Source organism: Saccostrea cucullata, unplaced genomic scaffold (genome assembly GCF_032062105.1).
Source record: "Saccostrea cucullata isolate Sc308-1 unplaced genomic scaffold, CSIRO_AGI_Scuc_v1 ctg12627, whole genome shotgun sequence".
NCBI classification, from domain to species: Eukaryota; Metazoa; Mollusca; class Bivalvia; order Ostreida; family Ostreidae; genus Saccostrea; species Saccostrea cuccullata.
In genome coordinates this window covers 1-59,724 of record NW_026934461.1, presented here as the reverse complement: position 1 = coordinate 59,724, position 59,724 = coordinate 1, and the positions used below count along the sequence as shown (strand labels likewise).

The window sequence follows — 59,724 nt, the reverse complement described above, 5'->3', positions numbered from 1 at the left end:
TGGTCAAAATTCGGAACTGGCCAAACGACTGTACCTTTCTTGAAAGCACTCCACATCCAGTTGCAAGAGCAATATTACCCTATTATGCATTATCATTGTGAAAATTTGTTTACACTGGTTATAGAGTTATGAATCCGCACCAACGAAAACTTCTCCGACCAGCTCTTGTTCATTATCTTGCATATAAAAATAATTCAAATGCGCCAGCACGAATTAATTGAAGCGAAAAAAAGAGAACATTCAGATTTTTATATTTTATAACAAACCCAAGAAGAGATTCTGAACTGAATGTCATTGATATTTTCGTAGCCCTTCCTGTTTATTTTGATGTATTTAGAATCTATTGACATGTGTACTTTATTTTATTCCATATCCATGGCAGATACGTCGAGTACGTTGTACGTATATACATAAAATTCATGATTTTTAAATCAGAAATTCCTCAAGACTTACGTAAATAACGACGTTTGCGTACATTATTGGGTCCTTGGTATAAAAAGTTGGTCACCTGTTCACAGTCAAATGTGGCCTTAGCCCTCTCCCGCTCTAGATCTGGGTTTACTGTTGACGAGGACATGTTGGGGAGATAGAATTTCTGACCCGGGTGTCCCCAGGTAGACAAACATACAGGCGGGTTATAAATTAGGACTTTCTTATTCGTGATAACAAAACTAAAGAGACCCAATGGCCTTAACGTTCACCTGATGAAATACAACACTGTAAAGGATACAAATAAGTATCTGTACTTAAATTTAACAAATGAACTCCAAAAGGGGTGTTCCAAAGTTCTAATTTACTCCTTTAAGAATACACTACATCCAAAATGATGTATTTAGATTTCACTCGCATTGTAGTTAACCTTCGAGTTGGAGATAACGAGGTTTGACTGTACGCACGTATTGGTTTTTTTTTAAAAAACGTCGTCGGTATGTAGAGACCACAACATAAGACTTTGTCATTCCATGTAGAAGTTTTTTTTAAAATTAATTTTGCTTTCTGGAACATGAAATATATAGAAAAATAGGTCTGCTAATAATGGAGAACAATTGATACCCATAGAAAATCCGGGAGGTCTAATCTATTTTAAAAGAAAAATTTTGACATTAAACTTGTAGATAGAATTTCTGAAGCATTAGAAGGAGGTTAAAAGGACAAACTTTATTTAAAACATGGAAGTACACCCATTCATACAATAGAACAATCCAAGGAAAAGGCGCGAAGATAGCTTACTAGTGACATTTGGCGGGAAGAGAGCGATTCACCCCTTTCGTAGAATGGACGAATCAACTAGTATAGAAATGCAGAAAAAAGGATACACGGACATGTTGAAACGGGTAATTCACATGGAATGACCTGTTCCATGCAAAAAGAGCAAAGGGAGTAAACACTGCAGCACTTTGCATCAGTAATATCATTCTTTTTCTTAATTTTTTTTCTTTAAAATACAAGTGAAGAATTCCAAACAAATATTTTTAAAAAATTCTTACTTGCAAGCCTATTCTGTTTTAGAAATTTATTTATTTTAGGTTAGTATTTGTTTTGATTTTTTTAAAAATTAAATTTTAGATGTAAGTGGAAAGTTAATTTGTTTAAAGTTTGACAGACAAGTGCCAGTTCGGTAACTGATCGAGATATCTCAAATTCACATATCCAGAGATCCAGTAGCTGCAATAATGTAGCTCCCCTTTTATTTTTTTTTTTGGGGGGGGGGGGGGGCCGCACCAGAAAAACAACAGATTAAAAAAAATTGGAGAGGGCAAAATTATTTCAGCTAGAGATCCAGGTACCCTTGAATTACTAAAATGTTAGTACATAATTGTATCTCTTTTTAAAATGATTTTTTGACAAAAATATATTTACAGACGTTACAGTCGATATAGTTTTCTTGGAAAAGTAAATTCAGCCTGGTGTTAGACAGGGTGAACAGGTGAATTATCCTTTGGTTCTAAGTTGTGCAGTTTTCAAAGTTGTTGGAGGGTTGATTAAAACAAGTTTTATTATTACATTTGCTTGTTTTACTGGTTAGTGTAGTGCCCACTTTATATTCTATTGATTTTAATTATTTGGTACTTATCTACATCGGGATCGTTCCGCTATTTGATCGAGATCGGTTTCTTTGTCGATTGTGCATTTCCGATCGAGCTCGAAATCCGCGTAAATTTATTTTGACGGAAGTAACTTAGTAGTTAGTAAGTTTAGTCTAAGTTATTCTAACTGAGTTTAAGTCTTTAGACAACATGATTTGCCATCATTTTGTAAACAAATATTGAAATTGGCCCTGTGGTTCTTGAGAAAAAGTCGAAAAAATGAGTGGAAAAATATAGATAGACGATAGACAGACGCAGGACACTCTTTGATCAGAAAGGCTCTTTGGAGCCTTCAGCAGTTCAGGTGAGCTAAAAATTGGAGAGGGTTACATGTACAGAAATAAGGTATTTAATCCTAAATAGCAACAGATTTGATGGAATTGTACATGTATACATATCAGATGTGTAGGAGTTGAATACTTTGTATATTTAGACATGAATCCCATTTATTACTAGCATGAAGGGTGGGATGTGTTCTAATTTATGACCTTAAATTTTGGTAAGAGTTATCTCCCTTTATTTTTGATTAATAATAATAAAAGAAGAATCAATTTGAAAAAATTATTTTAAATTGCCATTCTATTTCGAATGTTTCAATGCATCTTTCCACTGCAATATTTAATGATATTATTTGAATTTTTATTTTCCAAAAAAAACTTCTTTAATGCAATCTTTGTCAAGTAATTTTAAATGCTTAGTTAGTGAATTTTTTTTAACTTTCTCATGGGCAATGATTTTCTACTATAAAATGATTTAAGTTAATATCAGATTGAAAGTATTATGTACTTGATGGACATTTAACAGGTCCGACACAATCTTTTGATTAAGCTATATAGCTTTATTTAGCTACATATAGCTTTATTAAGCTATTCAGAATGGCTTGATCAAGCTATTTTATCAGACTTTTTTCTCAAATGTGTTATTTTTCAAGCATGTGCAAAAAGTCGCACCTTAGTGCAGTGGAAATATTAAACTTTGAACTCTTCTGAATACAATGCATGTGTAGCATTGTTAATTTCTGAGCATGTAAATACTAAATAATTAATATTCCATCCACAAGACCTGTACTATATTCCTTTTCTTTTAAATGAAAACACAGCGTAAAGTTCACAATTTATTAATGACGATAAATCCAAAGCATAGCATATAAACAAAACAAACAAGTGACTTGGTCAAAACTTTCCTAACTACTACTGCGCTTCTACAATATCTCCCCTTATATACTGAAAAACTTACTCCTCCCATGACGCAATAATCTAACTCCTCTTTCCAAAATGGGTGTTGCTAAAACGCGGAACGGAAAACGGAACGGAAAGCGGAACGGAATGGAAAACGGAAAATTTTTGTCAAACAAATAACATAGATTCGATATAAATCAGATAAAAGAGCAATATTCTTGTTGTAAAAATCATTTCTGATAAAAATTTATTGTAAACAATTATATATTCATGAGTCATACACAACTTCCGTGGAAAAAGTGGTACTGAAAGAAATTTGACCCCCCCCCCCCCCACACACACACACACACACACACACACGAAATAGGATTTTCGTGTTTGGGCAAAGGACATATCACCCTTTTTTTGGGTTTGTCAAATTTGTTGTATGTTGGAAAATTTGTACTGACCCCCCCCCCCCCCTTCTTTCAATTTGTTTCCAATGTCAATGTCTGTAAAGACAAAAATAACTATTTATGATATTCAGATTATGCACGCGCAGTGTCGAATTCGCGAATCTTGAAAGGGGGAGTGGCAGTTCCGGGTCTATGTAGAGGCCCACAGTCACATTAAAAATTGATTTATTAAACCTTATGTGTATTTTGAATACAAAAGGGGACAGACCTATTACAACTTCTCAAACCTTTCCGATGAGTGGAAAAACAAGCTCATTTTTACGGGGTCATTCATATACCCCCCCCCCCCCCAAACATACACACAGTTTTCCCACTTTGTCTTTCCAGAATTTAAATACATAGAAAATGTCTCTATTTTGAATAAAATTTTAACAACCAGTGTGTATAAGAGATGTTTCTTCGAGCTTGCCGTAAAGGTTTGCCCTAAACGTATTATCTTAATAATTTTTTTTACGTTTTATTTCTCTTTCATGGTTCATTTAGATTGATTGTATACTGTTTAACGTCCCTCTCCAGAATATTTCACTGATATGGAGAAATAACCGTTGCCGGTGAAGGGCTGCAAATTTAGGCCTATGCTCGGCATTTACGGCCTTTGAGCAGGGAGGGATCTTTATCGTGCCACACCTGCTGTGACACGGGGCCTCGGTTTATACGGTCTCATCTGAAGGACCGCCCCATTTAGTCGCCTTTTACGACAAGCAAGGTGGTACTGAGAACCTATTCTAACCCGGATCCCCACGGGAATGGTTCATTTAGATATCAAATATTTGATCCCCCAGTCATAACCTTTTTACTACGGAAATGTTCGTTTAAGTTGACATCCTCACACTTTTTGTGAATGTAATTAATGTAGTAAGTTAGTGTAAAAAAATAGTATTGAAAGATGTTGGAATTGGAACCTATCCCCCCTCCCGAATCAAACAATTGTTTTCCTTTTGTGTTTTATCCCCCTCCCCCCCCCCCCCTCTCGAATCAAACAATTGTTTCTTTTTGTGTTTTTGCTTGTCAAATACTTTTCAAGTTCGTTTATCCCCCCCCCCCCCCCCCCTTTTCAAATTCGATTCTAGGTGACTGCTATATGTTAGCGATTTTCGTAAAAAAAAAAAGAGACGGAGCATGATAAAATCAACTTGTATTTAATAGTGGGGGATTGAATATGTACAAAATATATCGTTTATGATAAATTTTGTGTATTTTAAGTGATTTAATCCAAAATAATATATTCCGTTTTCCGTTCCGTTCCGCTTTCCGTTCCGTTTTCCGTTCCGCGTTTTAGCAACACCCTTCCAAAATAACTCCTCCCGGGAATACAAATACAAAATCTAGGTCAGTGCAGAGTAAACGAAATAAATAGGTTACTGAATTACACGTTAGCCAAAATAATAAAATACTATAGTTAACTTTAAATGATTAAACAGTTTATACAAAATAATGAATAGACATAGATATGATAAATCTGCTACACGCAAGTCAAAAAAATATTAGCAATTAAATTAACAATAACAAATATAGAAAAATGCCAATTATGCACAATATTTACAATATTTACAGTCAATATTTCACAAATTTTTAACTTTTGCCATTGTTCTGTCTTTTTAGAGCATCCAGGAATACGGGAATCTCCTGTAGGGCTTCCTCTGTCACTTTAGATATATCGACTCCTTTCAGATCAAGTCCCTCTGAGAAATAAATGTCCAGAGATCGGTCTTCACTTGACACTTCACCATTTTTGTACTTAATAGTTTTCGTCATTGTTATTCCTATCGTATGTGTCACTGTCACTAAATGGTCATCCTCATCCTGTTCGTCTGCGATTTCGTCCTCATCTTCGAATTCGTCGCTTGATATCTCAATCAGATCGCTTTCACAGTATTTCATAGTGTCACTGTCACTCACTGTGTCCTTTCGCACTTCCATAACGAAATCTTCTTCATCACTGGATACGTCACTATAGTCTGGATGTTTAATAATTCTTTCATTGTAATCCATGACGAAAAGTTTACAAATCAAAAGCACTTAAATCGAATTCACTAATTAACTGTTTACAAAAATCTTCATGTCTGGCAGTAACATGTCTCTTCAAATTATCAATTCTGTTGAAACGTTCATTACAAAATCCACATGGGAACAATTTTACGGCATCTTCATGAAGTCTTTTGAAATGTCTTTTGAAATGTCTTTTGAAATTGTCTAATCTTGTGAATAATAAACCACACTTTTCACATAATACTGTCCTCATAACGTTTTATATGGCCCTTCCCCGACTTGTTTTTGTAGATGTACCCCGTTTTTGTGTATCACGTGACTGGTCGGTCGGAGGAGGCTCTGCAGCTGGAATACACGGGCCGTGGTTTGTCTTTGGCGCGCTAACTTTTCTCATGGCTGCGCGGGGATACGGCGGTCTCTTTTGAAGTTGAGGAGGGATCTAGCTCTGGCGTCTCTGTAGTTTTCTCGGGTATTTCCTTGATTATGAGGAGGTGTTTTAGTTTTAGCTGTGCAGTTTTCCGTATTTGGAATGATTTTAGGTTGTCTGTGTGTACAATTACGGGATAAGATTTCCTTGAATGTCTGATTTCAAATAACTCATCACTTAATTTTTTAGTAATAATCCAGGGTCCAGTCCAGTTCCGTGCTAATTTAAGCTTCGTTCCCACTATTTGTTTTGGCTGAAATCTTCTCACAATATCACCTTCATTGTAAGTTTTTCGTACGGCAGTTTTATCGTAATTTTTCTTTTGCCTCCCAAAGTTCTGTCTCGTGCTAATTTGTGAACTAATTCTAAATTTTTACACAAACTTTTCACATATTTTGTCTCTGTTATCTTTTCTCCTTTTCCGATTTCCAGCGATTCTGTTTGTAAATCTATGGGTACAGTCATCTCGGAACCAAACATCATACGGTAAGGTGTAATTCCAGTTGTGTCGTGTACTGACGAGTTATAAGCCATCACGACACAATCTATGTAATCATCCCAGTCAGTTTGTTTCACATTTATATACTTTGACAACATCTCTTTAATTGTTCTGTTTAGTCTTTCCACCATTCCGTTGGATCACGGATGAAATGCAGTTGTTCTTGTTTTCGCAATATCAAACATTGAACACAAATGTTGAAACACTAAACTTTCAAATTGTACACCTTGATCACTATGAAATTCATATGGAAATCCGTATCTTTTAATCCATCCCCGGAAAAAGACAATAGCTATTTTTTTTGCCTCCATGTTCGGTATAGGAAAAATCTCTGCAAATTTTATAAAGTAGTCCGATATAACCAAAATATATACATTGTCATTTGCAGTTTTAGGAAATGGTCCGGCTATATCTGCTGCGACTCTTTCAAATCTTCCACCAGCAATATAAGTTTCCATATAATTCCGCCTTATTCTTCCTGGATTTTTCCTTTCTTCACATGCATCACAGGACTTAACATAATCACGCACACTTTGTTTCATTCCCGGCCAATGATATGAAGAAAGTAAAGCTCGTTGTTGTGTTCTGTAAATTCCCATATGTCCAGAGGTACTGTAAATCACTATTTATTCGCGAGAACTTTATTTTCGCGTTACTACTCGAGACTATATGCTCAAAAATTCCATTCTCACGTTTAATAGTATTCCTTAAGATTATATAGAGGAATGACCACAATTCGTGAAAATTTTATCTCGCTTATAAAGAGTCTATGACTATCTCACGAAAATAAGGTGTCGCGAAAATTAAGTGATCTACAGTAGGTGCATCATGTAAATGCTACATGACATCCTCGCATATTCCTTTAGGAGTACAGATACGCAATCTATTCTTTTCCTTTTCTATCCAAAGAACACACAGTACATTTTCATGAATCCGAAGTAATTCCCAACGTGCATACCAATATTAACACTCAGGGTTTAAGTGTGAAATTTCCTGATACGAAGGCTTATTTTCTTTTTATGTGTTTTTCAAATAACTTCAAAATGGGGAAAATTCCGTCATCATCTTCTCGTACCTTTCGTATGTTTTCGAAAGTTAACTTAGATGCTGGCATTTCTATGCCTTTGGCTCGCTTTGGTCTGTTCTCCATGCGTCCTTTCTTCTTAGTTTTCACTTCAAAACAATTTTCCACACTGAATAAATTCTCAATATCACAAATAATATTTTCGGTAGGTGTAATATCAATGTCAACAGTACACTTTCTTAATTCATTCACATGCGATTGTTGTTTTCCATCATAGACATCGTTGATTTTGCGATTGCATTGCCTGCATACGTCCTCACTGTCATGTTCACTTGGTTTAGGTAATCGGGATAATGCGTCCGCATTACTGTGATTTCTCCCTGGTCGATGTATAATTTTAAAGTCATATGCTGATAACTGTTGAAGCCACCGACAAACCTGTCCATCTGGATCTCTAAATCTGTGTAGCCAAGTTAAGGAACCATGATCAGTCCGTAAGATAAATTCTTGTCCAAGAAGATGATGTTTAAAGTGTTTCACAAAGAAAACAAAGAAAAGCTAACATTTCTTTTCTAGTAACACAGTAATTTTTCTCATGAGATGTTAACGTTCGGCTAGCATACTGCATCACTTTTTCTTCACCATTTTGAATTTGCGACAATACACAACCAATCGCATCATTACTAGCATCGGTATCTAGCATAAATGGTCCACCGTCTACATCCGGATATCCAAGAATTGGAGAATGCATAAGTTTGTCTCTAAGTTCATGAAATGCATGATCACATTCAGGAGTCCAGTTCCACATACAGTTTTTCTTAGTTAAGGGATGAAGGCATTTTGCTATTTCTGCAAATCCTTTAATAAACTTCCGATAATAAGACATAATACCCAGAAATCTTCGTAGGTCAGTCACATTTCTAGGAATCCCTATATTCTTTATTGCCTCGATTTTCTTAGGATCTGTATGCACACCATGTCTTGAAACTACGTGTCCCAGGAATTCTATTTCCTGTCTAAAGAAAAAGCATTTTGTTGGTTTTAATTTCAGGTTCGCTGAGACCAATCTGTCACAAACTTGATTAAGATTTTCAAGATGTTCTCGGAAACTCTTGCTGAACACGATAATGTCATCCAGGTACAGTACAGCAATATTCCACTGCAATCCATGGAGAGCTTTTTCTATTATCCTGGCGCATTACACAAACCAAATGGCATAACATTATATTGATAGAATCCTCCTCTTGGAGTAGCAAATGCTGTTTTCTCCTTGTCTGCTTCTGACATCGGTACATGTACTTGATGATACACCATATTTAAGTCTAGCGAAGTAAACCACAATGATCCAACCAAAGCGTCTAAGTTGTCATCTATTCTTGGAATTGGATATGCGTCCTTTATCGTTCTTGAATTAAGTCTTTGATAATCCATGCACACTCTCCACGTCTTAAAATATCTTTCTTTTGCACTAACACAAGCTGAGATGACCACGGACTGTGGGATTTTTCTATAATCCCCAAGTCTTCCAATTTCTGAATCTCGCTATCCAGAATATCACGCTTAAATAAAGGCATATGCCATGATGCCTCCTTAAAAGGTCGCTCGTCATTCAAAACGATATGATGTTCTCCCAGAGATGTCTGTCTTAACTGTCCATTAGAATCAGCAAATGTAGTAACACGTTTCTGCAGAAACTTCTTAAACAAAACTGCCTCTTCATCACAGAGGTGAATTCGACCTTTTTCAAACACAGGAATTAAGTGATCTGGTAACTCCTTTGGACCGTTTTCCTCCACTAGATTAACTTCACTTGAATTAAGGCGCTCACTACTGGACACTTTAATCACAGGAGAAAATATTGCAATTTTAACACTGTGTTTAACTGTCACATCCGATCTCCCTGGATTGATTAATCTCAAGTACCCTTCTAAGCTGTTTGCGCTCAACAGTGTTCTCGCCACTAGTAATCCATGTTGGTGTAGAAAATTCGACAATACAACTGGTATTCCTTCTTTATTTTCTGAGTATGAAAATTCTGTTCGAATTACCACTTCATGTCATGATGGCACGGAAACATCCTCTTTTGCTTTAATCCAGTTTGTACGTCTAAGACGTGCTATTGTATGGAACTTTAACAAGTAATCCTCCCTTCTCGTGATCCCAGTTACATCTAAATTTTGAATAAAAGTATACTCCTAGTAGATTTTGAGAAACTCTACCGACAAATACTCTTAAATCCGTCTCAAAGTTGAAAGACATGTACGCTGTTCCTATCACAATTAAATCTTGGCCACTAGCAGTCATAAATCTCTTTTTAGCTGGCTCCAGCACTGGTCGATTTTCAGGAGGAATTTCATTGAATAGCTCTTCAGTTATAAAGGTATTCTTCGCCCCGGTGTCTACTTTCCACGTTACTGATGTGCCCTGAATCAAACCATCGATGTAGAACCCTATCTTGTTCTTACTGGCTTCGATTTTAAAACAAGATGGAAAATTTGCAGATTCTTCTGTCATCTCTCTTCTAATTTCAGCATCAAATCCCCACTCTATGAAAGTATTATCATCATTATTGGTTCCTTGATAGATAGAAGATGAAGAATTTGCATCAAAATCGGTGCCAGGCCAGTTTATGTAGCCGTCCGACGCATGGCCTACTGCCTCAGCGCCGCTGCATTTCCCTGAGGAACTGCTCCGCCATTCTCTCTCTTTACAACTGGTCTAGTTTTAGGACAACGGTTACCTTCTAACCCACGTGTATAGCATCTCCTTTTAATGGTGTTCACCTGTAGGTTTCTTGTATTTTGATAACTTTTATCTCCTACCTGATATGTAGGCTTTGCATTCACAGCATAAATATCTTTTCTCGGTGTTCTAGAATTCTTTACAGATTGTTCCTCGCCTACCCGGATACATTCCTCTTGCATGGCTGAAGTAACTGCTTCTTGAACTGTTTTTGGTCGCGTTCGCTTAACTGCCATTCTGAACTCTTCGTTTTCAGAACAATTGTCAAGAAATGTCTTGAGACTGTTTTCCTTGATGCAGGCTTGGTAACCAGGATAAGCTCTTCTGTATAGATCTTCTATAGCTTGTCCGTAATCCCTGAATGTTTCATTGGCACGCTTTCGCCGCAATTTCGCTTCAGCAATGTAGCTATCCTTTTAGGCTGTGTGTCCAAATCTCTCATTTAATGCATCTGTCAAAAGCTTATAATTCCCCAAGATATTGTCTGGAAGTCCGTACGCATATGTCTCTGCCTGACCACGTAAAGTGGTCAACAGCACACCTCTTTTCCTTTGCCTAGTCCACTGGTTTAAAGAAGCAACATTCTCAAAATATCTATAGAACTCCGTCCAGGTAGCTGCTCCATCTCTGGAAAATGTTCGCTTAACTGGAATACTTACACTGCTTCCAGCTTGATTAGTAATTCTGGGTGTCGATATTGTCGATATCCGTCTCCTGTTCTTTCTTTAGATTTCCAAAATTTACACAAAACACTGATCAATATGACTACTATGACCAGAAAAACGGATATAATGATCAACTCTCACGTAGCCCACAATACTAATTCCCCTGGAAAGAATCTATAGGCCACAAACGATAGAGATGTACAAAGTGAAATCAATCCGAACCAAAATCCAAGTAGGTATCTCCATCCTGCCGAATTCTCTACATTTTCTTCCTGTGTAGCTATATCCGTTTCCGCTACTGGAGTATTTAGGTCGTCTCCGTAAATCGGACAAACGGGTGAATCGGCCTCATTGAATTCTGTCAATAGGTTTCGACGTACAGCACTACGCAGGGGAGTTTGTGGAATATCCGTGGTTCCTCGAGGCGTAGTCATCTTAATTTTATTTTCCTCCAAAGGTTGCTTATAAAGAAAGCAGATAATTATGACATGTGTCACTAAAACGGCACTTACAAAGATATCCAGCCTGGCAAAATTCTAAAACTATTTACACACTTAAATCCATCGAATTCACACAAATTTTTATCGGTGTGACACAGATGTTTCCTTGTATGCCTTAATACGGCAGCCGCAAAATGGACACTTGTAAAATTCACTTTTCCCTCCGTTTGTTGTTGCAATGCACTGACGATTCTCGGCTTTCATAAACATAACAAAGCAGTTGGGGCATTTCTTTCGTTCACTTACGTCAATTTGCTCAATAAGAATAAAATTTCCATTTTCCGAAATGTCATAATAATTCACAAATCTTTGTTGTCTTTGCATATCCATAATTATGAATTAGTAAATCCCACAAGAATGAATTATCACTGTAACAATTCCAAGTGTAAATCCAGTTTTCTTTTTAATCCATATCACCATTAACGAAAATTGTATCCCACCACTTCCACCACTTGTAGCATTGTTAATTTCCGAGCATGTAAATACTAAATAATTAATATTCCTTCCACAAGAACTGACTTCCTTTTCTTTTAAATGAAAACACAGCGTAAAGTTCACAATTTATCAATGACGATAAATCAAAAGCATAGCATATAAACAAAACAAACAAGTGACTTGGTCAAAACTTTCTTAACTACTACTGCGCTTCTACAATATCTCCCCTTATATACTGAAAAACTTACTCCTCCCATGACGCAATAATCTAACTTTCTTTCCAAAATAACTCCTCCCCGGGAATACAAATACAAAATCTAGGTCAGTGCAGAGTAAAAGAAATACTGTAAAACACTTTTTATTCCCGAGAACTTTATTTTCGTGTAATTACGCGAGACAGTGTGCTCGTGAAAATTTAATTCTCGCGTATAAAAGTATTCCTTAAGATTATATAGAGCAAGAACCACAATTTGTGAAAATTTTGTCTCGCTTATCAAGAGTCAATGACTATCTCGTGAAAATAAGGTGTCGCGAAAATTTAGTGATCTACAGTATATAGGTTACTGAATTACACGTTAGCCAAAATAATAAAATACTATAGTTAACTTTAAATGATTAAACAGTTTATACAAAATAATAAATAGACATAGATATGATAATCTGCTACACATGGAAACATTATTTACCAAATTGCGTCCTCTTGAGGGACTTTGTACTCAAAAGTTTTAAAAGTTTTGGGGCTATTGATGAGTGACCACACAGTTATTTCTTGAAAAAAAATTATAAAGGAAGTCAGTTATGACCAACAGGATACTATACAGTTATTGACTGGGTATGAGGGCAACATATGATTTGTTGGACCTGAAGGTGAAAATGTTGGCCGAGGCCGCAGGCCAAGGGCAACATTTTCACCTTCAGGTCCAACAAATTATATGTTGCCCGAAACCCAGTCTATAACTGTTTTGTTATACCCTTCACATAAGATATATACATATTAAAATACAAAGTGAAGACTTAAGAACAGATTTAATCAAAAATATTTTACACAATAAATTTATCTGCACTTTTTGGCTTCAACAATTAAAAAAACTTTACAAACAATAAAAATATCAACTATGTTATTAAAATAACAGAGAAAGTAATAATTAAATAACAGAAATAATAAACGACAACTTTTGCAGCAGTAAACTTCGGTTACTTCCGTGACGCCGAAATTGAACGAAAATTATACCTGTGACGTAACAGTGACGTTGCGGTCTAACAATTCTTATGTAGGACCGGTCAATAGTGAAATTGTTAGACCGATGTATTTAACATTTCTTTTGTTGGACTTTTTATTGGTAATAAATATATAGAATGATATTTATAAGGGTATAACAATAGTAATTGATTGGTAACAGTTTAGCACAATGAGAGGCAATCATACTTACCCACACCTCATCGCACACAAAGTAGTGGACAGTTACTCAAACAATGGAAATTCATATTTTGCTTAAAAGTATTCAACAGCTGCAATGTTGGAATTCCTATGATTTAGGTTGTATTTTCGATAGTCCATATTTCACATATGAATAGTCAAATACTTGCGACTTTTTGTTTATCAGGTCCAGCACATTTACCCGCAGAAGGATAAAACGTACGCTCAACTAAGACCTCGGGTACCCCGCAAATAGTTCGTCATTTTGCGTAGTAATAAAACATTACAAGAACTCTTCAGACATTAAAGGCACAAAAGTAAATTCATCGATATCAATACGGAGAACTCAGGTCACCTTATATATTGATTGAATTTTATATAAAAGACAGTTTTCTTTGTCTTACTCCAAAATAATCATATTTATAACTTTATACAGATATACTTTCTAATATTTATGTGTTAGCAGAAACATGAAAGTAATTAGGGGAACCAGAGGTCACCTTATATTGAGCATCTGTAACTGATAAGCTAGGGGGTGTCCACACTGTGGCTCTAACCTACAACCCTCAGATTTAAAATCCAACGCTCTACCGACTCAGCTAAAGGATTAACCCACTAGCTAGTGCCAGTAGGAGTGTGGCCTCACTATTTACAACACATAGCTACTTATAAACTCTGTTACACATCATTAGGGAGATCATAGGTCACCTTACATTTTAAATTACTAGGGGAGCCATAAATAACCTTTTATTGCACATCATAAGGGGGAACTGAGGACTACTTATATAAGTACATCATTTTGGGTACCAGAGGTCACCTTATACTGTACATCAATAAGGAGACCAGGTGACACCTTAAATTGTACATCAGTGGGGGGTGCATATGACACCTCATACTCTACATCAATAGGGGTACCAGAGGGCACCTTATACTGTACATCAGTAGGGGGAAAAGAGGTCACCTTAGATTGTACATCAGAAGGGGGACCAGAGGTCACCTTATATTGTACATCAGTAGGGGTACCAGAAGTCTCCTTATATTTTACATAAGTAGTGGGACCAGAGGTTACCTTATATTGTACATTTGTAAAGGGACCAGAGGTCACTTTATATTGAACATCAGTAAGGGGACCAGTGGTCACCTTATATTGTACATCAGTAGGAGACCAGAGGTCACTTTATATATATTGTACATCAGAAGGGGGACCAGAGGTCACCTTATATTGTACAACAGAAGGGGGAACCAGATGTCACCTTATATTGTACATAAGTAGGGGTACCAGAGGTCAACTGATATTGTACATCAGAGGGGACCAGAGGTCACCTTATATTGTACATCAGAAGGGGGAACCAGATGTCACCTTATATTGTACATCAGTAGGGGTACCAGAGGTCAACTGATATTGTACATCAGTAGGGGACCAGAGGTCAGCTTATATTGTACATCAGAAGGGGCCTGGGGACCAGTGGTCACGTTATATTGTACATCATTTAGGGGAGGACCAGAGGTCACCTTATATTAGAATTAGTAGGGAGACCAGAGGTCACCTTATATTGAACATCAGTAGGGGGACCAGAGGTTACCTTACATGATTGTACATCAGTAGGGGGACCAGAGGACACCTTATATTGTACATAAGTAGGGGGACCAGAGGACACCTTATATTATACATCAGTAGGGGGACCAGAGGACACCTTATATTGTACATAAGTAGGGGGACCAGAGGTCATCTTATATTGTATATCAGTGAGGGACCAGAGGTCACCTTATATTTTACATCAGGTCACCTTATATTGTGCATCATTTGGGGGACCAGAGGTCACCTTGTATTGTACATCAGTAGGGAGACCAGTGGTCACATTATATTGTACATCATTAGATGGATTATAGGTCACCTTACATTTTAAATTAATAGTGGGCCATAGGTAACTTTTTATTACACAACATAAGGGGAACTAAGGACACCCAGTATTGTACATCAGTAGGGGGACCAGAGGTAACCTTATATTTTACATCAGTAGGGGGACCAGAGGTCACCTTATATTATACATCAGTAGGGGTACCAGAGGTCACCTTATGCCCTGTTCACACGGAGAATTTAATTCGAATTAAACATTAAGTTACTGCGAATTAGCTTCGCTCAGTACTCACACGGAGAATTTAATCCGAATTAGTATAATTCGAATTAGTTTACTGCGCATTAAATTACTTCGCATTAGCTCCGTGTGAATGCTAAGCGAAGCTAATTTTCAAGAATTAAATTCTGACGCATGCGTAATGGCAAAATTTAGTCAAATGCCACTTTTCAGTGGTCAGCTATAGGTACTTGTGCTTTTTTTGAGTGAAAAACAAAGGAAAATTTTGTTAATCATTAAAATGTGTATGCAGACTCTTTGCCATTATGTCAATGGATCTGCTTCTGAATAAGGTGACGTCATTTGCAAATGATGTCATAATAACCGTGTTGACACCGGGCTGCTTAAGTAAAATTTTAATTTGCATTAGTTTACTTCGCATTAGCTGTCGTGTGAACGCAATTTAATTCACATTAGTTTGATTCGCATTAGTTTACTTCGCATTAATTTACTGGAATTAAACTCTCCGGTGAACAGGGCATTATATTGTACGTCATAGGGGGACCAGAGGTCACCTTATATGTACATTGATACAGGGGGACCAGAGGTCACCTTATATGTATATCAATAGGGGACCAGAGGTCAACACAAGGGGGACCAGAAGTCAACTTATATTGTTCATCAAAAGGGGGACCAGAGGTCACCATACATGTAAATCGAATAAAATGCATATTAACAACTCATCTGGTCCCCCTATCGATGTACAATATAAGGTGACCTCTGGTCCCCTATTAATGTATGTAAAAGGTGCTGTCTGTCCTCCCTTTCTTATGTACAATATAAGGTGACTTTTAGTCCCCCTTTTGATGTACAATATAAGGTGACCTCTACTCCCCTATATGTATTGATGTACATATAAGGTGACCACTGGTCCCCTATCGATGTACATATAAGGTGATCTCTGGTCCCCCTATCGATGCACATAAAAGTTAACCTCTGGTTCCCTAAAGATGTACATATAAGTTGACCTGTGGCTCCCTATTGATGTGCAAATTACTAAGGTGACCGCTGGTCTCTGTATTGATGTACAATATAAGTTGACCTCTTGGTACGCGAAAATATACAGTCACCATTTCAACTCGTTGGATAAAGCCAATATGAAATCACACAATTGAACACAGGAAGAAACAAGACCATTCAGTTAAAACTGAAAGGCGGCTTTCAGTGACTTTTCAGTGGCCATTCAGCCACTGAATGGCACATACATTTCAGTGACTTTTCAGTTGCCTTTCAGTCACATTTCAGATACCTTTCAGTCACCATTCAGCGGACACATTTCCGTCATCTTTCAGTGACCTTTCCGTCAACTTTCAGTGACTTTTCCGTCAACTTTCAGTGACCTTTCTGTCGACTTTCAGTGACCTTTCCGTCGACTTTCAGTGACCATTCCGCAATCTTTCAGTGATATTCTAGTCTCAATGTAGCGATTTTTTTCAATAGCTTATTGATTTATAATCAGATATTTTTCCTTAACAATGAGGCGATATTTTGAATAAAGATTTATTATTCAATCTTAATTGTGTGTTTTTTTTCTCACAGTTATTAAATTCTGGTACGTTAAAAAATGTGTCTAAATAATATTACAATTTTAAAAAATAAATGATACTAATTCAAAATGATTTATAATTTTCTAATTTGTTATAGAAAACAAAAAGTTTTGAAGTGATAAATAAAATGATGTTCCGATAATTGAATCAAAATTTAAATAAATACTGTATAACACATTATATGGTGCTTATACGTGTATTTTTCATGGAAATAAGTAGATTTGAATTCATACTATTTACACCTTTTATAAATTTCGTTTCTTAATTGTCAAAACCGCCAGGATATGTTAGCTTTTGTAAAACATCCTTTTAAAATCATTTTATATGGATAGAAAAAAAATCATTTATACATGCCTTTTGTAAAAAAAAAAAAAATATTGTAGATTTATGCTTTTTAAATGATATTGTTGTAAAATTATTCTTCTAAGTTTCTAGATAGAGAATTTACAATGAAACAGGAACAGGTGCCCGTCGCTGATAATTGTCATCATCCCGATAGGAGATGTGTAATTAATCAGTCTGTCCCCAAAATCCGCGCAACTAACATAGAATATACAAACGATATACAAGATATATACACATCACAGCTCCTCGATACACCAGCTGAACCGATTGTTCGATCGATTTCTACAATTTGATTGATTTTAAATCCCTATTAAACAACAAGAAGTCGTAGCGTAATTGATAAGGTCGCGGACACTCACGGTGGAGAACCAGGTTGAATTCCGGCCGTGTCCACAATTTTTTTTTTCATCATTCTTTTCCCCCTCTTTTTTATTCGTAATTAGATAAATTTAATGCTATTATACCAGGAAATAGTGAAATAATTTTTTTAAGTTAAAAAATAAGCCGATTATTCAATAAAAAGATGCAACTGAATGATAACTGAAAGGTCACTGAAATGTATGTGCCATTCAGTCGACTGAATGGAAACTGAATGATCACGGAATGGTCAATGGAAAGGTTCTTTTCAGTGACCTTTCAGTGACCATTCAGTGGGCATTCAGTTACCATTCAGTCGACTGAATGGTGGATTTTCATCCTGTGGAAGATGTTCTATTTATCTCATACGACTTTCGTTTTAACAAAACTAGACTAGTCCCCTGCGAAAATACATGATTGATTGCCAATTCAAATTGATGATGTTTAACTTCATGACGTAGCACCTTTGAAGTTGACATGCCTCGAAAGAAAATAGATCATGTTTAAAATTTAGAATTTTTTGCTATCTGCATAAAAACATTATGTGACCCTCTAGATGTGGTACTCCTATTGATTGTACAAAGTTAGGTGACCACTGGTATGGTCCCCCTATTGATGTACAATAAAGGTGCCCTCTGGTCCCCTAATGTTGTACATATAAGGTGACCTCTAGATCTGGTCCCCCTATTGATTTACATATAAGGTGACCTCTTGTCCCCTATTGATTTACATATAATAAGGTGACCTCTAGATCTGGTCCCACTATTGATGTGCAATATAAGGTGACCTCTGGTCCCCTGTTGATTTACATATAAGGTCACCTATGTGCCCCCCATCGATGTACATATAAATATACCTCTGGTCCCCCTATCGATGTACATAAAAGTCTGGTTCCCTAAAGATATACATAAAAGGTGACCTATGGCCCCCTATTGATGTGCATACAAGGTGACCTCTGGTCTCCCTATTAATGTACATATAAATTAGGGATGTCAATGAATAGTCGACTATTGGTCTATCGGTCGAATGGACTGACGATTGAATAATGAAACGATATTCGAATATTTAATAAATGCAAAAAAAAAGGAGGTGTAAAAGAATTCTCAACTCAGAATTGTAAAGCATCATTCCTCAAACCATTGTAGTATCCATCCTCAGACGAATAAGAGCTAAAGTCATTACATAAATAAGTTTCACATAGTACACAAGACATGGAAAGTACAGTAATTACATACCACGATAATTATTCCTCAATTACTGACCTTTTTTTGGGTATTGTAGTAAATTATGCAGAGCTTTACTGGACTTTGAAAAGTATTTATTGGACTTGTACCAATTATAAATTTATTTATTACCTCTAAGAATGTTTAAACTATGCTATAGGAACACAGCATAGCCGTGAAGTTTGAAACTTCGATAATTATAAAACAATAATCTCCTCCCCTTTTCCAATTTATTTTAAAAAAGCTTTATAAACACTGTGCTGACAATTCTTTGACAATTCTCTAGGCATACTAGAACAAAAGAATGTACAGATCAATTTATGAATGTGACTTACGAAAGTTCATAAATTTTGGAGAATCAATTGCTTGTGTAAATCTATTTCATTTCTACATCTTATCCAAACTTAAGGTTCATCTGAATATCTGTGTGTAACACACAGTATAGGTATTTGATGTTACTTTTTACATAAATTTACGAAAAGGGTTTTTGATTTATAAAAACGCTATCGATGAGATTTATTTTCAAAAAATGCTCCGAATAGTCGACTATCGTTCGAATAATGCAATCGAATGTTCGACTAAGGAAAATAAATATTTTGACATCCCTAATATAAATTGACCCTCTAGATGTGGTACTCCCTTTGATTGTACAATATAAGGTGACCACTGGTCCCCTATTGATGTACAATAAAGGTGCCCTCTGGTCCTCTAATGATGTACATAAAAGGTGACCTCTAGACCCCCTATTAATGTGCAATATAAAATGACATCTGGTCCCCTAATGATGTACAATGAAAGGTACCCTCTGGTCCCCTAAAGATGTACATATACAGTGACCTCTGGTTTTCCTTGTAATATACTTTTAAGGTGACCTATAGATCTGCTCCCCCTATTGATGTACAATATATGGTGACCTCTGGTCCCCAATTGTTTTACATATGAGTTGACCTCTTGTCCCCTCATCGATGTACATATAAGGTGACCTCTGGACCCTCATTAATTTACAATATAAGGTGACCTCTGGTCCCCCTATTAATGTACAATATAAGGTGTCCTCTGGTCATATAAACATTTTGTTACTTCTGGTGTCCGTATAAAGATCATGGAAACAAGCGGTAATTTAAACAATAAAATGCTTTCTTTGTTTGTTATTACTGGAATTAATGGAAGCAGCTGTTGCAGAAAAAATACATAACCCCCTTACGCGGGTTATGTAAATTTTTTCTGTAAGAGCTGCAACCGTTAATTCCAGTAATAACAAACAAAGAAACATGCCCGATAGTTGTGAACTGAGCAAGGGGACCTAGGGCCTAGTTGAGTGTACGTTTTATCCTTCTGCACAATACCCTGATAAAGGTATATAGCTTGATTAAGCAATATAGCTTTATCAAGGTATTACAAATACCTTGATCAAGGTATTTTATGTAATGAAAATTCAAAAAAATCTTAGAAATTTAAATACTGAAAGGCGAGTTCTGAGTTGTTGTCAGTAAATTCACCCATGCATGTAAAGTACTTGAACACAAAGACATCAGTATAAAAGCATGTCGTGTGAGGAGACGTTCCTTTATGCTTTCTTTTTGATACCAGAGTGCTTTTCATGCACGAGTAGACACACTGATATTTAATATCATATTAAATTATATTATATTTGCATATTGTTCAGACAAGTATTTTTATGACCTTTGGTCTTTTATTATAACCATTAAAAGGCATATTATTAAATATTTTGCAGATTTTAATGTTTAATAGTAGATTTACTTGTAAATTGTGCCAATGATTTGAAATCATCTCCATGTAACAATAATTTTATTTTTTTACTTTTTATTTTTGTAGATTAAGACTTCAAATCTTTGAAAGGATCATCTTAAATACCATCTAAAGAAACAGTACCCAGTGATGTCATAATGCTTTATTCATCATAGAATGACAATGAAGGGAGTATTAGTATGTGATACTCCCACTGAAATGTCAGAAAAGCTGTCTTATCTTTGGTTTTTATAAAGGAACTGATTAAATCTTTCAAATAATCATTTCAAACTGCTCAAATGATCTAATTAGGAAGACTGTTATTTTCTGCCAGAAGCAAATTGAAGACATCAGTGGTATGTGTACATGTATATGAAATATTACTGTGACTGGGTGTAACTTCTGTATAAAGAAAATGACAGCTGCTACAGTGAATTCTGGTGAGTTGACAGTAAAAGGACCTAGTGATTGGACATCCTCTGTTTTTGAGGATGAAGACAGAGACTTCACAAACACTTGTCGTCGTACAAGAAATGAAAAGAGCTTAGGAAGGCTGGAGAATGTCGAAGACGAGGAAACTGATCAGCCAGTGACTTTAAAGGATGCCCCTCACCTCAACAAAGGGGAAATAGAAAATGACTTAATATTACAGAATATCCAAGAATTTAACGAGCCAACAATAAAAAGAGACAGGCTCCCAGACAATGTAACATTGCCTACAGATTCTGGATACTATTCTCAGAGTGAGGCTGCATCCTTGGACAACTCAGTAACTTCCATAAGAAGTGAAGAACAATCTTCATCTTGCACTGATTCCAGGGAAAACATTAGTCATCCTTCACTTCTTGTGCAAAGTACATGTACATGTAAAAATGAAATTCTAAATTATGTCAAAGAAACTGTAGAGGACATTTTCAAAAAGACCAAAGAGCTTGGATCTAAAATGGTAGGAAAAAGAACAAAGCGAAAAAAGAAAGCAAAACAATCAAAGAAGAAGAGAAAAACAAAAACAGTTCATGGTAGGAAAATCTTCCAACTTCTTAAACCAGTGGCTAGCAAAGCCATCAGCAGAACTCAGAAGTATTCCTTGTTAAATATTCTAAAAAAGGAAATTAGAAGATATTTTCAACAAAAGAGAAAGCATCGGAAATATGGTAGAAGTAAGCTTCTCAGTTCATTTGTAAAGGCAGCAGGAATCTTGGATTGGAATCAAATCTCATTCAAGAATCTCATGACAGTACATGTATATCCAGTACATTGGATGTGTATGCAGCAAGTGCCAGAGAAAATGAATATCGAATGGCTCCGACTCTGTTCCTTTGCTGATGTCTCCTTTCAGAAGGTATCCAGTTTGCGACTAGCTAAACATGGTTTTTACTTCAATAAAGATAGAGGCAGAATTCAATGTTTTACCTGTGATAAAAGCTACACAAAGCAGGGACTTGAATGTACGGAGGACTGCAATGCCAAGTTGAAGACATCACTGCATGAGGACTGGTGCCTGATTGCTGATGGCAATATCCCAATACACCCAACTCCAGGCAGTAGTCTAGGAATATCAGAAGGTTTGACCTTACTTCTGTTATCATTGTAATACATTATAGATACTGGTTTTTTCTGTATACAAGGTTATTTTCACTGTTTCGCACTTGGGAACAATTTTGCATGTTTTAAATTCGCCCAGTTAAAGATCTGCTTAAGAAATTATGTTGTGTTCTTTGAATTCGCCCCATTTTAAATTCATATGTACATTAATATGACATAACATAGAACTCCATACAAGAGTAACACCAAATCAAAATTTATACTTGCCTTGAACTGAACTATTTCTCATTCAGTTTAGCCATACAGTTCATGTGTGTGTTATTGAAGAATAATTTTATGAAAAGAAGGATTATTAACATGCTGAATGCTGTGTACAATTTTTCAAATGAGAAAAAAAAAATAGAATACAAATCTTTCAACATTTTACATTTAATTATGCAAGTTTTTAATGTCTTTTAGATTTACCATCACAAAACAAAAGACCATTCAAAGATGAGACTGGAAGGATTATCACCTGCCAGGGACTCTGTGGCCTGAACACATTTTTTGTGGATCAAGGAAATATGTTGAAAGAATTCCCATCACTCATTGACAAATATAAAAACTTCAATTTAGGAGATGGTTCCATTAATCCATTCCAAGTAAAATATCTTTTGTATATATCTTTAAAGACTTGCATTTTATTGTAAATAGGATAATTAATTGTCGGTCATTTCCAGTGTGGATTCTTATCATGGAGATAGATTTGATTCAAAATTCCATGCAGATGGTAAATTCTTTAATTGAAATAATAAAATTCCAAGGAGTTAAATTATTAGCTTAATGAGCTTTTCTGGACTTATCACATTTTCATCTAAAGAACCACCGGGGCAATTTCAATGAAACTTAAGACACATGATTGTAGTTTGTTCAAACATGTCAAATGAAAGGGCACACCCTATTCCAAGGAGTGAAAATTGGTTTTAGTAATTTTAAAGTTTTCTTCTCAAGAGAAATGTTTTGAAGACATAAACACGCATTTATTTTCATTTGCATTGAAAAAAAATTCCACAATTTCTTGCTAAAAATTGAAATATTTCTGAGACACAATATATCCTTGTGGTAATTTTTTCAGAATAAATTATTTATTTTTTTCAGGTAAAGAATACTTTAAAATATTCAGAAATATTTCATTTTAGGGGGATAACACTTTAGCTCCACACCTCTTCCGAGGTTAGATAATTAAGAAAAAGTAAAAACTGAGAAAGCTTCCTTACATAATGTAGATTCATGTTTTTCAAATTATGACCCCTGGGGGTAGCATGAGGACACAATTAATGGACAAACTAAATTTTACTTAAGAAACTTTTCAGATCTTTCTCTAGAGAACAATAAAGCTATGGTTGATCATTTTATGTGGAGGCATCCTCAGGTAGTTTGCATTAAAAATTGTTCAAATCATGCCCCCCAGGGGTAGGGAGGGGGCATATTTGGTGATCAAATTTTCACATGAGAATACAGTAAAACACACTTATAGCAAATACACTTATAATGAATTGCCGCTTACAGAGAAGTGATTTTCATTCCCCGTTACTTAATTACCGATTGATATTTATAACAAATTACACTTATACATGTAGCAAAGCTAAATCACCTGTCCCTGGCACTTTCAAGTGTTTTACTTTTAAGAGTGTTTCACTGTACATGTATAAATAGTGTAGATTTAAGTATGAACATATCAACCCCTGGTTCCTCCTTGTTATATGCAATTATTTCCAAGCACTCATATATTAAATCTTTTCAATGCTAAACTGATTTCTGCTTCTTTTAAGCCAATGAGCTCATGTGAGCAATGTGGCCCTTGGGCCACTTGCTTTCAACTGATCCTTAAGCAGTTCATTCCACTTATTTATGTATGTTACTTGCTCAGCTGATGGTTTTGGTTTCATAGAAATACTTACATTTACTTGTGTCATGCAAATATGCTTTATGTGAATTGCTGTTAATGTTCATTTCAAAATGAAAATTACCAGAAGTTTTCATGTAGAACAAAAATGAAATCCACATGATAATTGCTTTGGATTTAATTATTTGCAATTCATGAAACTTTTTTTTGCTCAAAATTTTGAAAGTATTTGGATTTTTGAACCAAACTAATAATGATTGACACTCTACATAGTTAAAATATGTACACTGCTTTATATTTTTAGGTCATATTTGCTATGTTAAGGAAAGGGGAGAAGAATTCTGCCAGAGGAATGAGGGAGATTCTTCTACATACAAATCTAATATCACCAAGTGTAACGACCATCAAACAGTTTCATTTTGAATTGATAAATTTTGTGTGTGAACTGATGAAAGGAAAGATAATAGTCAAAGGAAAATGTGCCTGTCCCGTAGAAAGAGTCAACAAAGAAGAACAGATTTATATCTCGTAAGACACATTACATGCCAAAGAAGTAGAATTTTTTGTTTTAAATTAATTTGCTCCTAAAATCAAACTTTGATGGAGAAATATATAAATATATTCTAAAATGGGGGAATATCTGCTGACTTCAAAGCACTGAATATTTTCATAAGCAATGATGCCATCTGTTTGAAATGATGTCAGGAAAATGACATAAATTTAACGAGGCCGAGTCTAATTCGAGTGCGCATCACTTTGCGCAGCTTTTTAATTTCATGCAGTCATTTGTGTGACAGTACACCTTTGAAAATTATTTTGATTTTAATACAAAATTAACATTATCTGTAACTCCTACTGGTCTGAAAATGTGATTTTATGACAATAATAGGAAAAAGAACGTTGAAATGGCCCTAACAACGTCACCGTTTTCGGATTTTTTAAGCAATACATGATGCTGAAAAATGACGCATGACTAGTTGTATGTTCAAGACGTCCATGGATTTTTTATTAAAAACTGATGACAGATCTTCCCAAGAAACATACTAGCAATCTAAAAATTGCTATTTTTACCCCCAAAAAAATTGTATGCACCGATGATTACCTGCAAAGATGTATTTATACTGTAATATGGCAATTTTAGAGGTTAATGGGCTTTAGTAATAAATACCTAGACCAACCTAGATGGTGAACTTTTTTGAAATTTCACAGTTTGGTGACTTTTTACATTAACTTTCATCTACTTGAATGAAAAAGAAATCTCTAGGGCAGAAATACAAAAAATGTGGGGAAAATATGGTAATTCTGCACTTTTCCAACAAATTCCCATAGGGTCCAATAGTAAAGTTTGACAACTTTTGAGATGGCCCCCTAAGAAATCGGGGTGGTAAACATTCGATTTTTTAATCCAAAAACAATAAATATAACAGTAAAAATTAATTATCAAAAAATTATCAAAATCCCTAGGGCTGAAATAATTAGACTCGGCCTCATTAAAATTTCCGTGATTTCTACAGAAAAAGATATATATTACGTTGATATTTTGAGTAAAAGTCACCCAGCGCAGGTCTGTTCAAGCTCAATACATGTATTTTGATATAATATTTAGAATGATAATATCAATGAAATATATGAATATCATTCATGAGTAGGCCTGTGCTGTATAAATTTTATATCTAAAATTGTTAAAATTTTGTCCTTTTTCTAAAAATAGTATGAAATCCAACTAGTTTGTGATGTCATAGAAACAAAATTTGTCAGTAACCTACTTTGAAACCATATTATATTTTGTTAATTTATTATTTCTTATACAATTTATACAATTCAGCACATTCCAAGAAATTTTCAAAATATGACTTTTGTTGGGGCAAAAATATGCATTGTTATACCTTTAAAATTTGTTCCTATACAAATCTGTATGAAAAAAGTCTAACATTTGTAATGTTTTGCTGAGCGGGCAAAAAAAATTGATGTTGGACCGCTGAGCGAGATGTTGGACCGATCGGTGAGATGTTGGACCGCTTACGTCACAGAGTGGCGGAGCTTAATCTCATTTTCAATCGTTGGTGTTCAACAGTGATGGACCTCATGTTACACCACGGAAGACAGTACAAAATACATGTATGTCAAATATAGTAAAATAAAATGAAAGGTATAACAAAACATTTATTAACTGAGTTCTCGGGCAAAATGTGTTTTGTCGACCCTCAAACCAAACTGTCTGCCTTCGGCCTCAGTATAATGTATAATACTAGTATACCGCATACTGTATAATCCCTATTACAGTGTAACTGCCCCGGGCGCTTAGAAAATTGCGGAAAGGGGGCGGTTGTTTTGATATTCTTGCTAGAATTTTGAATGTCATATTTTAACTTCAAGAAATCTTTTGGAAAAAAAACAAATAACAGAGAACCACTAAAAATTGTCTAACCTTCCTTTAAATTACAATAATCCACCCAAATTATGCTATATGATTCATTTTCCAACCTCGAAATTAGGGAATAGACAAGGAGAACAAATTTTGTACTTGTATTATATAATTTTCACTTTCAGAAATACATGGTTAGGTCGTTCTAAAAATCTTTCACTTTCCAGAATATTTTATGTTTGAGTTACCTAATAACAAAGTTTCATTTTCACTTTCTTCATTTTGGCAGACTTTTGATACGACTAGATGATTTTGATCACTGCACAGGGGGCCCTTATTTCCTGACAATTGAAAAAGACCAAGGGGTGGGGCGTTATCAATCAGCCAAACTGTTCATGAAATTTATTAGGACCCGACACTCTTAACCAAACTTTGTCACATTTTTTTAATTTTAATTTTGATTCATACATCATTATATAGTAAAGAGTGTTTCGGCGGTTTTTTAAAAAAACGGCTATATGCCCTAAGGCCCGCCTCATCAGGGGTCCACCTTAGCAGTTGTATTCTTGTGGTAAACGTGATCTAATAATCATATCTCCTATGCTTTTGTGCTTGCTATAAGCTACAACTGGTTCCGATGTAAATATTTCTTTGCATCTTGTGTCTGTTTTCATTTCATTCCAATATTTTAAGATGCGTCTTTTTAATCCTTTGATTCTCGGATTATATTTTGTAACCATAACTAATGGATTGCAGAGTTTAGATTCACTGTTGTTTTTGTTTAGCATCTTATTTCTGTCCGTTCCAGTTACGTCTGTGAAAATAGGGTCTATTTCTGTATCAGAGTAGCCTCTCTTTGACAAGTGTTTCTTGAAGTCTTGTAGGATTGTGCTGAGGGTTGCATTGTCATTGGTATTTCTCATATGTCTAATGCATTCTCCCTTAATGAAACCTTTGAATACTGCTGGGTTGTGAGAGCTTTCTCTGTGTAGATATTGAAAATTATTTGTTGGTTTAATGTACGACTTAATATCTAGTTTGTTGGATTCTTGGAATTTTTTTCCTTTGTACACTGTTGTGTCTAAAAAATTCACAGAATCAGAGATTTCAAAAGTGAATTTCAAATGCGGGTGGCATTGATTGCCAATTTGAAAGAAATCAAGAATTTCATTCTCAGACCCATTGAAAATAATAAAGCCATCATCTCTAAATCTGCCGTGAAACAAGACTTTATTGGCATACTTTGCGCCATGATTGATTGAGTTATCTGGAACATTCTTATATCAGATACCTCAGGGGAAACAGTTGAACCCATTGCGCAACCGATTATTTGTTTGTAATATTTTCCATTAAACTCAAAATAATTATTTTCAAGTATGCACTTTAGAAGAAAACCTCGGGATAAGGCAGATCTGATAAATCTCGTTTGTAATTTCGGTAGGCCTCTTCAACAGCGCTTAATAATTCATCAAACTCCATGTTAGTATACATACTTGTAACATCATAAGTGATCAGTATGATTTGCGATGGTAAGCATAAGGCTTCGATTTTAATGAAATCCGTAGTATCCTTTATGTACGTCTTTTTTGAACAATCGGGATTAGAAAATAATCACAGTAAGCACCAATCCTCTGTGTTGGTGTATCGCATTGTGAAATAATTGGTCGCCCAGGTGGTAGCCGTCTGAGGCTGCAAGTGCCGTTCATAAGGGCAGTCATGATTTTATCTTTGATCTTGTGTATTTTAGGGAGCAAGTATAAATGTCCGCATTTAAGGGACGAATCGCTATCACTTAGATAACGATATGTTTCTTTGTCTAAAGCTCCTCCAATAAACATATCAGATATTTTTTATTGTATGGTATTACGTAAATGTGACAAATCAGGTTTTTCAACTTCAAGGTAGTGTTTTGATTCAAGTTGACGTAAAGCTTCAGTGACATATTTATCTCTGTCCATGATGACCACAGTGTTACTTTTATCAGCTTTTTTGATTACAATATGGCGATTGTTTTTTAATGAGACCAATGCCGCCCTTTCCTGGTTAGTTAAATTATCCCGATATTGTTTTATTGGCATAGATGATAATTCTAATTTGGTTTTGTCAATATAATTTTCAAGAGCACCGCATGCCTGATCGGGTTTATAACCAGTAGATGTTCTGAAGGGATGAAGTTTATTATTTTCCCCGGTATCAAAGAAGAATTTGCATCTGAGTTTTCTAGAAAACTCGTCAAAGTCCTTAAGGAGAAACCTTTTGACATTGCTGCTTTGTGGTGACGGGATGAATTTAAGTCCTTTGGCTAGCAGTATGTATTCGTTATCTTGAAGACCACATGAGGATAAATTAAGAACAAATTTTTTTGCATTTATTACGCTTGCTCTGTGAATACGTTGTTTATGAGCAAATGCATTAGACGCTCTTAATACACTTTTCTTCTGTTTATCTAGACGCCTGAAACGTCGCGCCATTGTTAGAAACGGCTTGAATATCTTATAACTCTAATGGTGTAAGATTGAATTAATTATCTCAGAGGATAAATGATGTTGTTGATAATATAATAAAGCACCACGTCTATTATACGTCTGAGCGTATAAATAGAGGGTAAACCAATAAGTGCCGATTAATTATAATAACACCACGTCTATAATACGTCTGAGCGTATTGATAGAGGGTATAAGGCACATACGTAATAGATAATAAAATTCCCGTGTATAATTTGCAAAGCAAACAAACAAGTGGCACAAAAATTAATCCTGCCGTGCTTACTCGCACTGGCTAAATAAAAGCAATGTCAAGATTAAAGAAGCGCGCAGAAGCGATAAGCCACGCCTCCTTTCAGTCAAACTGAAGCTAATACAATCAACCAATAGGTGACCATGTTGTTGGTCAAATGTTTTAAGAAGTAAAAACACAAGTTCTAAAATAATTAGAGATTATAATATAAGGAATATTGCATTCAAAACAAACAAAGATGTAGCTTCCTTGATAATATCAATGTTATTTAAAACGACAAAGTAGTTAAAATGTACAAGTATTAGACTGGTCTATACATTATGAAATTATTGTACATTAAATAAGATCCAAACTGCATAATATTTTTAATCCGCCCGAATATTCGATAGACCTCACTAGGAAAGTTATTCCATATTGCAGATGTCACTATTGTTTGTAGTAATTATAACGCACTGATAATTAAAAATAAACATCACCAGATGAGAGGGTGTTTCAAGTCCACATGTAAGACTGTTAATATGGGTGGTATCTTCGTCGGAATTGACCTCTTTTCTCTTGAGGACGATAACCTGAGAAAGAGTTTCTTTGGTTGTGATGATTCCAGTCCTTCCGAGGTACTCGGGTGTTCCTTCCTGGGGCCTTGGAGACTGTTGCAGTCCTAGAGTTAGAGGAGCTCTGTTGCATAGAGCCCAAATGCCTGCGGTAATCCTCCAATTCCTTTGTGTTTTCATTGTGTAGATTGAGGATGTCTGTGTCCAACTGTTTTCTGATAGAGGCACTTTCCTCTGTAGCAAAACCTACACGCTTTATGTTCTCAGCCCTAATCCTGTTGGCCTCATTTTCCTTTTCCTTGATTTGGTTTGCAAGGAAGTCTATTACTTTCTGTGAGGCTTGTTTCTCGATGGCGTTGCTCAGTTCTTTCCAGAAACTCCTGAATTTCTGCTCCTCCTGCTCATTAGGTAGGTTTAGGAAACACTTTGTGTTAACACTATACCATGTAGGGTAGTTCCCGGTCCTGTTTCCATGAATTAGACTTTCACGTTTTTTAGAAAGTTCGAGTCGTTCTTTGAGAGTTTTTGATATTTCAGCCAATCCATTTTCTGTAGCTCTCGTGTAGGTATTATTGGCGTCCGGTAAACGGATTGTTAAATCCAAATCATCAATCTGGGACAAGGCTTCTTGGTTTGACGGTATCTGGAAATCCTCATCCATGATGTTAGCTTTGGTTGCTTTTTTCAAAGAAAGTCGACTAAGTCTTTGTATCATTACGTCTTAAGTGTTGTAATTGTGCAGAATTTAACTATATAACTTTGAGATGTCAATCTCGGAATCACTCCTTAGATTGTAATAAATCAATCGAATTCTGTGATGTTCAAGAGGTCTCCCACTATAAGCGGATGAAAAAATTAGCTAGGAAGCGTTAATGTGTTACTGTTCTTTTGGTTTCAATAAAAATGTCGAAAATGGTCAGAGGGAGAAGCCCCAATAAATTAAGAACAAGTCGATCGCGTTCAAAGAAGGCGATTCACGGGATGATGCCTGTGGGACATTGTCCCTAGATACAAGGTGTGAAAAAAAGGACATCAATCAGCCAAACTGTTCATGAAATTTATTAGGACCCGACACTCTTAACCAAATTATGTGACATTTTTTAATTTTAATTTTGATTCATACATCATTATATAGTAAAGAGTGTTTCGGCGGTTTTTTAAAAAAACGGCTATATGCCCTAAGGCCCGCCTCATCAGGGGTCCACCTTAGCAGTTGTATTCTTGTGGTAAACGTGATCTAATAATCATATCTCCTATGCTTTTGTGCTTGCTATATGCTACAACTGGTTCCGATGTAAATATTTCTTTGCATCTTGTGTCTGTTTTCATTTCATTCCAATATTTTAAGATGCGTCTTTTTAATCCTTTGACTCTCGGATTATATTTTGTAACCATAACTAATGGATTGCAGAGTTTAGATTCACTGTTGTTTTTGTTTAGCATCTTATTTCTGTCCGTTCCAGTTACGTCTGTGAAAATAGGGTCTATTTCTGTATCAGAGTAGCCTCTCTTTGACAAGTGTTTCTTGAAGTTTTGTAGAATTGTGCTGAGGGTTGCATTGTCATTGGTATTTCTCATATGTCTAATGCATTCTCCCTTAATGAAACCTTTGAATACTGCTGGGTTGTGAGAGCTTTCTCTGTGTAGATATTGAAAATTATTTGTTGGTTTAATGTACGACTTAATATCTAGTTTGTTGGATTCTTGGAATTTTTTTCCTTTGTACACTGTTGTGTCTAAAAAATTCACAGAATCAATTGAGATTTCAAAAGTGAATTTCAAATGCGGGTGGCATTGATTGCCAATTTGAAAGAAATCAAGAATCTCATTCTCAGACCCATTGAAAATAATAAAGCCATCATCTCTAAATCTGCCGTGAAACAAGTGACTTTATTGGCATACTGAAATTGCGCCATGATTGATTGAGTTATCTGGAACATTCTTATATCAGATACCTCAGGGGAAACAGTTGAACCCATTGCGCAACCGATTATTTGTTTGTAATATTTTCCATTAAACTCAAAATAATTATTTTCAAGTATGCACTTTAGAAGAAAGAGGAGATCTGAGACCTCGGGATAAGGCAGATCTGATAAATCTCGTTTGTAATTTCGGTAGGCCTCTTCAACAGCGCTTAATAATTCATCAAACTCCATGTTAGTATACATACTTGTAACATCATAAGTGATCAGTATGATTTGCGATGGTAAGCATAAGGCTTCGATTTTATTGATGAAATCCGTAGTATCCTTTATGTACGTCGATTGTTTTTGAACAATCGGGATTAGAAAATAATCACAGTAAGCACCAATCCTCTGTGTTGGTGTATCGCATTGTGAAATAATTGGTCGCCCAGGTGGTAGCCGTCTGAGGCTGCAAGTGCCGTTCATAAGGGCAGTCATGATTTTATCTTTGATCTTGTGTATTTTAGGGAGCAAGTATAAATGTCCGCATTTAAGGGACGAATCGCTATCACTTAGATAACGATATGTTTCTTTGTCTAAAGCTCCTCCAATAAACATATCAGATATTTTTTCTTGTATGGTATTACGTAAATGTGACAAATCAGGTTTTTCAACTTCAAGGTAGTGTTTTGATTCAAGTTGACGTAAAGCTTCAGTGACATATTTATCTCTGTCCATGATGACCACAGTGTTACTTTTATCAGCTTTTTTGATTACAATATGGCGATTGTTTTTTAATGAGACCAATGCCGCCCTTTCCTGGTTAGTTAAATTATCCCGATATTGTTTTATTGGCATAGATGATAATTCTAATTTGGTTTTGTCAATATAATTTTCAAGAGCACCGCATGCCTGATCGGGTTTATAACCAGTAGATGTTCTGAAGGGATGAAGTTTATTATTTTCCCCGGTATCAAAGAAGAATTTGCATCTGAGTTTTCTAGAAAACTCGTCAAAGTCCTTAAGGAGAAACCTTTTGACATTGCTGCTTTGTGGTGACGGGATGAATTTAAGTCCTTTGGCTAGCAGTATGTATTCGTTATCTTGAAGACCACATGAGGATAAATTAAGAACAAATTTTTTTGCATTTATTACGCTTGCTCTGTGAATACGTTGTTTATGAGCAAATGCATTAGACGCTCTTAATACACTTTTCTTCTGTTTATCTAGACGCCTGAAACGTCGCGCCATTGTTAGAAACGGCTTGAATATCTTATAACTCTAATGGTGTAAGATTGAATTAATTATCTCAGAGGATAAATGATGTTGTTGATAATATAATAAAGCACCACGTCTATTATACGTCTGAGCGTATAAATAGAGGGTAAACCAATAAGTGCCGATTAATTATAATAACACCACGTCTATAATACGTCTGAGCGTATTGATAGAGGGTATAAGGCACATACGTAATAGATAATAAAATTCCCGTGTATAATTTGCAAAGCAAACAAACAAGTGGCACAAAAATTAATCCTGCCGTGCTTACTCGCACTGGCTAAATAAAAGCAATGTCAAGATTAAAGAAGCGCGCAGAAGCGATAAGCCACGCCTCCTTTCAGTCAAACTGAAGCTAATACAATCAACCAATAGGTGACCATGTTGTTGGTCAAATGTTTTAAGAAGTAAAAACACAAGTTCTAAAATAATTAGAGATTATAATATAAGGAATATTGCATTCAAAACAAACAAAGATGTAGCTTCCTTGATAATATCAATGTTATTTAAAACGACAAAGTAGTTAAAATGTACAAGTATTAGACTGGTCTATACATTATGAAATTATTGTACATTAAATAAGATCCAAACTGCATAATATTTTTAATCCGCCCGAATATTCGATAGACCTCACTAGGAAAGTTATTCCATATTGCAGATGTCACTATTGTTTGTAGTAATTATAACGCACTGATAATTAAAAATAAACATCACCAGATGAGAGGGTGTTTCAAGTCCACATGTAAGACTGTTAATATGGGTGGTATCTTCGTCGGAATTGACCTCTTTTCTCTTGAGGACGATAACCTGAGAAAGAGTTTCTTTGGTTGTGATGATTCCAGTCCTTCCGAGGTACTCGGGTGTTCCTTCCTGGGGCCTTGGAGACTGTTGCAGTCCTAGAGTTAGAGGAGCTCTGTTGCATAGAGCCCAAATGCCTGCGGTAATCCTCCAATTCCTTTGTGTTTTCATTGTGTAGATTGAGGATGTCTGTGTCCAACTGTTTTCTGATAGAGGCACTTTCCTCTGTAGCAAAACCTACACGCTTTATGTTCTCAGCCCTAATCCTGTTGGCCTCATTTTCCTTTTCCTTGATTTGGTTTGCAAGGAAGTCTATTACTTTCTGTGAGGCTTGTTTCTCGATGGCGTTGCTCAGTTCTTTCCAGAAACTCCTGAATTTCTGCTCCTCCTGCTCATTAGGTAGGTTTAGGAAACACTTTGTGTTAACACTATACCATGTAGGGTAGTTCCCGGTCCTGTTTCCATGAATTAGACTTTCACGTTTTTTAGAAAGTTCGAGTCGTTCTTTGAGAGTTTTTGATATTTCAGCCAATCCATTTTCTGTAGCTCTCGTGTAGGTATTATTGGCGTCCGGTAAACGGATTGTTAAATCCAAATCATCAATCTGGGACAAGGCTTCTTGGTTTGACGGTATCTGGAAATCCTCATCCATGATGTTAGCTTTGGTTGCTTTTTTCAAAGAAAGTCGACTAAGTCTTTGTATCATTACGTCTTAAGTGTTGTAATTGTGCAGAATTTAACTATATAACTTTGAGATGTCAATCTCGGAATCACTCCTTAGATTGTAATAAATCAATCGAATTCTGTGATGTTCAAGAGGTCTCCCACTATAAGCGGATGAAAAAATTAGCTAGGAAGCGTTAATGTGTTACTGTTCTTTTGGTTTCAATAAAAATGTCGAAAATGGTCAGAGGGAGAAGCCCCAATAAATTAAGAACAAGTCGATCGCGTTCAAAGAAGGCGATTCACGGGATGATGCCTGTGGGACATTGTCCCTAGATACAAGGTGTGAAAAAAAGGACATCAATCAGCCAAACTGTTCATGAAATTTATTAGGACCCGACACTCTTAACCAAATTATGTGACATTTTTTAATTTTAATTTTGATTCATACATCATTATATAGTAAAGAGTGTTTCGGCGGTTTTTTAAAAAAACGGCTATATGCCCTAAGGCCCGCCTCATCAGGGGTCCACCTTAGCAGTTGTATTCTTGTGGTAAACGTGATCTAATAATCATATCTCCTATGCTTTTGTGCTTGCTATATGCTACAACTGGTTCCGATGTAAATATTTCTTTGCATCTTGTGTCTGTTTTCATTTCATTCCAATATTTTAAGATGCGTCTTTTTAATCCTTTGACTCTCGGATTATATTTTGTAACCATAACTAATGGATTGCAGAGTTTAGATTCACTGTTGTTTTTGTTTAGCATCTTATTTCTGTCCGTTCCAGTTACGTCTGTGAAAATAGGGTCTATTTCTGTATCAGAGTAGCCTCTCTTTGACAAGTGTTTCTTGAAGTTTTGTAGAATTGTGCTGAGGGTTGCATTGTCATTGGTATTTCTCATATGTCTAATGCATTCTCCCTTAATGAAACCTTTGAATACTGCTGGGTTGTGAGAGCTTTCTCTGTGTAGATATTGAAAATTATTTGTTGGTTTAATGTACGACTTAATATCTAGTTTGTTGGATTCTTGGAATTTTTTTCCTTTGTACACTGTTGTGTCTAAAAAATTCACAGAATCAATTGAGATTTCAAAAGTGAATTTCAAATGCGGGTGGCATTGATTGCCAATTTGAAAGAAATCAAGAATCTCATTCTCAGACCCATTGAAAATAATAAAGCCATCATCTCTAAATCTGCCGTGAAACAAGACTTTATTGGCATACTGAAATTGCGCCATGATTGATTGAGTTATCTGGAACATTCTTATATCAGATACCTCAGGGGAAACAGTTGAACCCATTGCGCAACCGATTATTTGTTTGTAATATTTTCCATTAAACTCAAAATAATTATTTTCAAGTATGCACTTTAGAAGAAAGAGGAGATCTGAGACCTCGGGATAAGGCAGATCTGATAAATCTCGTTTGTAATTTCGGTAGGCCTCTTCAACAGCGCTTAATAATTCATCAAACTCCATGTTAGTATACATACTTGTAACATCATAAGTGATCAGTATGATTTGCGATGGTAAGCATAAGGCTTCGATTTTATTGATGAAATCCGTAGTATCCTTTATGTACGTCGATTGTTTTTGAACAATCGGGATTAGAAAATAATCACAGTAAGCACCAATCCTCTGTGTTGGTGTATCGCATTGTGAAATAATTGGTCGCCCAGGTGGTAGCCGTCTGAGGCTGCAAGTGCCGTTCATAAGGGCAGTCATGATTTTATCTTTGATCTTGTGTATTTTAGGGAGCAAGTATAAATGTCCGCATTTAAGGGACGAATCGCTATCACTTAGATAACGATATGTTTCTTTGTCTAAAGCTCCTCCAATAAACATATCAGATATTTTTTCTTGTATGGTATTACGTAAATGTGACAAATCAGGTTTTTCAACTTCAAGGTAGTGTTTTGATTCAAGTTGACGTAAAGCTTCAGTGACATATTTATCTCTGTCCATGATGACCACAGTGTTACTTTTATCAGCTTTTTTGATTACAATATGGCGATTGTTTTTTAATGAGACCAATGCCGCCCTTTCCTGGTTAGTTAAATTATCCCGATATTGTTTTATTGGCATAGATGATAATTCTAATTTGGTTTTGTCAATATAATTTTCAAGAGCACCGCATGCCTGATCGGGTTTATAACCAGTAGATGTTCTGAAGGGATGAAGTTTATTATTTTCCCCGGTATCAAAGAAGAATTTGCATCTGAGTTTTCTAGAAAACTCGTCAAAGTCCTTAAGGAGAAACCTTTTGACATTGCTGCTTTGTGGTGACGGGATGAATTTAAGTCCTTTGGCTAGCAGTATGTATTCGTTATCTTGAAGACCACATGAGGATAAATTAAGAACAAATTTTTTTGCATTTATTACGCTTGCTCTGTGAATACGTTGTTTATGAGCAAATGCATTAGACGCTCTTAATACACTTTTCTTCTGTTTATCTAGACGCCTGAAACGTCGCGCCATTGTTAGAAACGGCTTGAATATCTTATAACTCTAATGGTGTAAGATTGAATTAATTATCTCAGAGGATAAATGATGTTGTTGATAATATAATAAAGCACCACGTCTATTATACGTCTGAGCGTATAAATAGAGGGTAAACCAATAAGTGCCGATTAATTATAATAACACCACGTCTATAATACGTCTGAGCGTATTGATAGAGGGTATAAGGCACATACGTAATAGATAATAAAATTCCCGTGTATAATTTGCAAAGCAAACAAACAAGTGGCACAAAAATTAATCCTGCCGTGCTTACTCGCACTGGCTAAATAAAAGCAATGTCAAGATTAAAGAAGCGCGCAGAAGCGATAAGCCACGCCTCCTTTCAGTCAAACTGAAGCTAATACAATCAACCAATAGGTGACCATGTTGTTGGTCAAATGTTTTAAGAAGTAAAAACACAAGTTCTAAAATAATTAGAGATTATAATATAAGGAATATTGCATTCAAAACAAACAAAGATGTAGCTTCCTTGATAATATCAATGTTATTTAAAACGACAAAGTAGTTAAAATGTACAAGTATTAGACTGGTCTATACATTATGAAATTATTGTACATTAAATAAGATCCAAACTGCATAATATTTTTAATCCGCCCGAATATTCGATAGACCTCACTAGGAAAGTTATTCCATATTGCAGATGTCACTATTGTTTGTAGTAATTATAACGCACTGATAATTAAAAATAAACATCACCAGATGAGAGGGTGTTTCAAGTCCACATGTAAGACTGTTAATATGGGTGGTATCTTCGTCGGAATTGACCTCTTTTCTCTTGAGGACGATAACCTGAGAAAGAGTTTCTTTGGTTGTGATGATTCCAGTCCTTCCGAGGTACTCGGGTGTTCCTTCCTGGGGCCTTGGAGACTGTTGCAGTCCTAGAGTTAGAGGAGCTCTGTTGCATAGAGCCCAAATGCCTGCGGTAATCCTCCAATTCCTTTGTGTTTTCATTGTGTAGATTGAGGATGTCTGTGTCCAACTGTTTTCTGATAGAGGCACTTTCCTCTGTAGCAAAACCTACACGCTTTATGTTCTCAGCCCTAATCCTGTTGGCCTCATTTTCCTTTTCCTTGATTTGGTTTGCAAGGAAGTCTATTACTTTCTGTGAGGCTTGTTTCTCGATGGCGTTGCTCAGTTCTTTCCAGAAACTCCTGAATTTCTGCTCCTCCTGCTCATTAGGTAGGTTTAGGAAACACTTTGTGTTAACACTATACCATGTAGGGTAGTTCCCGGTCCTGTTTCCATGAATTAGACTTTCACGTTTTTTAGAAAGTTCGAGTCGTTCTTTGAGAGTTTTTGATATTTCAGCCAATCCATTTTCTGTAGCTCTCGTGTAGGTATTATTGGCGTCCGGTAAACGGATTGTTAAATCCAAATCATCAATCTGGGACAAGGCTTCTTGGTTTGACGGTATCTGGAAATCCTCATCCATGATGTTAGCTTTGGTTGCTTTTTTCAAAGAAAGTCGACTAAGTCTTTGTATCATTACGTCTTAAGTGTTGTAATTGTGCAGAATTTAACTATATAACTTTGAGATGTCAATCTCGGAATCACTCCTTAGATTGTAATAAATCAATCGAATTCTGTGATGTTCAAGAGGTCTCCCACTATAAGCGGATGAAAAAATTAGCTAGGAAGCGTTAATGTGTTACTGTTCTTTTGGTTTCAATAAAAATGTCGAAAATGGTCAGAGGGAGAAGCCCCAATAAATTAAGAGTCGATCGCGTTCAAAGAAGGCGATTCACGGGATGATGCCTGTGGGACATTGTCCCTAGATACAAGGTGTGAAAAAAAGGACATCAATCAGCCAAACTGTTCATGAAATTTATTAGGACCCGACACTCTTAACCAAATTATGTGACATTTTTTAATTTTAATTTTGATTCATACATCATTATATAGTAAAGAGTGTTTCGGCGGTTTTTAAAAAAACGGCTATATGCCCTAAGGCCCGCCTCATCAGGGGTCCACCTTAGCAGTTGTATTCTTGTGGTAAACGTGATCTAATAATCATATCTCCTATGCTTTTGTGCTTGCTATATGCTACAACTGGTTCCGATGTAAATATTTCTTTGCATCTTGTGTCTGTTTTCATTTCATTCCAATATTTTAAGATGCGTCTTTTTAATCCTTTGATCTCTTTATATTTTGTAACCATCGGGATTATATTTTGTAACCATAACTAATGGATTGCAGAGTTTAGATTCACTGTTGTTTTTGTTTAGCATCTTATTTCTGTCCGTTCCAGTTACGTCTGTGAAAATAGGGTCTATTTCTGTATCAGAGTAGCCTCTCTTTGACAAGTGTTTCTTGAAGTTTTGTAGAATTGTGCTGAGGGTTGCATTGTCATTGGTATTTCTCATATGTCTAATGCATTCTCCCTTAATGAAACCTTTGAATACTGCTGGGTTGTGAGAGCTTTCTCTGTGTAGATATTGAAAATTATTTGTTGGTTTAATGTACGACTTAATATCTAGTTTGTTGGATTCTTGGAATTTTTTTCCTTTGTACACTGTTGTGTCTAAAAAATTCACAGAATCAATTGAGATTTCAAAAGTGAATTTCAAATGCGGGTGGCATTGATTGCCAATTTGAAAGAAATCAAGAATCTCATTCTCAGACCCATTGAAAATAATAAAGCCATCATCTCTAAATCTGCCGTGAAACAAGACTTTATTGGCATACTGAAATTGCGCCATGATTGATTGAGTTATCTGGAACATTCTTATATCAGATACCTCAGGGGAAACAGTTGAACCCATTGCGCAACCGATTATTTGTTTGTAATATTTTCCATTAAACTCAAAATAATTATTTTCAAGTATGCACTTTAGAAGAAAGAGGAGATCTGAGACCTCGGGATAAGGCAGATCTGATAAATCTCGTTTGTAATTTCGGTAGGCCTCTTCAACAGCGCTTAATAATTCATCAAACTCCATGTTAGTATACATACTTGTAACATCATAAGTGATCAGTATGATTTGCGATGGTAAGCATAAGGCTTCGATTTTATTGATGAAATCCGTAGTATCCTTTATGTACGTCGATTGTTTTTGAACAATCGGGATTAGAAAATAATCACAGTAAGCACCAATCCTCTGTGTTGGTGTATCGCATTGTGAAATAATTGGTCGCCCAGGTGGTAGCCGTCTGAGGCTGCAAGTGCCGTTCATAAGGGCAGTCATGATTTTATCTTTGATCTTGTGTATTTTAGGGAGCAAGTATAAATGTCCGCATTTAAGGGACGAATCGCTATCACTTAGATAACGATATGTTTCTTTGTCTAAAGCTCCTCCAATAAACATATCAGATATTTTTTCTTGTATGGTATTACGTAAATGTGACAAATCAGGTTTTTCAACTTCAAGGTAGTGTTTTGATTCAAGTTGACGTAAAGCTTCAGTGACATATTTATCTCTGTCCATGATGACCACAGTGTTACTTTTATCAGCTTTTTTGATTACAATATGGCGATTGTTTTTTAATGAGACCAATGCCGCCCTTTCCTGGTTAGTTAAATTATCCCGATATTGTTTTATTGGCATAGATGATAATTCTAATTTGGTTTTGTCAATATAATTTTCAAGAGCACCGCATGCCTGATCGGGTTTATAACCAGTAGATGTTCTGAAGGGATGAAGTTTATTATTTTCCCCGGTATCAAAGAAGAATTTGCATCTGAGTTTTCTAGAAAACTCGTCAAAGTCCTTAAGGAGAAACCTTTTGACATTGCTGCTTTGTGGTGACGGGATGAATTTAAGTCCTTTGGCTAGCAGTATGTATTCGTTATCTTGAAGACCACATGAGGATAAATTAAGAACAAATTTTTTTGCATTTATTACGCTTGCTCTGTGAATACGTTGTTTATGAGCAAATGCATTAGACGCTCTTAATACACTTTTCTTCTGTTTATCTAGACGCCTGAAACGTCGCGCCATTGTTAGAAACGGCTTGAATATCTTATAACTCTAATGGTGTAAGATTGAATTAATTATCTCAGAGGATAAATGATGTTGTTGATAATATAATAAAGCACCACGTCTATTATACGTCTGAGCGTATAAATAGAGGGTAAACCAATAAGTGCCGATTAATTATAATAACACCACGTCTATAATACGTCTGAGCGTATTGATAGAGGGTATAAGGCACATACGTAATAGATAATAAAATTCCCGTGTATAATTTGCAAAGCAAACAAACAAGTGGCACAAAAATTAATCCTGCCGTGCTTACTCGCACTGGCTAAATAAAAGCAATGTCAAGATTAAAGAAGCGCGCAGAAGCGATAAGCCACGCCTCCTTTCAGTCAAACTGAAGCTAATACAATCAACCAATAGGTGACCATGTTGTTGGTCAAATGTTTTAAGAAGTAAAAACACAAGTTCTAAAATAATTAGAGATTATAATATAAGGAATATTGCATTCAAAACAAACAAAGATGTAGCTTCCTTGATAATATCAATGTTATTTCAAACGTAAAGTAGTTAAAATGTACAAGTATTAGACTGGTCTATACATTATGAAATTATTGTACATTTAAATAAATATTTTTAATCCGATATTATAGACCTCACTAGGAAAGTTACCATATTGCAGATGTCACTATTGTTTTGAATGCAATATTCACTTATATTAAAAATAATTATTTTAGAAGAGGTGTTTTTACTTCTTAAAACATTTACCAGACAACATGGTACCTATTGGTTGATTGTATTAGCTTCAGTTTGACTGAAAGGGGGCGTGGCTTATCGCTTCTGCTGACATTGCTTTTATTTAGCCAGTGCGAGTAAGCACGGCAGGATTAATTTTTGTGCCACTTGTTTGTTTGCTTTGCAAATTATACACGGGAATTTTATTATCTATTACGTATGTGCCTTATACCCTCTATCAATACGCTCAGACGTATTATAGACGTGGTGTTATTATAATTAATCGGCACTTATTGGTTTACCCTCTATTTATACGACTCAGACGTATAATAGACGTTGCTTTATTATATTATCAACAACATCATTTATCCTCTGAGATAATTAATTCAATCTAACCATTAGAGTTAAAATATTCAATCTAACAAAAGGCGTCTAGATAAACAGATTGTATTAAGAAATCGTCTAATGCATTTGCAAATCATAAACAACGTATTCACAGAGCAAGCGTAATAAATGCAAAAAAATTTGTTTGATAATTTATCCTCATGTGGTCTTCAAGATAACGAATACATACTGCTAGCCAAAGGACTTAAATTCATCCCGACCACAAAGCAGCAATGTCAAAAGGTTTCTCCTTAAGGACCTTGACGAGTTTTCTAGAAAACTCAGATGCAAATTCTTCTTTGATACCGGGGAAAATAATAAACTTCATCCCTTCATACTGGTTATAAACCCGATCAGGCATGCGGTGCTCTTGAAAATTATATTGACAAAACCAAATTAGAATTTTCATCTATGCCAATAAAACAATATCTGATATAAGAATAATTTAACTAACCAGGAAAGGGCGGCATTGGTCATTAAAAAACAATCGCCATATTGTAATCAAAAAAGCTGATAAAAGTAACACTGTGGTCATTATTTTCAATGAGATAAATATGTCACTGAAGCTTTACGTCAACTTGAATCAAAACACTACCTTGAAGTTGAAAAACCTGATTTGTCACATTTACTCTGTAATTTTTTATACAAGAAAAAATATCTGATATGTTTATTGGAGGAGCTTTAAACAAAGAAACATATTTTCGTTATCTAAGTGATAGCGATTCGTCCCTAATGCGGACATTTATACTTGCTCCCTAAAATACACAAGATCAAAGATAAAATCATGACTTTATGAACGGCACTTGCAGCCTCAGACGGCTACCACCTGGGCGACCAATTATTTCACAATGCGATACACCAACACAGAGGATTGGTGCTTACTGTGATTATTTTCTAATCCCGATTGTTCAAAAACAATCGAGGCGTACATAAAGGATACTACGGATTTCATCAATAAAATCGAAGCCTTATGCTTACCATCGCAAATCATACTGATCACTTATGATGTTACAAGTATGTATACTAACATGGAGTTTGATGAATTATTAAGCGCTGTTGAAGAGGCCTACCGAAATTACAAACGAGATTTATCAGATCTGCCTTATCCCGCTAAGGTGGACTCGGGCATACTTGAAAATAATTATTTTGAGTTTAATGGAAAATATTACAAACAAATAATCGGTTGCGCAATGGGTTCAACTGTTTCCCCTGAGGTATTGATATAAGAATGTTCCAGATAACTCAATCAATCATGGCGCAATTTCAGTATGCCAATAAAGTCTTTGTTTCACGGCAGATTTAGAGATGATGGCTTTATTATTTTCAATGGGTCTGAGAATGAGATTCTTGATTTCTTTCAAATTGGTAATGAATGCCAAATTTGAAATTCACTTTTGAAATCTCACAAAGTTTGTGAATTTTTTAGACACAACAGTGTACAAAGGAAAAAAATTCCAAGAATCCAACAAACTAGATATTAAGTCGTACATTAAACCAACAAATAATTTTCAATATCTACACAGAGAAAATGCTCTCACAACCCAGCAGTATTCAAAGGTTTCATTAAGGGAGAATGCATTAGACATATGAGAAATACCAATGACAATGCAACCCTCAGCACAATTCTACAAAACTTCAAGAAACACTTGTCAAAGAGAGGCTACTCTGATACAGAAATAGACCCTATTTTCACAGACGTAACTTTTTTCAACGGACAGAAATAAGATGCTAAACAAAAACAACAGTGAATCTAAACTCTGCAATCCATTAGTTATGGTTACAAAATATAATCCGAGAGTCAAAGGATTAAAAAGACGCATCTTAAAATATTGGAATGAAATGAAAACAGACACAAGATGCAAAGAAATATTTACATCGGAACCAGTTTCTATAGCAAGCAAAAAGCATAGGAGATATGATTATTAGATCACGTTTACCACAAGAATACAACTGCTAAGGTGGACCCCTGATGAGGCGGGCCTTAGGGCATATAGCCGTTTTTTTAAAAAACGCCGAAACACACTTTACTATATAATGATGTATGATTTGGATCAAAATTAAAATTAAAAAATGTCACATAGGGTCTAATAAATTATGAACAGTTTGGCTGATTGATGTCCTTTTTTTCACAACTGGAACGGACAGAAATAAGATGTTAAATAAAAACAACAGTGAATCTAAACTCTGCAATCCATTAGTTATGAATACAAAATATAATTCGAGAATTAAAGGATTAAAAGACGCATCTAACAATATTGGAATGAAATGAAAACAGACACAAGAGGCAAAGAAATATTTTCATCGGAACCAGTTGTAGCTTATAGCAAGCCACAAAAGCATAGGAGATATGATTATTAGATTCACGTTTACAAACCAAATCAACTGCTAAAAGGTGGAAATGAGGCCAACTTAGGGCATATAGCCGTTTTTTTAAAAACCGCCGAAAGCTCTTTGCTATATAATGATGTATGAAAGTGCAAAATTAAAATAAAAAATGAAAATAGATTTGGACACAGACATCCTCAATCTACACAATGAAAACACAAAGGAATTGGCTGATTGATGGATTACCGCAGGCATTTGGGCTCTATGCAACAGAGCTCCTCTAACTCTAGGACTGCAACAGTCTCCAAGGCCCCAGGAAGGAACACCCGAGTACCTCGGAAGGACTGGAATCATCACAACCAAAGAAACTCTTTCTCAGGTTATCGTCCTCAAGAGAAAAGAGGTCAATTCCGACGAAGATACCACCCATATTAACAGTCTTACATGTGGACTTGAAACACCCTCTCATCTGGTGATGTTTATTTTTAATTATCAGTGCGTTATAATTACTACAAACAATAGTGACATCTGCAATATGGAATAACTTTCCTAGTGAGGTCTATCGAATATTCGGGCGGATTAAAAATATTATGCAGTTTGGATCTTATTTAATGTACAATAATTTCATAATGTATAGACCAGTCTAATACTTGTACATTTTAACTACTTTGTCGTTTTAAATAACATTGATATTATCAAGGAAGCTACATCTTTGTTTGTTTTGAATGCAATATTCCTTATATTATAATCTCTAATTATTTTAGAACTTGTGTTTTTACTTCTTAAAACATTTGACCAACAACATGGTCACCTATTGGTTGATTGTATTAGCTTCAGTTTGACTGAAAGGGGGCGTGGCTTATCGCTTCTGCGCGCTTCTTTAATCTTGACATTGCTTTTATTTAGCCAGTGCGAGTAAGCACGGCAGGATTAATTTTTGTGCCACTTGTTTGTTTGCTTTGCAAATTATACACGGGAATTTTATTATCTATTACGTATGTGCCTTATACCCTCTATCAATACGCTCAGACGTATTATAGACGTGGTGTTATTATAATTAATCGGCACTTATTGGTTTACCCTCTATTTATACGCTCAGACGTATAATAGACGTGGTGCTTTATTATATTATCAACAACATCATTTATCCTCTGAGATAATTAATTCAATCTTACACCATTAGAGTTATAAGATATTCAAGCCGTTTCTAACAATGGCGCGACGTTTCAGGCGTCTAGATAAACAGAAGAAAAGTGTATTAAGAGCGTCTAATGCATTTGCTCATAAACAACGTATTCACAGAGCAAGCGTAATAAATGCAAAAAAATTTGTTCTTAATTTATCCTCATGTGGTCTTCAAGATAACGAATACATACTGCTAGCCAAAGGACTTAAATTCATCCCGTCACCACAAAGCAGCAATGTCAAAAGGTTTCTCCTTAAGGACTTTGACGAGTTTTCTAGAAAACTCAGATGCAAATTCTTCTTTGATACCGGGGAAAATAATAAACTTCATCCCTTCAGAACATCTACTGGTTATAAACCCGATCAGGCATGCGGTGCTCTTGAAAATTATATTGACAAAACCAAATTAGAATTATCATCTATGCCAATAAAACAATATCGGGATAATTTAACTAACCAGGAAAGGGCGGCATTGGTCTCATTAAAAAACAATCGCCATATTGTAATCAAAAAAGCTGATAAAAGTAACACTGTGGTCATCATGGACAGAGATAAATATGTCACTGAAGCTTTACGTCAACTTGAATCAAAACACTACCTTGAAGTTGAAAAACCTGATTTGTCACATTTACGTAATACCATACAAGAAAAAATATCTGATATGTTTATTGGAGGAGCTTTAGACAAAGAAACATATCGTTATCTAAGTGATAGCGATTCGTCCCTTAAATGCGGACATTTATACTTGCTCCCTAAAATACACAAGATCAAAGATAAAATCATGACTGCCCTTATGAACGGCACTTGCAGCCTCAGACGGCTACCACCTGGGCGACCAATTATTTCACAATGCGATACACCAACACAGAGGATTGGTGCTTACTGTGATTATTTTCTAATCCCGATTGTTCAAAAACAATCGACGTACATAAAGGATACTACGGATTTCATCAATAAAATCGAAGCCTTATGCTTACCATCGCAAATCATACTGATCACTTATGATGTTACAAGTATGTATACTAACATGGAGTTTGATGAATTATTAAGCGCTGTTGAAGAGGCCTACCGAAATTACAAACGAGATTTATCAGATCTGCCTTATCCCGAGGTCTCAGATCTCCTCTTTCTTCTAAAGTGCATACTTGAAAATAATTATTTTGAGTTTAATGGAAAATATTACAAACAAATAATCGGTTGCGCAATGGGTTCAACTGTTTCCCCTGAGGTATCTGATATAAGAATGTTCCAGATAACTCAATCAATCATGGCGCAATTTCAGTATGCCAATAAAGTCTTGTTTCACGGCAGATTTAGAGATGATGGCTTTATTATTTTCAATGGGTCTGAGAATGAGATTCTTGATTTCTTTCAAATTGGCAATCAATGCCACCCGCATTTGAAATTCACTTTTGAAATCTCAATTGATTCTGTGAATTTTTTAGACACAACAGTGTACAAAGGAAAAAAATTCCAAGAATCCAACAAACTAGATATTAAGTCGTACATTAAACCAACAAATAATTTTCAATATCTACACAGAGAAAGCTCTCACAACCCAGCAGTATTCAAAGGTTTCATTAAGGGAGAATGCATTAGACATATGAGAAATACCAATGACAATGCAACCCTCAGCACAATTCTACAAAACTTCAAGAAACACTTGTCAAAGAGAGGCTACTCTGATACAGAAATAGACCCTATTTTCACAGACGTAACTGGAACGGACAGAAATAAGATGCTAAACAAAAACAACAGTGAATCTAAACTCTGCAATCCATTAGTTATGGTTACAAAATATAATCCGAGAGTCAAAGGATTAAAAAGACGCATCTTAAAATATTGGAATGAAATGAAAACAGACACAAGATGCAAAGAAATATTTACATCGGAACCAGTTGTAGCATATAGCAAGCACAAAAGCATAGGAGATATGATTATTAGATCACGTTTACCACAAGAATACAACTGCTAAGGTGGACCCCTGATGAGGCGGGCCTTAGGGCATATAGCCGTTTTTTTAAAAACCGCCGAAACACTCTTTACTATATAATGATGTATGAATCAAAATTAAAATTAAAAAATGTCACATAATTTGGTTAAGAGTGTCGGGTCCTAATAAATTTCATGAACAGTTTGGCTGATTGATGTCCTTTTGGCATGCAGTCAAATCAGTTAAGTCCTGTTTGAAAAAAGTATCTTCTGGGCCAGCATATCTTGAGGGAAAAACCTGGTCATCTCAACTTGATGACAAAGTGGAGCCAGTGTGCACTCACTTTCACTGGGCCATTAGAAACTGTGATGAAGATACCGCAAAACTTCAAGCACTTCTATTGAACATAGTAGAACATTACAAGAACAATCACTCAAATTGTCATTCTTCCTCCAGGTGCAAAATGGATCCTAACTATGAAATATCTCGGAAAGTTATTTCTAACCCGTGTGCCGAGAAGTTGTTGCTAGGAGTCGTAAAAAATTCTATTGTTTATAAGCATCCACAGGATTACATTTTATGTCATGATACATTTTATGTTGAAAGCTTCAACAATGTCATGAATGTATACCAGGACAAACGAATATCATTTTCTGATGACATGTACAGAGCAAGATCCAATTTGGCTGTATGTCATTGGAATGAAAACGTGGACAGAGATTATACATCTGTTTGGAGACCAAACCACCGAATGCCAAGAAGTGCTAAGGGTAAAAAGAACTACAAAAAATTAACTTTCTCATTTAGGAAAAATATTTGGACACGATATGTGAAGAGTGTCTTCAAAGCTAAAAGAAGAAACTGATGTTATTGATTTTATTTGAAGGAGACATGTGTAAATATCCCAAATTGTAAGAACTTTAAATCAAACTCCATTATTTACATGTAATTAGTTTGAAACTTTTGTCCTGATTATCTGCAAAATCCTAACTGTTTATACACTGCATTTATGTGTTAATAAGTAAATGTTGTATACTTAATTAAACTGATTTGCAGTACACGCAGATTTCACTTCTTTATTTATATATACACACAAAATGAAATGGAATTCCCACTGTCGGTTATTTGTAAACAAAGCTGACTCAGCTCAGTGCAGTTCTTATCAGCTGCACTGACAGTGATGGAGATAAGCGCCGCCTATTTTACCAGGTGGCAAAAAATCTAGGTCGCCCCCGGCCTTTAACCAGCACTGACGTTTAGTCGGTCAGTTCCGTCTCTGTCAATTGCAAATAAGATTTAGCTGATCCTACCCATGCATTGTGTGACTTTCGTGGTCCAATATCTCATGGACAGGTCCAATATATCACACTTCATGGTCAAACATTAATTTTTTATGATTGCTCAGTAAAACATTGGAAATATTAGACATTTTAGGTATAGATTTATGTGTATGTGTGATAGCAGTAACCAAAGTCACCTAGCTGCATAGAATATTTTATTCTCTATATTGATTTTGTGATTGATTAAAAGTATTTTCTTTAAATTATTTTGCAGTGAATGTAAATGTCACAAAAATTGTGGGGAGTTTGCTGATGGCATTAATTTTTTTCAACATTGGATTGATCGTCGATTTGATTTAAGGTATTGCATGTTTCATCTTTAATAAAGTTTTAGCAAATGTTTCACTATAATTCTGCAGTAAATACTAAATAAATAAATAGGTGAGCTAAAACCAATCTGCATGCTGCTTGCATGTACTTCTTTAATACTGTCTTAAGGATACACCAAAGGTTTCCAAATGGCAGAATTTAATTTGCTTGTTATTCTTTCATTATCAAAGATAGCATATTAAAAGTATATATCATTTGAAAGCTTGTTAAATTTACTATTTAATGATCCTAATTTAAACTTTCATTTTATTCTTCTTAAAAAATAATTAATATTTTAATGTAAATGTAAGTGCATTTGTATTTTATAAATCAACTTTTTTGTATTCCATCTCTCAAAGTCATAATTTTGCCTCAAGGTAGATTAAAGATTGAACTCAAAAACCGTATCTCAGATTTTTGATAAATCTTTTAGGTCAAAAGTTACATTCATTTGTCCTTCAATGTTACCAATTTATTAGCCCAATTCTACATTTCCCCCAATAATTCAAGAACTAAGCAAGATATCAAAAATCTGAGATACGGTTTTGGGAACACACATTTGAGACACAATCTAGCCAGTTTTCAGAGAAATTGGTCAATAAATAAGGGAGCTGAATCCTTTGAAATAATACCACCAACTGTCTGATCTTACTTTACAGTAGAGGGCAAAAACCCATTACACAACAAATTCTGCCAAAGCTAGAAATATATGACACCTTGGAGATTCAGCTTTGGATACCTGTCACTCTTCCATATTTTCTATGCATATTCACAAGAATGGGAGGTTCTTTTCTATATTTAAGTGTTTTAATTAAGTAAAATAGGTTCAATTCTGAATCAGAAAGATTTCCCAGCAAAATGGCAAGAGCTAAGCTCCACCTCCTATTTCATGGTCATTAGTGACCTGTTAGATCTCCTTCCCTAAATCTGGGTTCCCTGTTGTTTAATTACTGTTAACCTCTGTGTGGCTAGTGAAGAATTCCCCAAGTGGTCACAGTGATTTATTGCTCCTTTCAGGAGCAGACAGTCACAGATCAAATCAGAAGCTTCAATTACGGAACATTCACATGTGGTAGTGTTTATGTTTCATTATTGTTAAATATTTAGAAAACCATTTCATATTTACCAAGAATTTTACATGCATTATAAAGCAGTGATAAAGTTCTTTTTCTTAGCCAAAAATCTCTAAATTGTTGAAAATCTTGAAAAAAGCCTTTGGTGTATCCTTCAAATTGCTTTAAAAGACTATTGCATTTTTTCACACTGGTGGTGGAAAATTAATTGACCAAAACACTTTGAGAAAAAAAACATAAATATTTGTTTGAAACCAATGGTAGTCATTGCAGGTAGGGTGGGGCCAAAAGAGGGTAGAAAAATATTATACTGAGAAATAAATCGGAAAACTGGTCAAGAAAAGCAGGATTTTCATATGAAGAGCTTTTAATCAGCAACCATCTTCAGATGTGCAAATTTGTATGAACTTTTTTAATTAGTATAGTTTGCTTTCAATTTTTGGTCTTTGTTTTAAGCGTGGGACTTATTAAACATCTCAGTCAAAAGGATTAAAAATTCAAATAATACAAGAAATGTATACAAGAAAAAAACCTATTTTTCTCTATAATAGCAAGCCCATATATTAAGTATAGATAATGTTGAAAAAAAATCCAAAATGTTAATTGGATCCATGGAGCCCTTAGAGTTTGGGTGGGACACAATATGGAAACACAGTTTGTTTGTTTGTTTGTTTGTTTGTTTTTTTTTTGAGGAATAGAGTGGGAAATATTTTCAAAAATTTTAAGTAAAGCAGGGCTAAGGTAAACATTGTGGCCCATGAGCCTTTTTTCTTTCTTTACTATGAACCTCATATTTAAGTTTTGATTGGTGATATTTTTTTTAATCATAATTAGATTCATTGTATGCAACGGCCAGGTCATTTGGACCCTTCCTGAACCCCCTCCATGCCTTTTCCTGAAAATATACCGCTTAAACTTCAGAATGGAGCATTTACCTCATGTGATCCATGTACTAGGCAACAGATACAGACTGGGTTCTATATATGTACACGCCAACCAGCACTTTACTGCTTGGGTGTCCAGACCTCAAGGAATGGCATTCTATGATGACAGAAATGAGGATCAACATGACAAGTTTTCAGCCAAGTTGGATGACTTGAAGGAATTTCCTGGAGGTGGTGAACCATGCTTGGCTTCTTATTTTGTCATATAAAAGTTGCTGGTAAGGCATTCCAACCAGGCAGACCTTTTATCAAATAATTAAGATAACTCAGTCAGTTGAGGTGACTAGATTTAATGAAACGGTGAAAACATAGGAAGTTGAAAATCTAAAAACACAATTGTTTCCTGAAAGAGAAATATGTAAAATTACTACATTGCAAACATCAAATAAATCACTGAAACAGAAAGGGAATACGTGTACCCTACAGAAAGTCTTCCTGTTTCAGATAGTGTTTCCAGACATCCACAGTGCATCTTAACAGCCAGCAAGACAGATTCAAGCACATGAACAAATGCAGAATCCTATCCATATTTGCCCTTGAACTATAAGAAAGGGAAAGTATAGGAACACAGTCAGAGGATGGGAAATCTGTGCATTAAATTGATCAAGAGAATAAACACTTATTCTGTGCATAAGTCAACCCAGATGAGCCAAACTCAATTGCCAAATTTAAGCCTCTCATAGTTTGGCAAAAGTAGCAAAGATGAATGTTTCTTCGTGCAGTTATATGGTTATTTTTGCTAGGAAAATAATGCCCTTAAAACCATGATATGGAGACTATTAAAAATGATTTTGTGAAAGTTATGACAAATTACTGAAATTCTAGTCTTCAATTGCACTCACTATAAAAGAATACTAGTATATGTTTTTGAGAGAATTAAAGGGTATAATGTAAAGCAGGCAAAGGTCTTTTTGTGTATGTTTAAAAAAGCATCAAGTAGACTTTGAACAAGGTGAAATAAAAACAATATGGCCAGAAATCATAAACCCCAATTTTATTCTAATTTTCTATTGTTCTGCATATCAATCTCCATCTGCTACTCGTGCCTCCTGCTGCAATGAAAAAAATTAACCACTGGATGTAATATAGAAAGTTGCTCAAAGTCCCCTTTTAGTAATGGGCAGTGCAAAGATGACATGATTTTCTTCCTTGACACCTTGCACTCTAATCTGCTTATAATTGAACAATATTTGAAGGCAGTATGTATCATGTGCCTTGATAGTATTTATTTAAAAAGTTCTTTTAGACAAATTGTAAGTTTACATGATTCACATTCCTGTTTGCACAAGTGTATTTTTTCATACTGTTGAGCATTCCTTTTTTTTTTGAGTTATTATATATTTTATGAAGATAAATTTTGAAAAAATCCATGCATGCTGTTGAAAATTGAAAAAAAAGAAATGTATATCATTATTGTTCTTCTCTAAGGCCTGTTTAATTAAAAGGTTGTTAATAACTAAATTGAAAAAAAATCAACATTATCAAATTTAATTTTTTCATAATTGTTAATGCTTTCTTGGAATGTTATAATTACTGTATAATCAGGTGTAAGCAGTTATTGTGTTCAGAACCTTAAAAGTGCAATATTTATCTGTATGCTTTTATAGCCCTTGTTATTTTGTTAAAGAATTCTAATATGGCATGTTATTTTGATGATCAAAGCATTTTAAAAGTAACACAATTAGATTTTTAAAAAATGTATGTAAAACTGAAAATGAATTTTGTTCTGTTATATATTTCATTTTTTTTTTTTTTTTTTGTACGTTAGATGTTGTCTGAATCTCAATTATTCGTTATGTTTCTTGCTTCTGTGATGAGGAAAAAATATATAAATCTTAAGGTAGGATTCTTCTCATATTTCTTGTATTTAAAATTAATGTAATTTTCACAGAATCAAGAAGACAATATCACTAAGTGATGGTATCAGTGAGATTAAATTTGACTGTTTCATATTAGAGGCAAGGTCAGGTCAAGGTCATTATCTTTTTCCTGGACATTGATAGTAAAAAATAACTGTTGCCAATTATGCGATCCCTACTTGTATTTCAAAAGACTGAATGTTTTTCTTTTTGCCTAAAAAGATACTATCATAAAGGGCTTTTATGATGATATTACCAAATTGACATAAATTAAGTAAAATGGATATTGGCTAATCCGAATTTTCTCTGTTTTTCTTAAATTTGTAGGATTAGCTATTTTTATATGCTTCCTATATTAAAATTTTTCTCATTTTCACCTAAGTAAAGTTGTCACATAAAGATACAAAATGATACAAAAACAAAAAGTTTTGATAGTTTACTAAGAGAAAAAATACTTTTTACGGATTTTTGGCTCAAATCTGTACTCAGATTGGAAGCTTATAAAAGCTAACATAATTCTAGTTTGTTTGAAAAATCATATTTATTTGATGTATTTAGGAAAAATATAGTCCCTGCTAGTTTTCAAACGTGGTTAACCATTTCTATTTAAAGTTGTGCAGTTATGAGGAAAGAAAAATATGGTCTTTTAAATCTCTTACACCTAAATATATAAGACATATAGGCAAATGTACTTTGGATATTTCATCTAGTCAGAAACGAGAGAAGAATCCTACCTTAAAGTAATCATGTTATGGATGACTTGTCCATGATAATTGATTCATTACTCCTTCGAGGTTGTTTATGTTTTGGAACACCTGTAGGCTTTCCCTCTGTTTATTTCAAAGTGAACCTACATGTAGAGTGAGAGTTGAAGAAAAACGGTAACTTACTAACACTGGTTTCTCCCATACGTGCTCTCTCTCTCTGTTAGGTATACCCCGGTATGTTGATAAGCGCAGAATTAAGCAGCCAATGAGAAGATTGTCATTTGTCAGTTTTACACAAACCAAAATGAATTTGAATAACCGTATCTATATTGGATTCCAAAATTTCATAAAAATCCTTAATCTTAAAAGATACATAGCGGGTCCAGTAAATGTTCAACCAAACTTCTCTTTATTCCTTACTCAGATATTAACAGTATAGTAAAGGAGAAACTTGAAAAGTATTGTGCAACGATATGTTCGAGAAGTGGTGTAAATCAGATGAAAAAAAAAATTTAAAATCCCAAGGAACTTTTGGAAAATTTGAATAACAAGAATTAAGAATTATGAACAGTTTGAAAACTTGTGACTTTTCAACTTGATACACAACCATTCCCCACAGTAAATTAAAGTCCGGGTTTTTTGATATCATTGACAGATGCTTTTTCAATAAAAATGGAACTCGTAAATTTACTTATATGGTCATTACTAAGTCATTTGCAAAATTATTTTGTTAAAACATTCTGATTGCAAACACAAGTACACTGAAGTTGACATCAACGAGATGCTTGAGTTTCTGATTGACAATATCTATGTGGTTTTTGGGGCTCAATGTCTTCCAATAATTTTAAATTCTCATGGGTACCAATTGCGCTAAAATTTTAAGCAGACCATTTTTTTATTCGTATGAAGCAGAATTTGTTCAAATTCTTTTACGTGAAAAAAAAAAAACACTTGCTGTGGCCTTCAACGTCGTTGGAAACCCACAGGTGATCTCGTCTTTACTTATCACCCGTGGGCAAACTCGCCGAAAAATCATCTTATGTAATTAAATATGCATGGGTCATTTGATTGGCCGCTTCAAAGAGTCGCGATGCGAAACAACGAATCACAGTTCACGTTACGTATGCATGTTCGGCATTGCCAAAAACATGAAAAACTCATTCCGTAGTCACAGCTGATAAATCCACTCACCGGTGCATTTTGCAGTTAGAAAGAGGTAATCCTTCATAATATCTGACGGATATTAATGTCAGTGACCTTGTACGAATCAAACTTCGCACGTTTTAACGAGCGTCAAAATATTTACCATAAATAGCAAAGTAATAAACTAATTTTTAAAATTGAAGAGTTCCAACTTTCTGATTGGTTGACTAAAAACAACAAATAAGCATATTTTACGCCGATATTTCAGCTAGTTTTCCCACGGCAACGGGTGATAAGTAAAGACGAGATCACCGTGGGTTTCCTACGATGGGCCTTCAACTCAACAATAAGATATATCGACGACATATTGTCAATTAACCATCGTTATTTCCATTCTTATATCGATACAATATATCCCAGTTAGCTTAAGATAAAAGATAGCACAAAGTCTGAGAAATCTCTTTCATATTTGGATATTTTACTTGAAAAAAGACGTTAATAATGGAAATCTAACAACCAAGCTTTATGATAAACGTGATGAATTAAACTTTTCAATCGTCAACTTCTCTTACTTATGCAGCAAGATACTTCCATCACCTGCATACGGAGTTTATATCTCTCAGTTGATCCGATACGCAAGAGCATGCTCTACGTATAAACAATTTCTAAAATGAGGTAAATTATTACAAACAAGTTGATGAAACAATAATATCAGCAGTCTCGGTTCAAGTCATCAGTTCGTAAGATCTATGGTCGATACAATAAACGTGTCAGCAAATACAATTTATCATATAAAGTCAAATGCTGACTGACCTTTTTACATACTGATTGTTAGGCCATTGTTTACATACTTAGTTGTCCATGGATTTTCCCTAACATGACAAGAAGCACATGGCAGGTGTGGCCTGGATGTTCACCCCTCCATGGCACCTGATCCTTCCTCTGATGTTTTGGAGGTCCTTGATTGCTCCGCTCCTTTTTTGTAATGTTTAATGTCGAATACTGTTCGTTATCTCTACATATTTCATAATTCTCAAAGGATAACCTGAATTTCCTCGTTGCAAATTTACACAAGTAAATTAATAAAGTTTAGAAATATATAATGGCGAATGAAGAAATCGCTGTCAGAAGAATTTTTTAAAGGTGTTATTTAAAAAAAAATATGACAGATCGAAAGGTAAATACATATTTACTTGTAAACAACTCATCAGTTAAATTGATATATCAATAGCTCATGTTATCCCATTAAAATAAGGTCTAAATAATAAATCTTTGGAAATATTTGAATGATAATAGCTGTCACAAAGCCAGATGTTGCGTTTTTTTACGACTGTTTCCTCATCCTACTTGTGTATAATATATAACCTGAGTAACATAGCTTTATTGTTACATAATTTGGATTCGTCTATTATATTCAGAATGGTGAACGCGCTCCTTTTAGTTATAATTTCATTGTTTATTGTAGACTGTATATCATTCAAAATGCTTGGTAAGTTACTTTATATTTAAACAATTGCATTTATGGACAGTGTCATTTTAGGAAGAATTCTAAAAGAGTTTAATATATTAAACCAAAAGATGGACTTCGTGGCAAAGATTAACTTGTCATAAATTTTACTTCTCCTTTTAATGAATTTCCTGTAAAAATGTCTAGAAATTCACATAATTTCTAATTTTAAAAAAATCATTTCAGGGAAAAATTGTTAATTTTCCATTACAATATTATATATTCCGCGTTAATGATGAAGATGTAAAAATACATGTTAGTATAATTATTAAAATTACCAGTAAATAATGAAAGAGTTCTCACAAAAGAAAATTTATGAAATGAACAAGAGAAACATAGAACTGTATTGTATACATATTACTTTATAAGAATTTAATCTTAATTTCTTTCAGATAAATTGGACTGCGCTCTTCCCAGTCAGTATAGAATGAAAGCATGCCTGAACAAGGACCCCTGTTGCTCTGTTCTGCCCGTGTTCGAAAAGGACTGTTTCACAGGATGTCAGTTGGATTGTCGGAGTAAGACGCTTTTTGTCATTCATAAATTTCTTCTTGAATTCATTTTATTTGGCAAATCTTAACCAGACCTGAAATGCCAGTCAAAATTAGTTATACTGATCTAAACAAATATTCATCATCAAAGATGTACTCGAAACAGAAGTATTGATCGGTTGTGCATTATAAGATTAACATTTTTAAATAGTTTAGGTTATTATAGGCGGTAAATAATCATTAATGGAGGGTGGTTTCTTTTTTAATGCTGTTATATAATATAAATCTATAATGTTTAAGTATATAAAATTGTCCTCGTTGTTGTTAATTTGAGCATCTGAAGCCTTAATCACTCTATGAAACATAGTTTTTGTAACCCTGTTTCCATTTTCAGATTCTATTTTCTGCAAGCGGACTTGTCCTGTTTTCAAAAGTCTGAAGTACAGGACTGCGTCAAGCACCGATCCGTACTGTTTTGTTGAAAAAATAATTCAACCTAAAGATGGCAAGGAGTGCTTCAGTGGTTGTATTAAGGCCTGTTCCTGATTACTTCTGTAGACTTGACTGTGTTACTAATCATAGCTTTCTGTGTAATTAAAACTTGTCTAACACGGATTTATATTTTTAAGGATTAAGGATAAAAAGTTGCCTACTATAAGCAGTGATTCTGTATATGTTATTATTAGAGTTATATTAATAGCATTATACTTTTATCCAAATTTTAAGATTTTTGATGATTTTATCACACATCTGGAAGGCCGATGTTTAAATAGAAGGTCCTTGAGAGATTCAGTTTTCTCTTCACGGTTCAGAAGAGGATGAAATCGGTTATTTCTGATTAAATGCCTAACAAGGAGCCCAGTTGACTGTACTTTATAGATGGTAGAGAGTATACTGTAAACGTATTATATTTGGCGGTGTATTCTTTTTAGTGCTTTTGGCGGAAAGATGCTTCAGCTTAAACATGAATAAGAATATCAAGAAATGCGCCAAATCAAATCGACGCAACTTGTTTAAAAATCACTTTCCGCTAAATATCGTACACGCTAAAATTTAATATAATACATTTACAAAATATCAGTACTACAGTATCTCAAATTAGTCGATACATTTGACTACTCCTATTACATGAGCAAGTATTTGTATCTAGCCTCATGCTTCAACTCGTACAAAAAGTGTCGAAAAATAAATTTCTCTCGTTATAACTAATTGGACTATTAGCTAACTTTATTATAAGTAAATAATTAAGTAATGATGTATCGACAATCCAGTTTTTACGCAGTAGTTGCACTTAAAGTGCATAAAAACTTACAATTTGTTGCATTACGAAAATGACAGTTATTATTGTCATAATAACCCTAATGAACATTTTGGGCATTTATTAATGATGGTTCTCAAATTCAGCTGTTGCGTTGTTTAACTGCCCGTGTACTGGGTTTCTGAACTGTGTATATATTATAAGTTAACAGCACTGATATGAGATTATAGATTTCAATCCTTCTCCTGCTTGTGCATAGTTGATCATAAATAAATTCCCATGGAGATGTCACTTTTTATTTGATTTTTGCATTCATGTTGGAAGCCGTGCATCGGATTTCGAACCTGGTAAGTTTTTTTTCTTTAAACACTAAAATGAGGATAAAACACTCATTATATTACTTGTGTATTCCATATCTTTTAGAACGGTAGTTTTCCTTCTAATTTGAATTGATGATTTTTTTTTATTCTTACTGTCCTTTTATCTTGTACAAACTATCGGTCTAGTGAAATCAATGACTATATCCCAAAAGAGGATAAAAAGTACCGTATTTTGACATTGACATACCACCTACATTGTAAGTATCAGTCATATGATAAAAGCCATCCACTGTAATAAATATTATACAATTTTTACAATTTTAACAATTTATTTATTAAAATGGGATATCTACAACAACCCATAAAAACTTTCTTTTTCTTAATTTTTTTAAAAGGAAGTTTGAATTGCGTTCCACCTGCTCGCTATAAAATGGAAGCTTGCCTGAACAGTGATCCGTGTTGTTTCGTTTCCCCGGTGTTTGTAAATGGCTGCTTTCGGGGATGTCAGGTGGCATGTCATAGTGAGTCTTTCTTCCTTTGATTTATTTTATTAAAACAAGAAAAAAAGACTTTTAAAATTTTTTTAAACAATAAAATACTGTAACGTGCAAGGGAGGTCACTGCCTGTGAACCCCCGCAGGCTCGTACCCGTGATAAAAACGGATAGCCTTGAGATGCTGCAAATATGTACAATGCGCAGTCTTAATCACTTGGTACTGCGTTATATAAGGTCTTTACTGGTAGCGAACAAGTGACACTGGCAGGGAAGTCCACACACCAGCGCACTTCCACAAGAGACAAGCAGGGATGACCGCACACTTGCCCTTGCGCAGTGACAAGCAGGGATGACCACACACTTGACACTAATACGGTCTAGTCTAGAACACTGGCAGGGATGTCCGCACACCAATGCTCTACCACAAGATGAAGGCAGGGATGTCCACACACCTTATCTTGCGCAGCAACAAGCAGGGATGTCCGCACACTTGCTGCTAAAAGATGCCAGTCACAGAGCAGGGATGACCACACACTCTTTCAAGCAATAAGCAGGGATGACCACACACTTATCACATTACAATGTAAGCAGGGAAGTCCGCACACTTACATGTACCAACTAGATTTGTCGAGATTTACCTGTAGAACCTTTCTCGCAATCCTCGCCAGTAAAAATCCTATATATCCTAACACCATCTAAAATACTTAGTGATTATTTATTTACAAAGTAATTAAAACACGAATCAAGCTTCCAATCAACCAATCTTTAGTAAT

General features: G+C 35.0%; 2 protein-coding genes across 2 annotated transcripts; both read left to right on the top strand.

Moving 5' to 3' along the window:
- Positions 1-2,271: 2,271 nt before the first annotated feature.
- On the top strand, positions 2,272-52,474 carry LOC134240789 (uncharacterized). The gene is made up of 6 exons (XM_062722869.1): positions 2,272-2,391; positions 20,862-22,339; positions 22,779-22,960; positions 24,509-24,732; positions 49,059-49,145; positions 51,061-52,474. The coding sequence occupies exons 2-6, from the start codon at positions 21,190-21,192 to the stop codon at positions 51,377-51,379; spliced, it is 1,962 nt and encodes a 653-aa protein (XP_062578853.1). The 5' UTR covers positions 2,272-2,391; positions 20,862-21,189; the 3' UTR covers positions 51,380-52,474.
- Positions 52,475-56,216: 3,742 nt separating this feature from the next.
- Positions 56,217-57,423, top strand: LOC134240790 (uncharacterized). The gene is made up of 3 exons (XM_062722870.1): positions 56,217-56,368; positions 56,779-56,904; positions 57,272-57,423. Exons 1-3 carry the CDS (start codon positions 56,299-56,301, stop codon positions 57,421-57,423), a joined length of 348 nt encoding a protein of 115 aa, XP_062578854.1. The 5' UTR covers positions 56,217-56,298.
- The last annotated feature ends 2,301 nt before the right edge of the window (positions 57,424-59,724 follow it).

Bases quoted from the DNA above. Each gene is read 5' to 3' on its own strand.
- LOC134240789 (XM_062722869.1), top strand. From the start codon at position 21,190: ATGACAGCTGCTACAGTGAATTCTGGTGAGTTGACAGTAAAAGGACCT. The intron at 22,961-24,508 runs GTAAAATATCTT...TTATATTTTTAG, and splicing joins GTTCCATTAATCCATTCCAA to GTCATATTTGCTATGTTAAG. The intron at 49,146-51,060 runs GTATTGCATGTT...AATCATAATTAG, and splicing joins GATCGTCGATTTGATTTAAG to ATTCATTGTATGCAACGGCC.
- LOC134240790 (XM_062722870.1), top strand. From the start codon at position 56,299: ATGGTGAACGCGCTCCTTTTAGTTATAATTTCATTGTTTATTGTAGAC. The intron at 56,369-56,778 runs GTAAGTTACTTT...AATTTCTTTCAG, and splicing joins TATATCATTCAAAATGCTTG to ATAAATTGGACTGCGCTCTT. The intron at 56,905-57,271 runs GTAAGACGCTTT...TTCCATTTTCAG, and splicing joins ATGTCAGTTGGATTGTCGGA to ATTCTATTTTCTGCAAGCGG.